This window comes from Xenopus laevis, chromosome 3L (genome assembly GCF_017654675.1).
Source record: "Xenopus laevis strain J_2021 chromosome 3L, Xenopus_laevis_v10.1, whole genome shotgun sequence".
NCBI lineage: Eukaryota > Metazoa > Chordata > Amphibia > Anura > Pipidae > Xenopus > Xenopus laevis.
In genome coordinates, this window is record NC_054375.1 from 114406237 (window position 1) to 114467184 (window position 60948).

General features: G+C 39.2%; 1 protein-coding gene across 1 annotated transcript; it reads left to right on the plus strand.

Moving 5' to 3' along the window:
• The first annotated feature begins 9303 nt into the window (after positions 1-9303).
• anpep.L (alanyl aminopeptidase, membrane L homeolog) lies at positions 9304-52059 on the plus strand. Its single transcript, NM_001095122.1, is given in 21 exon segments — positions 9304-9452; positions 32143-32975; positions 34231-34373; positions 35172-35302; positions 36403-36532; positions 36717-36871; positions 37430-37543; positions 38322-38465; positions 38558-38623; positions 38717-38782; positions 39615-39790; positions 41095-41168; positions 41687-41820; positions 44826-44881; positions 45362-45509; positions 46708-46799; positions 47924-48034; positions 48473-48640; positions 48914-49054; positions 49979-50060; positions 51142-52059. Coding segments are annotated over 20 exon segments (2892 nt in total). The 5' UTR covers positions 9304-9452; positions 32143-32370; the 3' UTR covers positions 51298-52059.
• Positions 52060-60948: the final 8889 nt, after the last annotated feature.

Genomic DNA, 60948 nt, shown 5'->3' on the forward strand with positions numbered 1-60948 from the left:
TACTGTTAATAATGACTTACTTGTATTTATATTTTTAATATAAATTAGTGAATATTTGTCTTGTGCATTTAAAAACTTGCTTTTGAATTCTCTCTGCTCCATAAAATCCAGAAGTGACAGGAAGTAATAAACTGAAACTGGCTTCATTTTCTTGTTTAGTGCCAGAAATAACAGAAACCGTAGATATTTCTTAGCTATAACAATAGGTATGTTCAGCACAAGCCCAATTCATTCATCTTATGTTGGAAGGGGGTATATACTACATCCCCACTTAATGTGCTCAATGTTTGCTTGCCATATTTGCAAACTTATTACCCAGTGAGTTTTTTCCCCTCAATAATGTTATATTTTTTCATAGTTTTTCACTTTATTTTTTTTGCACAGTAGCTGAGCACTATTATAAATGTTTAATTTGGCCAATTTTGTTATAAAATAGGTGGCCAGCAGGTGGTTGACTTATGGCAGTGGTTAGCTGCTACAACTTTCCTGTTTTTCTAAGGGCTTTATTATCTAACTAACTGTTTATTAAAACATCATCTGAGTTGGAGTTGCCACTTGCCATGTCACATGTGGAAGTTTGGCAAATAGGCGTTGAAGAGAGTGGCAGGCCCTGGAGAGAGTAAAAGGTGCCAACAAGGGGGTTCCAAAGAACGAGGCTCTCTAACATTTGAAGCTGCTTCCATTCAAAAAGGAGAGTCATTTTTGCCAGAAATTTCATCCAACCCAATGTCATTAGAGCGCTAATAATCCATTCTTCATTTTTCAGACCTTAATTCATGTTGCCATTTGATAAATATGATTCTAAAAATCCCACAGGACTGAATAGAACATGGGTGAGTTTTTCTGTGACAATTCTAATCTCACACTTTGATAATTTGCCTCTTAAGGGCCAATTTAAGATTTCCGATGCCTTTTGGATACATTTATAGATGTAATGGGGTGGTAAATCCTCATTGAGTCCCTGCTTTTCTGTAGGGATTTATTAGCTTTGATGTATAATCCTAATTCAGTTATAAATACATCCATCTATTAGTGTGATACAGCTGATATAGTGAATAAAAGGGCTGTTTCCTATGAATTCCCCTTAAAACTCAGAAGCATTATTAGGGTAAGGACACCCGAGGAGATTCAGGGAGATTTTGTCGCCTGGCTACTTATCTCCTTGTCTTTTGAGCAACTATCTCCCTGAACTGCCTCAGCGTTTTTCCCCATAGGCTACAATGAAAAGTTGCCTGCGTTAATGCACACACGGCGATGCGTTTTCAATAGTTGCCTGAAATTGCCTCACTGAGGCAACTTTGGGAGAGCCTTATTTGTGAGTCAGTAATTAGTCCTGAGCTGAATGCTGATGCATCATTTACAATTTCCTGAAACCAAAGAAAAAATAAAACATGCATTTTTAGGAAGGTGGGGATCATTCTACAATATGTAGCCAGAATTAATTTAGGTGCAGCAGCCCTAGTCCTGTAGGACTTCAATACTGCACAGATAGATCAGATCTGCACTTTCCCAGGCCTGGGATTTTAGTTCTGTCACTACTGATGTACCGAAGGTTGCCTATCTCCTCTACACATCTGCTGATTCTTGACTTCTTTTTTCACTGTCCAACACAGTTTAAGACATACGGTACAGGCAGAGTCAGATATAGCCAATAGTTAACAAGTATTTGGCTCTGTACCTCTTGGCTTTCTTACCAGGAACAAAGAGTGTTTAATTATTGTGAAATATGGCAAAGGAGAAAGACTTTCCTCCTGTTAGATAATATATTGGCAAAAACATCCATCTTTGTTTTTGTAAATGTAACAAAGAGAAACAGTCATATTTACATTTTAATTATCTTGATTATTTCCAGCACATTTAAAAGTGGTTATCTCAAATAGGAAACCTGTGTCTTCCTGGGAACTTCTAGTCTCTGGTGGAAACAATATGGCATCAGTCAAATTATTGCATGGCTATGCCTACTTGTGAGATGTTTTTCATACACCCAAATTCATATAAATCTGCTGTTGAATTATTATAATTGTGGCTTTAAATTCATGAACCTTGGTTATCCCTCCTCTTTTAACAATTGACATTTGAACAATCAATTCTTGCTATAGGGACATTCAGTAAAATATTAGTGGCACAGTGCACTAACCAATTATAAATAAAAATGAAAAGCGGCAAATAAAGGCGGATACTCAGGCCCTCAAGTTATCCCCAATAGCAGCAAGCTATGAATTCTTTATTAGTGAACTGCTAGTTCAACTCAACCCATAAGGTGCCACACTACCAAATGATAACCTCCTGCACAGCTGGGATTAGTCACCTCCACTGAGAAGTAAGTGCAAACCATGGACCCAGTGGTTATGACAGGTACTTAGGGGTAAAGGATATAGGGCTATTTTATTTACTCAGCCCTGGATGTTGGTGCTATTTTGGGAGGCTGCTTGATGCACTGAATACAGTTAAAAAATTACATATATACTGGAGAATATTTACTCTTTAATATTTGAGGAAAAAAAATTACAATTTAAAGGGAATTGCCTCCATTTGGTGCACATATTTTTCTGTCCCTTGTATTTTTCTTTCTTCCCTATCAAATATTTGCTTAAATAGTCCCACAGATATTTTACACATGGGAAATTATATAAACATATGTAATATAAATATATATATATTTCCAATAATGAATATCCTACATATATCCAGCCAGGCTGCTGTTTCCACATGGTTGCTTAGAATAAGAGCTACAGGGAATGTTCCTAGGTCTATCTTTACTAATTAAAGGCACTGCCCAATATTCCAGTATACATTATACCAAATTCTTAACACTTCTGTGTCTGATCACTTGCTCCCTATGCTGTCCCTTTCCTTTCCAACCTTACACAAGCAAGATAATACAGTAACTGTCTGTTTCCATCAACTCAGATACATCATTCCATTAAGGCTCTTTATTCTGTAAATATTTTTTAGACAGCGGTCAAACTGGAAGTTTATACAGCAATATATTTTAAAGCCCCCAAAATTGCAGGGCCCTTCTGGACCCTCTATATTTTTGACCCCATGTCAGATGTAAGGTCTGCTCCCCCATTTTTATTGTTCTGGAAAGGGTTGAAGCTGACATACACAAATGGGTTGAATTCAGCAGACTCTGTGGGACAAATGACTATAAGGCCCATGGCAAAAGACCATTCACATCATTGTTATCTCTCAGATAGGATCACAGCATTAAAAATACAAAAAGTCTATGGCAGATACTGTTGATGTTAGGCCTGAATTGTTGAAGAATATGTAACACAGTCTCCATTTATTGACAGAGTACCTGCCATAAAAGAGTGTTTCCCATTCACATAAATAGGAAGCAGCTGTCAGAGGGAACAAACTTTTGATCAGTACAGTTCCCCCTGAGGAAAACAATTATGCAAAGTCCCATGGACCTTATGAAAATACATTTGCTTTTGGCCTAAACTCAAACGTTGGCTCCTCTGCAGTCTAGTATCTAAGGAAAATATAAAATTTGTATAAAATAGCAATTGTTCAATACACCAGAAACTATTTAGACATTGAACTGGAAATACAATGTATAACAAGCCTTGCTTGGATATATTTAACTTCTTATATCCCCAGTTACACTGATTTATTTCCTGTTTAAACACCTTATAAATACATAAATATTTCAAATAGTGGCTTATACTGCTGAACTTTCAGTTGGACACAGGCTGCCTCTTGGTTTGCAGCACCTGTTGGATGTTATGCTCTTTGGGCACTCGTTTGGATTGCTCTGTTCTAACCAATCATCCCAGGGAAAAATCATTTGGATTGATCTATGCAGCACAATCTGGATTGTCAACCCCCAAACACTCCCAGCAAACCAACATTGTACAGACCTTGCTTGAGGCTAATATCATGCCGAATCAGGAAATGGTCTTCCTTTCTCTGTTGCAAGTAAATGCAGAATTCTTAAGGGTGTAATTATTTAATGTAGCATTAATGTTTGTTTTTAGGGTAACCTTGCCCATGTCATGAAAAACATCCCTAGACCACTATTTATACTGCATCAAAAATAGGTCTAGCAGTCATTCTGGCATCAACCAAACTTACACTAATCTGTCTTCAGTGAACCAAATTCCACTGCTCCAGAGTCTGATGGCATAGATTGGGGGTCCCCAACCTTTTACCCATGAGCAACATTTAGATGTAAAGAGAGTTGGGGAGCAACAGACTCATGAAAATATTCCTGGTGGTGCAAAATAAGTGCTTTGATTGGCTATTTGGTAGCTTCTAAGGGTGCCTACAGGAGGGTCTGTTTGGCACTATACATGGTTTTTATGCAACAAAAAGTTGCCTCCAAAGTAGGTATTCAAAAATAAGCACCTGCTTTGAGGCCACTGGGTGCAACATCCAAGGGGTTAGTGAGCAATATGTTGCTCATGAGCTACTGGTTGGGGAATGTTTGCTTATTTATGAAAAAATCAGAATGTAAAAAACTTGATTGAATGCAATCGGGGAAAAACTGTAATACCTTGAATTTATCGAGTTTATAGGCTAAAAAACATGAATACCTCGAATTTATTGAGTTTTCGAGCGCAAACCAGTGTAAAACACCAGAAAATCATGAAGACAAAAAACATCTTCAAATGGTTAAAAGGACCTCTGCCATTGACTTTTACATGCAATTGACAGGTTTTAGCTGGAGTATGTTTGTATTTAAACTTTTAGCAGCTTCGGGGCATATAAAATCTATTCTATAAAATTCTATTTTTTTCTACTGAGTTTATTAGTGAAACTAACCTCGAAACCCCAGAATGTTTCAAGAAAACTCCCTAAATATCATATAGTCTGAGCTGTATGAAACATATATAAATTGGTGCTTGCAGTTGGATTCCATGTGGGCCAGGATTTTTAAAGGGAATGTCAAACTAAAAAATATTTTTTTGCCATATAAAAGTAGACCATTCTAAGCAACTTTGCAATATACATTTATTACAAATTTTCTATGATTTTTTTTGTATATGTATTGCAATTGAAATCAGGGTTTGTCTGTCCCTTTCTATTCTCTGCACTGGCGATACAATGTAAGACAAGGCAGCAGATCTGTCTTTGCTGAGGAATGAAGACTTTTGCAACATTGTTAAAAAGTAACAACCAGGAGTTAAGCAAATACAGCTTTCAATAACAATTGTTTTTACAAACATGTTTAAAAGCAATTACAATTTTAATAAAAGTAAATTGGAAAGTTGCTTAGAATTATGTTTTCTTTTATTAGACTCATTTTTATTGTGGGGTTCACTTGCCCTTTAAGAAATTTGTTTGATCTTTCCTTAGGGCAGATGTTTTCCATTTGTTGTTCTCTAGTTATATATGTATCTATATAAAAATCTTTTTTTTCTTATCCAAATGTATTGCTCTGTCCTTAAATCCAATCCTTAAATGATCCTATATTTATAATTAGGTGCTGTAATACGTCAGTATCAATTAAACATTTTATCTAGTACTAGAAACAACTGATTTAATGATCATCCTACGTTTGTGAAAAGCAATATATTGGCCATACCCTGAAAAAGCTTAAATACGGTGTTTTATGCAATAATGTAGCATATTTGAGGAGAGAACATTGTGTTTATTTCCATTGTATAGAGTAAGTAAGATTAATCACCAGGGAGTGGGGGGGGGTTCTTCTGTACATGTTAATAAAAGGTAATAATGGCAGAAAATGTATTACAAGGATGCCATCAACAAAATGAGAGAGGTTTTATGTCTACTTTAAAATAATAATAGAAAACTATGGGAATGTTATAACAATGGCATACCCATTATCTATGATTTTGTGTAGGATGTTTGTTTTGGGGCTTGTGGCTTCCTGTAAATAAAAAGCATTCCCGCCATAATTTAGGACTAAGTTTTGAGTTACATAGTTACATAGTTAAATTGGGTTGAAAAAAGACAAAGTCCATCAAGTTCAACCCCTCCAAATGAAAACCCAGCATCCATACACACACCCCTCCCTACTTTTAATTAAAATTCTATATACCCATACCTATATTAACTATAGAGTTTAGTATCACAATAGCCTTTGATATTATGTCTGTCCAAAAAATCATCCAAGCTATTCTTAAAGGCATTAACTGAATCAGCATCACAACATCACCCGGTAGTGCATTCCACAACCTCACTGTCCTGACTGTGAAGAACCACCTACGTTACTTCAAATGAAAGTCCTTTTCTTCCAGTCTAAAGGGGTGGCCTCTGGTACGGTGATCCACTTTATGGGTAAAAAGGTCCCCTGCTATTTGTCTGTAATGTCCTCTAATGTACTTGTAAAGTGTAATCATGTCCCCTCGCAAGCGCCTTTTTTCCAGAGAAAACAACCCCAACCCTGACAGTCTACCCTCATAATTTAAGTCTTCCGTCCCTCTAACCAATTTAGTTGCACGTCTCTGCACTCTCTCCAGCTCATTTATATCCCTCTTAAGGACTGGAGTCCAAAACTGAACTGCATACTCCAGATGAGGCCTTACTAGGGACCTATAAAGAGGCATAATTATGTTTTCATCCCTTGAGTTAATGCCCTTTTTTATGCAAGACAGAACTTTATTTGCTTTAGAGTTGTCTTTATAACATAACCTCAAGTCACAAAAGTCACACATGATCTATATAAAATGTTTGTTTAAAGCATTGCACCCTCAAGGGTGGAGGTAAGTATGTGATACATAGGCACAGTGCCTAAGATATCTTAAAGAATTTTTAGTGAACATACGTTTAAATATTTATATTTTAAAAAAAAACCTCCTTTTGATATTATTATTGAATTAAATATATTCCCGCCTACAGGAATGGAATTCAACTATTGTAGTCAAAGAAGCCACATCAGATGTGTGCAGAAGTGAAACCAAGTTGCAAGAACCCACATCCTCAAAGAGGAAAACCAAACCTAGTAGGAGATCATCTACTTCTTTCACACATTGTGCCAGCTTCAGTTTGATGAGAAAAACATATCTTTTTATTTATTTCCAGTTTATTTCATAGAGTCAGATAAAACTGATTAAAAATGGATTTCACTGTTTATCACTATAATACATATATGAATAAAATTTTCTCACTGATTTGAATTGGCTCATTGTATATTAATTGTGTATGAACCCCAATTGTGTATGAAGCCACAGGGGGTACTTTTGTAACGGGCCATGCTGCACCTACTAAAGAGTCAAAGTCCCGAAGAGCCAAAGTCCTGAAGCCGCGAAAAGACTTGAAGCCAGGAAAGGAGCCAAAGTTGAAGTCCTGAAGCCGTGAAAAGACCCAAAGGAGTCGAAGTTGAAATCCTGAAGCCATGAAAGGAGCCGAAGTTGAAGTCCCGAAGCAGCGGGTTATTAAACCCCTGGCCACCAATGTATTATTTTAATACTTTATAGGCCCCTGCCACCAATGTTTTGTTAAAAAAAATATTCTCTGGCGCCAATGTTTTTTTTTAATTTATGGGGGCCCTGACCACCAATGATTTTTAGGGGGTCCTGGCTCCAATGTTTTTTTTTAAAAACATTTATGGGGGGCCCTTGTGCCAATGTTTTTTTTTTACTTATAGGGGGGCCCTGGTAGCCATTTTTTTATCTTTTAGGGGTGCCCTGACCATCAATGTTTTTTTAAAAAAAATATTCTCTGGCGCCAATGTTTTTTTTTAATTTATGGGGGGCCCTGACCACCAATGATTTTTAAAAAACTTTTTTAGGGGGCCCTGGCTCCAATGTTATTTTTTTAAAAACATTTATGGGGGGCCCTGGTGCCATGTTTTTTTTTACTTATAGGGGGGCCCTGGTAGCCATTTTTTTATCTTTTAGGGGGCCCTGCCCATCAATGTTTTTTTAAAAAAAAATATTCTCTGGCGCCAAGGTTTTTTTTTTTTAATTTATGGGGGGCCCTGACCACCAATGATTTTTAAAAAACTTTTTAGGGGGCCCTGGCTCCAATGTTTTTTTTTTTTTTAAAAAAAAACATTTTTGGGGGGCCCTTGTGCCAATGTTTTTTTTTACTTATAGGGGGGCCCTGGTAGCCATTTTTTTATCTTTTAGGCGGGCCCTGACCATCAATGTTTTTTAAAAAAAATATTCTCTGGCGCCAATGGTTTTTTTTAAAATTTATGGGGGCCCTGACCACCAATGATTTTTAAAAAACTTTTTAGGGGGCCCTGGCTCCAATGTTTTTTTTAAAAAAAAAAACATTTATGGGGGGCCCTGTGGCCAATGTTTTTTTTACTTATAGGGGACCCTGGTAGCCATTTTTTTTATCTTGTAGGGGGGCCCTGACAATCAATGTTTTTTTAAAAAAACTTTTATGGGGGACCCTGGCACCACAGTTTTTTTTAAAATTATAAGGGGGCCCTCACCATCAATGGCTTTTTATAATTTGTCTGTGTGTGGGGGTGTTAGCTCTGATGTCTGTCTTGTCTTTTAACTGTGGTGTGGGCAGGATCTGGGGTGGGGATTGGGGTGGGCTGGTGGGCGGGTGAAAATTTTGTTGTACGTTGCCCCATGATTTCTAATGGCGGCCCTGGTTACGCCACTGCTGAAGCTTGCCCACTGGATAATGAAAGAAAAAAGAAGATGGAAAGAAATGGAAAGATATGAGACTGAGCAGATTACCGTTATATCCAGCAGTAAATCCTGCAGTGCTTAGATGAAAACACAGCAAACAAAATGAATAATTCTGCATATCTAAATTCACAAGTTCCAGCTAATAATTCATATATATTACAAGTGAATACATATTAACATTTTTAATTGTGCTTTTTTCCCAATATTTTACAGGCTTTGGGGTGGAGGATAAACAAATGTAACATCTATTCCTCCAAATGCAAATAAAATTTCATCCCCAAATTTGCTGACATGCTGGAAAGAAAAATATATCTTATATATGTAGTCTTTGCATGGAGACATTTACAAATATATATGTATTGCCAGATGCAGAATCAGGCTTTCATTTCCATAATGTATAGTGATTGTTTTAAATATGACAAAATGTGCCAGGAGGGCATTTCTCATCTGCAAACTGAGCCTGAGCTTCCAGACCTTGTAATTGGGCAACATCGGCCCACAAGTGGTTAACTGTGAATATGTGCTGCTCAAGCAGTGGGTCAGGTTACCAGCATTTATGTTCAGAGAAATTCTCCCTACCCTGTTTCTAATTTTGAGAGGGAGAGAGAGGGAAGTTGAACTTATTTGGTGTAAAAGAGCAGACCTTCATGAGCTTTTTTAAGTGTGTGGGTCTGTGTGGGAGAAAAATGAATTTCAGTTAGGAGAATCACTCAAGTACCATCACGTAGATTTCGGAGACTCTCAGCTGTGTGGTCCTGCCATGATTTTTCCTGTAGTTATTATTCCTAAGAAGGAACAGGGACATTATTTCAAGGCTTTCTATGTACGCTGGAGCGGTACTACAAGCTTATATGCTGATGAATCGTTGGAATGAATACACAAAAGGTGAGTGAAGATTGTCTGGTTTAATGTTTCTAGTGGGAGAAAAGAGTGAAACAAATGGTTCTTTTATACTCAGGATACCTTTCTATTTAGGCAATGGTGTCATATGTTCTTACTCGCAGATTTAAGATAAAGTCATTTTGGAACTTTCCTGAAAGTTTACAACAAACTGCTATATTTCCACACATTTATACATCATGATTTCGAGTAGAATTTTATTTTTTTTCTAAACACATCTTTTCTTTAAACATTAGATGATTTTGTTCATATATATATATATATATATATACTAAGTCTGCCCATGTCTGCATGTCTGTCATGTATGTCATTTTGTTTTGACAAAGTCAGTCGAGCCTGTACTGCTGTGCAAATAACATCTGTACAAAAACGTTTATGTATAGGTTATGGCAGGACACCATAGCACAAAGGGCATAATATGGAGGATGCTCTACACACAGCTAATGTGGTAACACAGTATGCCCATAAAAACCCATGGATGTCCAATTTGCAAACTCTCGCACTGGTTTCACCTGCCTTGCTTTGGTTTGCAGAAGCAGCAATGATGAAGAATTTTGTGGAATAGAGCAGAGCTTTATGGCCAATACAGTGTAATTAGGATCAAAGGGCTGTGATTGTGGAAGTATTACTACTGTTCTACATTTAAATGAGACGTATAGACTGTAGAATTGAATGAAGGAAACATAAGCAACTCATAGCTTATTAGAACAGATTAAGAAATCTTCTAAACACTCATAAATACACAGTACAGACAGTTATAGTCTTTTTTTGGTTTAACCTCCCCCTGTGTAGTTTGGCATTTGGTGAGCCCCCTTGGCTCATTGCAAAGTTGAAATACTGTCCCGCTGCTATAGATCTAGGAGTATCTAAAGCAGCAAGTACTTTATACATTCACACCAATTTCACCCTAAATGAACTTTATTTTGGACACCTGCAGGGGCATAAATACAGATGAAGCAGACCCTGCAACTGCAGGGGGCAGTCGTATAGGAGCCCCATGAGGCCCTAATTAATGAGCAATTTCAACATATATTTGTAAAAAAGTCAACCTCTAGATACAGTATGTTGGGACATTAAAACTAATTTGCTGTGGGGCCCCAGTAACATCTAGTTACATCACTGGACTCCTGCCTCAATAAATTGCTATGGGGCCACCTTGCTAGTATTTTAGCTGTTCATCCAGTCAAAATTACATTTTGTACCAATGTTTAATTGGAAAATTAATAATAATAGGAAGGCATATAGAAAAGATGTAAACACTAGCCCATGCCTTCGGCTCCCTTAATGTGTGTACTGAAAGCAGGCTTAGAATCAGCCAGTGAGTGTACACACAGTATAATTTGATATGGAGACACTAAGGCTAATGGCACATAGACTGTTTTCTCCGCTTGTGTATAAGTGCCAAAATATAAATTTTTGCAGCAAAAACAGTTTGTGTGTTCTGACGGGCTGATCCCTTGTTTGTCAGTGCTCACACCTTTTGGGAACTGAAGGTAGTGGATTGGGTTGAAAAAAGACAAAGTCCATCAAGTTCAACCCTCCAAATAAAAACCCAGCATCCATACACACACCCCTCCCTACTTTCACATAAATTCTATATACCCATATCTATACTAACTATAGAGCTTAGTATCACAATAGCCTTTGATATTATGTCTGTCCAAAAAATCATCCAAGCCATTCTTAAAGGCATTAACTGAATCAGCATCACAACATCACCCGGCAGTGCATTCCACAACCTCACTGTCCTGACTGTGAAGAACCCCCTATGTTGCTTCAAATGAAAGTTCTTTACTTCTAGTCTAAAGGGGTGGCCTCTGGTACGGTGATCCACTTTATGGGTAAAAAGGTCCCCTGCTATTTGTCTGTAATGTCCTCTAATGTACTTGTAAAGTGTAATCGTGTCCCCTCGCAAGCGCCTTTTTTCCAGAGAAAACAACCCCAACCTTGACAGTCTACCCTCATAATTTAAGTCTTCCGTCCCTCTAACCAATTTAGTTGCACGTCTCTGCACTCTCTCCAGCTCATTTATTTCCCTCTTAAGGACTGGAGTCCAAAACTGAACTGCATACTCCAGATGAGGCCTCACCAGGGACCTATAAAGAGGCATAATTATGTTTTCATCCCTTGAGTTAATGCCCTTTTTTATGCAAGACAGAACTTTATTTGCTTTAGTATCCAAAGAATCAAACTGCCCAGAATTAGACAACTTGTTATCTACGAAAACCCCTAGATCCTTCTAATTTAAGGAAACTCCCAACACACTGCCATTTAGTGTATAACTTTAATTTATATTATTTTTACCAAAGTGCATAACCTTGCATTTATCAACATTGAACCTCATTTTCCAGTTTGCTGCCCAGTTTTCCAGTTTAGACAAATCACTCTGCAAAGTGGCAGCATCCTGCATGGAACCTATAGTTCTGCACAATTTAGTATCATCTGCAAAAATAGAAACAGTACTTTCAATGCCCACCTCCAGGTCATTAATAAACAAGTTGAAAAGCAAGGGACCTAGTACAGAGCCCTGCGGTACTCCACTAACAACACTGGTCCAATTAGAAAATGTTCCATTTACCACCACTCTTTGTAGTCTATCTTTTAGCCAGTTTTCTATCCAGGTACAAATACTATGTGGGACATTCACTGAGATTCGTAGTTGCGCTTGCGTCTGCTTCGCCGCACTTCGCCAGACGAATTTTCGTCAGCGCTACGCAAATTCACTGAAATCCGAACTTGCGCTCAGGGGTAGCGTAAGGTTGCGAAGTTGCGCTAGCGTTGATTCGCCAAGCAAAGCGAAGTTATGCTAGCGATGGTTAATTTGCAAACGGCGCCAAATTGAAATTTCAATGGAAGTATTCGTAGCAGCACTACACAAGCCTGGGAAACCTTCAAAACATCAAATAAAATTTTTATTTTGCCCCTATGTTCCAGGCCAACATTCCTTAATTTAACCAGTAACCTTTTGTGTGGCACTGTATCAAATGCTTTAGCAAAGTCTAAGTAAATCACATCCACTGCCTTCCCAGAATCGAGGTCTCTACTTACCTTCTCATAAAAAGAAATTAAGTTAGTCTGGCAAGATCTATTATGCAAAAAACCATGCTGGCACAAACTCATAGTATTATGATTTGCTATGAAGTCCAGTATCTTATCCTTTATTAACCCTTCGAAAAGCTTTCCTACCACTGACGTCAGACTAACTGGCCTATAGTTTTGAGGCTGAGAACGGGATCCTTTTTTGAATAGAGGCACCACATTAGCAATTCACCAGTCTCGGGCACTATGCCAGATCTCAATGAATCCTGAAAAATTAAGTAAATCACAGAGCTAAGCTCACTAAGTACCCTGGGATGAATACATCTGGCCCCGGACCTTTGTTATAAATCTTAACATGTTCTAGTCTCTTTTGAATTTCCTCATGTGTGAACCATTCATCATTAGTTGTATTACTAGAATTGGGACTGTTAAGAAGGAAACCTTCACTTACTGGTTCCTCATTTGTGTAGACAGATGAAAAATATGAGTTCAGAATCTGCGCTTTTATTTTGTTTTCATCAACCAGCTGACCCCCCTCTGATAGTAAGGGTCCCACCCCTTCCTGCTTCATTTTTTTACTATTAACATATTTAAAAAAATATTTTGGATTTTTTTTACTGCTTGCTGCAATATCCTTTTCTATATCAATTTTAGCTTGCCTTATAGCTTCTTTGTATGATTTATTGGCCTCCTTGTACCTTATAAATGATTCGGCTGTCCCAGCTAACTCGAAAGCCTTTAAAGCACGTCTTTTCTTTTCACACCAGCAGAGAAAACAACCCATGTGCCATTAGCCTTAAGTATATATTTTTGCACCAAATTCCATCTGTGTGTGCTCTGATGGACGAATCCAATGCCTATCAGCACACATTTAAGGAGCAAGAGGCAGTGGATTACACAACAATCAAATCATAATAGAGGCCTATGTAGGTCTGTCTGGAGAAGACTGTATCAATGCATAGGCTGTTGGAAATGGTCCATACTCGGAAAGAGAAGTGCCGATTACACCGCAGCTCAAAGTTTAACAATTGCAATTTATTATGCGAGAATGTAATTAAGGGAAACCACGATAAAAAATAAAATATGTATGTCTGTCAACAATGTTTAATGTTTAAACAATGTTTAATATTTATTAAGGATTGCTTCACCATTAGAAGCAATCCTGGGCCACAGATCTGCACATTTCTTCACCATAGGGACTGTGATAGCTGAGCCTTTCATCTCTCCCTTGTTGTTAACTATCGCTCCTTCATTGTTTTTAAAATACAAGAACACCCTGTCTTCTCTCTATTATGACTTCTGTTGCCATATAACCACTCAGGTTTTTCCATTCTTTACTGTGGCCATCACCATGTCTTCACACCAACAGTAGCAGCAGGCCTGTATTTGAGGAAAGGCCACAAAGGTGGCGGCCCTAGGGTGGCAGGATTTTAGGGGTGAAGCACCTGAGGAAGGGGTTGGTTCCCGGAAGCTTGTGCCACAATTTCTGCAATAAACAAGATGAAGGCTTAAGCCTGTGTGAATTGGTGTACTTCTTCCCTTTACATGGCTTGGATACTATTGGACTTGGAGGCAGTCTGGGAATTGAATGCACCCTATATGCAAGTAGGTGGTGTGCAGCAGTGAGAACTCCACACCCTCTCTTAGAATCCTTGTTTACAGACCTCAATGGTTTTTAGACTTTGGCCATCTGACATTGTCAGAATTCCTGTTGTTTATATCCCAGGTACAGATACAGGATACAATGAACAGAAAGTCACCAAGTGACTCGCCAACAGGAGTAATACTGTCATGAGCCGGAACCAGCACCAAATTCCTATTTTAAATCAGAATTCCGGCTCTGCTAGTGCAGAGAGCAATATTGCACTCTGTAAACTATTGATGTGCCCCCCCCATAACCCACTCTGATGCAAGAAAACTGAGCAGGGGGTGGCATCAGCTGGGCCAAATCAGCCGTGTTCACCAGTAAATAATCAGACCAAATCTCACCCTAACTGATCTGTTATCTTGGCCCCCTATTTACTGCTTTGGGCCCCCTATATATTCCAGCCTCAAAGTTTAGGAAGCTGTGTAAAGGACAAACATGCAAAGAAAAAAAAAGCACAATTTTGCTACCGGCACAGTCACAAGAGGTTCTTGCTCAGAAGAGCACTGTGTTCTGTACCTTGTACTGAATGAGCAAATGTACAACCAGTACAAGGCCACAGGCTACAGCTGCTCTGCATAAGGAACAGACACAAAGATGGATGCTAATGGGTTACATTTTGTGTTCAGTGTTTAAAAAAGAAAATAGAAAACAGGTAGAGGATCTGTTATCTGGAAACCTGTTATCCAGAAAGTTCCAAATTACGGGAAGGCCATATTCCATAGACTTCATAATTTAGTAATTGTCCTAATGCTTATGTTATTGTTGTTTCTGGATAGTGGTTGGCTCTACATCATAGTACAGGGACATTCAGTTTTTAGCTAAACCGAAGCTCTCAGCACTGCTCAGCTGAAGGATTTAGCCAGGGGCGCTGCTGCCATGAGGCAAATTGAGAAACTCACATCAGGAGACAGTAGCCCGCAAGTTACCACTACCAGGTGCCACAAAAAGCCTCCCCTGGTAATGGCAAGAGACAAAATGATGATTAAAGCACCATTGCTCCCTCTGCACTAGTGATGCAGTTCCCCCTCGACTTGCTTTAGCGCAAGAAAAGTGGGCGAGAGATCACCTTGGGCGGCACTCACAATGGCCCTGGTTCTGGAAGGTTATAAGTTAGGTTATCTGTAAATGTGCTCTGCAATAACATTACTAACATATTCTACAGTATACATAATATCTAAGTGCACAAGTTGCATTTCTACATGCACAAGGAAGATGGAGTTTTTACTGAGTTCCATGTCTCATTACAGCCAGGGCTACAACAACATGGGATGAACATTCCCACAAACTAAAATATGTCAAAATGTTTTTTTTTTTATTATTATTATTAAAGTGGTTAGCATCTAGGCAGCAGGACAAAGGTGTTTACAGAATCGTTGTATTCTTAAAATATCCCAATGATTTTTAATCTCAATATATGCTTAATAATTCCATCTATGTTTTCCTTTTTTTAGTCTATTTACATGTGCTGCCTTTCATCTGTGCTCAACCACACGTTGGCATAATATGTACACTGGAAACTAAACTGGGTTCAGTTTATCTTTCCATGTATAGAGATGCATCTGCTGATTTCTCAGGTCATTAAGGGCAGGCTTTGCTTTAGAGAGAATGGTGCAGTGACAGCTCTCTGTAATGAGAAAACCACATATATGACATATGTCTCAGTCCATGCTAACAGACTGATAGTTATAAATAAAGGATAGTTATAGTTAAACAAAATTAATGTTTGTATCCGGGCCAACAATCAATGCTCCAAGTTTAATAATGTAAGGTAGTTTTGGAGATGAACCATGTACCTAGTTATAGTCACTTTGTGCTTGCTTAAGGAAAGGCAATCAAAGAGTTAAGCCTCTTTGTTTCTCTCCTGCTTTATTACTGAAATTCAGCCTAACATTTATAACCACCGTGTTGAGAGATATGAAATCCATTGTTTACATTACTGCAGTATTTAATCCCTAAAGGGCAATGGACCACAGGCCTTTTTTCAGCCTGCTACCCTCCATTAACATTGGCATCAATGCAAGTTTCTCTGCATATTAAAGGGGTTGTGTTCACCTTTGATTTAACTTTTAGTATGATATAGAGAGTGATATTCCGAGACAATTTGCAATTGGTTTTCATTTTCTATTATTTATGTTTTTTTAATTATTTAGCTTTTTATTCAGCAGCTCTTCAGTTTTCAATTTCAGCAATCTGTTTGGTTGGATCCAAATTACCCTAGCAACCATGCACTGAGTGGAATAAAAGACTGGGATATGAACAGCAGAAGGCCTGAATAGACAAACAGGTAATAAAAAGTAGCAATAACAATAAATGTGTAGCCTTACAGAGCATTTGTTATCCGATGGCCCCCCATTTGAAAGCTGGAAAGAGTCAGAAGAAGAAGGCAAATAATTTAAAACTATACAAAATAAATAATGATGATCAATTGAAAAGTTGCTTAGAATTGGTCATTCTATAACATACTAAAAGTTGACTTAAAGGTGAACCACCCCTTTAAGTGCCCAAAATTCATAGTGTGAGAAGATGTAGGATAAAAAGCTTGCTAAGGCATAACACTTTACAAAACATTTTTGCTTTTATATCAACATTATTAATTATCATTATTAATTTACAAAAAGAGGGATACTAGTAGTATTCCATGAATAATACCCTGTTTATTGATTGTGTAAATGATGGTAAGTCTGACACCCCCCCCCCCCCAAATCATTCCATGTGGCTTTTTGTGTGGCCTCTAAAGTTGAAAAGTCCAAAGATCAGCCCTGACTAAGGGGCGATTGATTCATGACCTGGTATTAGAAGAGAAAATAGCAGCACTGCAGAAGAAAGCAACATTGACACCTTTCTTGTGTCTGAGCTTCCCTACTGACAGAAAGAGAGAGAAGATCACTAATGGCACAGCTGTAGGGGGGCTGCTAAGGATGAAGGTCAGAGGTATCACAAATGAACTCTTTCCCCTCTTTTGGTCTGTGCCAGATGTGTACTACTTGAAAGAATTTGTAAAAGTTTATATAGTGGTCTTGGCATTTCTTCTGCTATTTATTTGGATTTGTGTAATTTGACCCATCCCTGAACATTTAGAAGGAAAGACAATGTGGAGCCAAGTATCTGTGATGAATCAGTTCCCTGTGATGAGCACAAGATGTTTTTTTTTGCATGTATAGCTATTGGCCGTCCTGGTTGCATTTCCTGCAGAGATTTGACCTTTGTTGCAGATGACCATAGATTGGCAATTAGTGCCTTGCTCCCTGCCCTTTTGGCAGCATAAGATTTAATATTAATGCCTGGGAGGTAAGGTCTAGAAATGATGTTTCGGGGTCTGACCTAGAAAATGTTTTTGGGGATGATTAAAATCTCAACTATTTTACTTTTAAAGATAGTAATATATTTTGCAGGTGACAGACAACCCAGTTGCACAGTATAACATTTTAACTAGGCCTTGGCAAGACTATCAAGGCTGTGATAAAATATCTGTTTTGATAACTCAGAATTAAACAATATAACCTTCAATATGTGCACTAGCACATAATTAATCAGAGTAGGCTGGATAGCAGCGTTCGTGCTCCCCCCAGGTAGTGCAAGTACGAGAAGCTGTATGGGTTAATGTATCTTTTTTTGTATAAATGCACTAGCAATGCTATTTTAAGCCTTAAGATCTCATTTGCCAAGGGTTTGCAAAGTTCCCAAAATAAAAAATATTTTGCAGAAGTCCAGTATAAGCAAAGATTTGCACCAGTTTCGCACCAGCATAAGCATGACAACACAAAACTGGTGCAAATCTTTGCATCCAGTATGGGAGGTAGTGAATTAGGAGCAAGCTGCAGCTGCCATGTAAACAATTGCATGGCACGGGACACGGACAACTTATATGCCCCTCCCTTGTGTGCTAGGCCAGAAGTGAGAACCTACAGATAGAACGAATAGGATTCTCTTGTGCCTGATCACAATTCATTCTGAATGTGCTGCACCTTGTGTATCAAGAAAAATCAGTAACACTTACTGGTGGTTACTGGAACTATATTTATGTGGGTACTGTTCCAGCTTGAGTGCAGTATGTGAGAACTTCAATGGTGCATCAATGCAATGGCTTCATTTGCTGCACCCCCATTTAAAAAGAGATGTCCCCACAAACACATAGTAGCAGGGTCACCAAGTGAACTTTGCATCTGTACCTATGGCTTGTGTGAGCCTATAAAACATTTATTTCTGTTTGTCCGCTAGTATCACTGCTTTATCTGAAGGGTTCATAGGTTAGCAATGATATAACCTTGCATTATCAATACTATAGAGCCTCCATTTGTACTTACCAAAATTAGATGCAATAAGAAATTATCTACAGATGCAATACATTGTGGGCAGCCTTTGCTCTAATTGTATAAGCAATAATGATAGTGCTCATAAGGGGAAAGGGTGTTACTCATAAGAAACTTAGATTAAGTTAAAGTTTCCAAACACTTTTTCCAGTTGCTTCTTATTTTTGTTTTGCCACCAACTGTAAAAATATGTATGTTTGTGTATATGTACTGTATGTATAAACTTTGTTTATAAAGTGTTGTAAGCACTGTACAATCTTACAGTATATAAAAGTACACACATGGAGGACAAGTAACATAATAAATACAATAAATATGTATAAATACACAGAGCTTAAGTGTCATATGGTAAGAGAGACAGTATGAAAGCGGTACCTGCCCCATAGAGCTTACAGTCAAGTATTAGTCATTATTTTAACTAGTTAATGCAGCAAACAGTTTAAAAGGGTTGTGCACCTTTGAGTCTTAGACGGTCTTAGACCAGGGCCGAACGTCATTCTACATGATTTATTTTTTAAAAAATACCATTTTTAAGACAATAACTAATTGATTGTCATTCCATACTGTAAAGCTGGCCATAGATGGAAAGATTTTTAAAAGATCCAATCGTTATAGTGAGACCATAATTATCTTGAAATGATCGTTTAAATGTAAGATGTGTCCATCAACTAAAAAGACCATTTCAGGCGATATTGCCAGCAAAACTGAAGAGTAGCTGCCTGCTTGGCCCTGCAAACATAGATAGATTGCACTTTAAGCCTGGCCGATCAATTTTCTGACAGATGTCGGCCGAAAAATCGTAAGATGTATGATCGTTCGAATCCCACTAACCGCACGATAATTTGACGGATTGGTCAGACTGGACTGAAATCGGTTGTTCACCAAAGAAGAATCATCATGTCTATGGGGACCTTTAGTTTGTAATCTGTTGGTCCGTGTTATATTTGGCTTCAAGCTATGGGAAGTTCATCAAGTTCAAAACATGTTAACTTTGCCTTGATAATTTTACGCAAGTTCCTCTTGCAAAGAAAATCTGGGAGTGAGTGACATAAAACAGGTTGCATGCAGCCCTCCATTTGTTGTTAGATTGCAGGTTCATATTTCTATTCTATTTTTATTTGCAGTATATGATCCTGATTTGCACTAGGTTAGAGAAGGCCGACTACAAGTTTATTATCACGTTATTATTCTCTTATAACATAGAATTGCTCATAAAATACACATGCTGTTTATTTCCAAACAGGACTTAGTAAGGGTTTGACTCAAGATTACTGAATTGCCTGTCAATAAAACTCAATTAACCACTCGATATAGATAAAGAAAAAATAACTCAACCATCCCACACAGCAATTTATCCACTTTAAATGTAGATCATTGGCATAGGGTGTCTTTTGAAAGAACTGTGACAACTCAGATTTTTTAAGAAGTTCATAGGTATACATTCAAGACCAAATATGGCATGTTGGGCTTTAGAGTAGATGTGGCCAGTGAATGTATCTCCACAAATTTGCATAGTTCAGTCATATATCTACCAATGCATGTGGGATTTCCCACCCAAGCAGTACACAGTATATATGGCTCATCTTATGCAGCCAATAAAACATTACTACAGGTATACTGTTAGGGGCTGATTTACTAAAACCAAATTAATCTCAGTTTTTTATGAAAACGAAGTTGACCAAACTCCCTTCCACAATTTGAACTCATGTATCAATACATTTTCTCAAAAAAACAGAGCGACAAAACATTGCAACAAAACTTTTTTTGATTATCCAGCGCAGATCACGATGTCAAGAGACAACTTCAGGGACATCTGCCATTGACTTCTACATGACCTCGAAATGGTTTGAAATGGTGTATTTTTGGATTCTGATTTTTAGCAGTTTTGGGGTATAATAAATGTACAAAAATTTGAGTTTTCCCCCTTAAAACCTCAACCAGAAAAAAATCAAGGTTTAACTAGATGGTGTCGTTTCTGAAGAAACCACAAGATGTTGGCTTTGAAACGCAAGAGGTGTTGGGGCCAGTCGCCCCTGGTGCATAGAGAGTACACAAAGTTGGTAGAATCTGGTTTAAAACTGTGAAAATTGAAGCAGATCAAATTGTACCATTAAAATCAATCCAAAAAAACCTGATTGGCTGTTTTTGGCTCCACCCACTTTTAAAATTTGAACCCCAGTCCCCCTGTGACCGACTGTGCCAAGTTTGATGTCCCTGCCATTAACTGTGAAAGAATGGCAGCAACTTATATATTGACATTGATTAGCAATAGGTAACATTTGATTGGCTGTTTTAAGCTCCACCCAGTTTTCCGAATTTTAACCCCAGTCACCCAGTCATGGTCTGTACCAAGTTTGGGGCCTCTGGCTTTAAAACTGTGAGAATGGCAGTATTTGAAACTTTTACATTGAAGTCAATAGGTAAAATCTGATTGGCTGTTATTGGCTCCGCCCACTTTTCCTAAATTTTGACCACAGTCACCCAGTGAGTAATTGTGCTGAGTTTGGGACACTTGGCATGGACGCCATAATAATAGCAGCAGTTTTATGTTTTTCTCTTGAAAATCAATGAATGACATTTGATTGGTTGTTGGTGGCTCCACCCACTTTTCCTAACTTTGAAGTGCAAACACCCAGTGACCACATTTGTGATATTCGAGGTCCATGACAGCAATAATGTGCAAATGGCAGCAATTTTAATTTTTCCCATTGAAATCATCAAAGAAATCTGATTGGTTGTTTTTGGCTCCACCCACTTTTCCAGATTTTGATCCCGGTCCTCCAGTGACCAACTGTGCCAAGTTTGAGGACCCTCCCATGAACAATCTAAGAGCGGCGACAGTTTTAACTTTTCCCATTGAAACAAATGGCTAATATTTGATTGGCTGTGGTAGACTCCGCCCACTTTTCCAAATTCTAACCCCAGTGACCCATGGTGCCAAGTTTGGGGTCTCTGGCTTTAACACTGTGGGAATGACAGTGTTTGACATTTTCTCATTGAAGTCAATAGGGAAAATCTGATTGGCTGTTTGTTGCTCCGCCCACTTTTTGGAGTCCCCAAAATGTGACAGAACTTTTCAGGTTGACCCCATGACTAAGTGACCCAAGTTTGGTGAGTGTAACTTTAATGCTGTACGAGTGGCAAAAGTTTCAAATTTTCCAATGAAAGTCTATGGGAAAAAATGGGGTCTTTGGGGGGTCGCCACAGGGCCACGGAGGGTGGGATTGCTTAACAGAGCACAAGCAACCTATTCGGGTATGAGGCCAACAAGTGAGCAAAGTTTCATAATTGTACTCCTAAAACTCTGGGAGGAGTAGCGTTTAGAAAATTGCTAAAATCTCATTGGCTGTTGGTAGCTCCGCCCACTTTGGGGTGCCCCCCAAAAATACATATTTTTATTCGGGGTGGCACCAACAATATGCGGTCCGAGTTTGGGGAGTGTAGCTTCAAAACTGTACGAGCGGCAGCGATTTGAAAATTTTCCCTGTCAAAGTCAATACGAAAAAAGGCGTCTTCGGTGGTCCGCCGCACGGGCGCAGTGGGTGGGATCGCTTACTAAAGCACAAGCAACGTACTTTGCTATAAGGCGAATAGGTGTGGAAAGTTTGGCGCTTGTACCCCTAAAACTGTAGGAGGAATAGCGTTTAGAAAACCGGGGGGCGCTAATAATAATAAGAAGAAGAACAAGCTGAACTAGTAGAACAGTATGTTGGCTTCTTCAAAGCCAACATAATAAATGAGCCCTTACTGTGTCATCACTGTACTGCTTAGGGACAGGAGGAGGGAGGCATACTGGCAACCATCTCCCCAAAAGCTCCACATCTGTATAACACGGGCAAAGGGGTCAGATCATTCTGTCTAGTAGGGGTCTCATTGGATTGGTCCTGTGTAAAAACCTTGCCTGTTGCCATAAAGAATTTTATTAGGCACCAAGGAAACTTTTTTGTATGTATAGTTATATAGGTGTGAAGGTACATAACCAAACATTGAATACATAAGGGCCATGCAATCAATAAAAATATTTTAACTCATATAAACTTTGAGATAAAATTAATCAAGAATGTTTATTTGTCTATTTTTTATGCAGCTTGTAACTGCTTCCCCCTGACATATACTAATATTGTGAGCAGTCATAAATATAAGTCCCAGTTCTAATTTTAACATTACATTGGTACATATATTTATATAAAGAAGAAGAAGGAGTAGGAGAACTCTGTATCCAACCTTCAGTTATCTATGCCAGCCACCAGCATGATGTGCAAACTCATCTTTCTTCCCAAAATTTCTCCTCAAATTGTTTGCCAACCAACTGCAAGTCAGCCACAAACTCTGCATCATTTTTAATACTTAAAGGCTAAATTGCAACTCTGTAACTACTGTACTTTCTATCCTATTTGATAACACTGAGAGGATAGGTAGCACTGCAAACACGGATATTAACTAAAAAGGCTACTATTTTCTGCCACTCTTCAACTCTCCATCTTAAAGCTGGCCATAGACACACAGATCCTATCATACGATTCGAGGATTCAAATGATTTTCGGATCGTGTGTGGTGAGTGCCAACATCTTTCGTCCGGCGGAGATCGGTCATTTGGTCGATCGGACAGGTTTGATTTTGACCCGACTGATCCCGCCGGAGCCCATTGCACATCGTAATCGGATTGCGTTCAGATTACCCCTGATATAGCCATGCTCGTTAATGGCATATTGGGGAAAGATCCGCTCGTTTGGCGATGTTGCATCTGTGGCCACCTTAAGCTAGCTCAGATTCTCCAGGCAGATACTGTATGTTTAAGACATGGCTCCAGTTCCCTTTGCGTTACTATTAGCATTATTCCCCAAACTATTTACCTGTCATTGTTTGTGCTCCACGGTTACAGAATTAAAATGTAAAGATTTGAGTTGGATGTACTTAGTATGTAATCTTTTTATTATCTCAAACTGAAAAGGTCAAACATCCAGGGTTTCACAGGTTGGAATCATTTACACTATCTCAAACTTTAAAGCTGTTTAAAAAAAAAAACTGCAAATACACATGGTACATTGTAGGTAAATGCCAGCATATTAGCCGAACAATCTGCAAACAAACTGTTTCTCTAGTCTTTATAAATAAAGGACATTGTAGAATATTCTCATGTGCATTATGCCAAGGAACTATGCTTGGAAGAGGCCTCCATTTAGCCCAAACCTGTAATAGTAAACCTGTAAGTGTGGCTCAGTTTTCCCCTTGTCAGTGTCTATACACACAATAAACATTGCTATAATTGAGACCACAGCATTCCGAATATAGGAAACTGCACACTTCATTAGTGGCAAAACATTGCTGCTCATGACATGGAAAAATGGAATTTCTTTAGAATGGAGCTCAGTGAGGAATGTTAATATATACATTAATTAATTGGGCAGATATGCAGGATTGTGCCCTGCATATCTGCCCAGCGCCTTATTAGAGAACAATGGGAAATTGCAGTATAATGTCCGTTACCCATTTTTCCTTGATGGTGATGGTGCCACATTTCCAGCTGTGACTTATTTGGCATAGATATATTGAATTTACAAATTAGTAAATCCTCCTCTGGACCTGCTATATTCCTAGCCACACCCCCCCCCCCCCCAGCAAATGCAGGGTCTGCTTCCCATCTTGTCCCTGTATATGAGGAATACGCGGGTGCTAATTAATTACAGTGATTCACTATAATGGGTAATATTATCTTGGATTAGATAGAAAAAAATGATAATTGCAGTGCAAATAAATACAGAACTCGGTGTCTCTCAGAATGGGCGTAGCAAGACAATAGCAAGTACCCGTGCACACGTCTCCAAGTGGCATCACTCTGTGCAGACTTTTTATGAGAACAGAACTCCAAGGTAAGGGTACATTTTGGATATAGTGGTGGAAATTGACATTCATTAGACATTTGTAACAATACTTCAGTCCAGAGAGAACTGCTACCAGTGGAGGGAAAATATACATTCCACTCAGTGTAGGTAGTTCAGCTATGGGAAAAACATCTTTTTTGTGTTCTGAAATCTCTTATCTCTTTTTAATTAGTCTTCATGTTTTATTTCTATCATCTTTCAATTGGTGTTGTTTTTACTGTATTGATTAGCTATGGCTACTCTGGGGCATATCTCCTGGCATGGAGCTTTCCTACATTCCTCCAAGGCTAACAATGCATTTGCCATCACAGTCCTCATCTGCTATTTATAGGACCTAGCCATATTGTAGTAAATATTTGAAAATGTTGTTTGCCATTTCCCATTGTAGAAAAACTGCCTTGCCAGAAAACTTAGCTAGTATTATACATTTCCATCTGGGGGTCTCCATCACTCTAGGGCACCTAGTAACTGTGTTGTCCATTTTTACCCCTTCTGCAAGTGCTATAGTTTTTTTTAATCTCCAGAAATACCACCTTGATGTATAGTACATAGCCAAAAGCCTTAAAATGCCTTAAAATGATTGCAATTTCCACCTGACCTTCCAGTGAGATAATAGCACTCCTTTTGCTAAAGTTACAGTAAGTCCCCTTTATTTATATTTTTACCATAAGAGGCTATTTGTAAACCAATTTTATTTTACGATGACCCAAATGATATCATCCCTTTAAAATGAAGCAGAAGACTTCAGATAGGTTAAACAGATGATGTGTCTGACTAACACAGTGTTCATGGGGATTTACAAGTTGTAGAATAGTCATTTCCTTACCCAGGACATCATATGATTCACCATTAGTTTTAGTAATAATCACAGGTCCTGTACAGTATCTGTCCATGGCGGAAAGTTCATCCAACAGACCTGGGACAGGATGTAATCCCCCCAGTATAAACAAACTCAACTGTCTGTGAGCAGTGGCATTTCCATTAAAATATAATGAATTAATTTCGATCTGCATGCCCACACCCTCCACTTTAATGTGTTTGTCTTGCAATCGCCTCCCTATAAAAACATGCAGTGGGGTAGAATCAGCCTGTAGGACCTTGGTAGGGAGACACATTTGCAAAGATAATTCTAATAACTAAACAAGGTGGGACCATCCAATAAAGAACTTCCAGGAGTAAATAGTTAGGACCAGAAAACTGAGCTCACTTTGACTTTGCTCATTTTGGGTACAATAATGACCCAAATGACTATTATTAACATGTATTTATATAGCGCCAACATATTGCGTAGCACTGTACTACTGTTGACTTCATTCCTTATAAAAGCAGAAGACCTCAGATAGATTAATCAGATGATGTATCTGACTAATACAGTGTTCCAGACTGCAGAATAGTAGTTGCTGCCTGTGACTTATCCAGGACATCATATGATTTCCATTAGAGGAGCTTTAATAATTAATATATGTCCAGCACAGGATCAGACCAAAGGGGAAAGCTCAACCAACAGACCTAGGAAAGGATTTAATCTCCCAGTTCAAACAAAATACATTGTTTGTGAGCAGTGGCATTTCCATAATAATTTAATTATTTGCTCTGCATGCCTACACCCTTCAACTTAATGCATTGGTCTTGCAATTGCTTCCTTATAAAAACACTCAGTGGAACAGAATCAGTCTGCAGGACCAATGCATGGGTAAGGAGACACTTTTGCAAAGATAATTCTAATAACTAAAGGTGGCCATACACAGGGTGATGTTGCCAAATGAGCGGATCACTCCCCGATATGCCCACATTGGAGTGGGCGATATTGGGCTGATCCGATCATGGGCCCTAGGGCCCGACGATCGGATCAGAATGGAGGCAAAACGGACGGTCGGATCGCGAGTCCGCATCAACGAAAATATGTGGCTGAGATCCGATGGGTTTTTTAACCTGCCCGATCAGCATCTGGCTGACTTTCGGGGCAGATATCGATCAGGGACGTCCGTCAGATGGCCCCACACACAGGCCAATAAGCTGCCGACTCGGTCTGTCAGCAGCTTTTATCAGCCCGTGTATGGGGGCCTTAAGCAAGGAGGGGCCATCCAATAAAGTATGTCCAGATGTAAATAGTTAGGACCAGAAAACTGAGCTCACCTTGATATGGGTAAAATGGCTTAGTCATTTTATGATCATAAATGAATGACTATTGGGACTATTGCGTAAAATGAAAGGCTACTCACCCAAGCTGCCTGTGTATTCATGCCTTATGTATTTCACATATCCAATAACCGAATCCCATTAACATTCACTTAATATAAATCAAGTGTCATAATACAAAGAGTGGGGCTGATCCACAGGTGCAAAGATACCTTGTTCTGTGGCAGAACACAACTTGTATCCAAACTGCTAAAGTGATGTAAGTTGCCCATCAGTTAAATTGCGGTCTTGTTGTGCAGGGGATCTTGGGAAGACTAACTACCTAGAGTAGATCATAACTTCAGTATCTGTCAGGTTGTGATCGGGTCTTTGACCTTTTAAATCTCCAGTCAGTCGCTGTTTAGTCAGTTCAGGTTGTAACTGGCTGGGGATTTAGAGAACTGTATAATTAAATATCCCTGCCAAAAAACTGAACAAAAACATGTATATAATATGTTATTAGAAATTCAGTGATTGTGTGTACAAGACACAGTTTGTAGAAACTATAGCTGGCAAATGATTAGACAAATAAAAATAACAATAGCAATTATATTGTAATATATATGTAATTGTCACTACCCCTATAATAATAAGAATAATAAACACAAGAACAATGGAAGTGGGGGAAGAGCAAACAATCACGTTGCTGAACTGAAAAAGCATTTCCAGCCAACTCCAGACCATTTCAGATATTCTTGGACATATGTTGCAGGTTTCCTGTTTGTTTTTATTGCTGGGCAGCCTGTAACCCTGATCATAGATCTGCATCTCTAGGACTGGTTTAGGTGGTTTTGAATATTTATTGAATAGGTGGTTCACCTTTAAATTAACTTTTTAGTATGTTATGGCCAATTCTAAGCATCTTTTCAATTGCTCTTCATCATTTATTTATTTTTATAGTTTTTGAATGATTTGCTCTCTTCTTCTGACTTTTGCTAGCACTGACCCCATCTAAAAGAAATGCTCTGTAAGGCTACAAATGTATTGTTATAGCTAATTTTTATTACTCATCTTTCTATTCAGACCTCTCCTACTCATAAGTCTCTTATTCAAATCAATTGCTAGGGCAATTTGTACCCTAGCAACCAGGTTACTGAAATTGAGAGCTGCTGAATAAAAAGCTAAAGAACTCACAAACCACAAATAAAAAAATAAAAACCTGCAAATTATCTCAGGATGTCACTATCTACATGATATTAATAGTTAACACAAAGGTTAACAAGTTGAATAATTCCTTGGTCAGTGTCCTGGACATCAGGGCTAATTTGTTAATTAAGTTAACAATGGAGGTAATTAGCTTCCCAGAGATTTATGTTAGAGCACCATTTGTCTGCCACCTTGTGGTTGCATCAGGATTTCCAGATTTTTTTACAATAAAAATGTGGCCTTTTTACATTTGTACTTTTGTTAGTCATATACAGCATCCTGCATTTTTAAAGCAGCCAGGGTATCCTTGTTTTCGATGCTTATTAAATTAATGAGCAGCTACAAACATGGATAACAAATGTTTTATGCTTTGGCTGTTGAAGAGCTACAACTCTCCAAAGCCCCTTTTGGAAATACTGGCTCACCCTTCGGGGTAGATTTACTAAAGGGCGAAGTGGCTAACGCTAACGCCAATTCGCCAGCGTTACCGCCCACAGGGACTTTGGCATTTTACTATGTCAATTCGCTAATGAAAGAGACAGGTGCTAGAGATCATTCGCACTCAATTGACAATTCACTCTGGCAAATAGACTTACTCACTAAAATTCATTAAAATGTGGATTTTATTGAACGTTACCTTTCGCCAGACTTGCCTTCACCAGCTCAGACCAGGCAAAGTGCAATGGAGTACATAGATCTTCCTCAATCTTCGGTTACTTACATCATATTTTGAGTGGAAAATGCATCAAAGTTCAAAAAACGCTCAGTTCAGTGATAGACTGCAAATTTTTGTGAATTAGCGTTGTCTGACTGAAATTTTGCCTGGCGAAGTGTTGCACTGGTTGTGAAGTGGACGCTGGCAACTTTTCGCCGGTAATAAATGTGCCAGTTCAGCCTAAGGATGAGCCTCTGTAACATAATATACTGGATAAATCAATTGTCGTGTGTCATGGAGTTTAAATGTGGGCTCTCATGTTATATTTTTATACCTGCAATATTCAGGGTTACTGCTAAGTGCTATGTTCATACCTTTCAGTAGAAACTAGATCACTTAAACGCTCAGGGCTCAGTTGAAAATTAAAAAAAGTATTTATTATCTGTAATAGGAATGATTACCCCTTGTGTAAGGCAGGACAAAGATCTTTGCACTTACGTTTACGTATTGTGTTGGTACTGTCTGGTTATATAATTGCTACGGTTGGAAAAAGAGATAAGAAGATTATTTATGGATATGGCCTTCTTATATGAATTGCTCTTTCTGTTAATGTTTATCAGATAGTTCCCCCTCAATAACTAAGATAATAGCAGAGTCATGATGCTTTAAAGAACTTTCTTGATATGACAAAATGATTATTGTTATTATCACTAAATATTTATGATGCCACAGTTAGAGATGAGAAAACCTGTCCCATTTTTTTCAAAAATTTAGTGAAAGTGCAAAACTTTGCAAAACAGTGAAATTCCTCCAAAATGCATAGGAGTCAATGTGAAGATGAATTAGGTGAATGTGCGATTAAGGCTTTTTCTAGCTCTGCAATAGCAGATACATTGTCCTACCTTGTTAGAGAAGCTTTTTTTTCTGGTGCAAAAGACAGCGGGTAAACAAAATACATGACAAAATTCTAACATGGATTTGCACAAATTTTTGTAGCTGTTGAAACCACCGATTTTCTGAAAAAGCATTTTCTATGCAGGTTGGATCAACTGGTGGTAGTAAAAGTCCCATTTAGACAGTGCACCATTTCATACATAGTTCATACCTGTTTTTCTGTTCTGAATGTTGCTCGACACAGATCAGTCTAGGACTGCAGAATCGCAAGTGAGCATCACCCTTCTGCACCTTGTGTTACCCTAGCTAGCTGCCATGAACAGAAGGGGAGGGGGGAAACAGAGAATAGGCAGTCAATGTCCAGATCAAAGAGGTGTTTATAATTCCCTTTCACAGTGAGCAGAAAAATATGAAAGACTGGGAGAATCTTATAAATTGAATTCATGTGTGCTTCCAAAGCGGAACAGGCTCTTTGCAGCCCCAGGTGCAAGCTGTACCCCCTGTCAGGGTAGAATTCCACAAATCAATGAAGACAGCAGCACTCCGGAAAAATATTGAAAAAGTGAAAAACTTTACTTAAAGTGCTTTAGGCAACGTTTCGGGCACTTTAAGTAAAGTTTTTCACTTTTTCAATTCTTCCGGAGTGCTGCTGATTAGGGAGCATCTTGTCACATTTCTAGTGGTCTGTAAAAGTGTACTTGTTATTTTAGGGAAATAATCGTTTTTACCAGCATTAATGCCCTGCCACATGTGGCAACAAGATTTTGCAGCTATTGCAATTGTGCAATCAAACATATTGAAGCAGGTATTAAGGAGTTGTAAACCGTAAATCCAGTGCATTTTTTGCCATGATTTATTTTATTTGATACTGTGTACAAGAGTTAGGCTCTGCAGTGCAAAAAGGGACACACAAATACTGCATTTACAAATAACTTTAAAACCATTGGAAACATTCACGTGATGTATATTGTAAAGTTACTTATAACTATATTTTCTTTTTACAGCAAAATTATATCTATTGGGTTAACTTCTTTAACCCTTTTACAGGAAACCTAAATGCTAAAATGTTTAGAAATGCCATATTTATATATACTGAACCTACTGCACCAGCCTAAAGGCTCTACATTGCTATAGTAGTAATGATCCAGGCCTTCAAGTTGTGAGCAGGACCTCCCCATCTTGGATTTTATTAGTGTCAGTGACACACACAGGTTCAGTGAGCTCTAAATAGTGGTTATTTACTAAACTCTGAATGGCAAAAACACGAAAAATTCGTGGTTTTTTTAGTATAAAATCTGAATTTTTAGTAAAAAAATAAATTTTTCGGAATTTATTAAACCCCGAGGATGGAAAAGTCAGAATATGAAAATCCGGCATCTCAGATCTGTCTATATAGATATAAGTCAATGGGAGAAATCCCAATGATTTTTTGATGTGCTCTGGGTTTCATGCAATAATACGTTTTCGGACAGAAATCGAAATGAAATATCCGAAAAAAATAGTGAAAATCTGATTTTTTTTCCCGCTAAGCAAATTTTCGGGAAAATGTAATACAACATAAGCGTAAAAAAACCCAAGCGGATTTGATAGGAGTTTGTAGCAGAAAATATTGAGATAAATTCGGACTTTAATAAATATCCCCCTTAGTTTAGGCATTGTTGCAAATCATCAAGGAGAAAATTAGATTTGCCTGCCATAGAAGCTGATGCACCTGTTTATTAAATTCTGATGCAAAATGCACAGTAGAGAGATTTCAGTGCAATTTTTCCAAAGTTTCTTTCTATCTTTAATCAATATTTCAGATAAAGATACACTTGTGGTTTTGGAAAGATTTCCTTTGTGGTTCTTGCTCCTTAAAGAGACACTGTCATGGGGAAAATGAATCAGTTAATAGTGCTACTCCAGCAGAATTCTGCACTGAAATCCATTTCTCAAAAGAGCAAACAGATTTTCTTTATATTCAATTTTAAAATCTGACATTGGGCTAGACATATTGTCAATTTCCCAGCTGCCCCAAGTCATGTGACTTGTGCTCTGATAAACTTCAATCACTCTTTACTGCTGTACTGCAAGTTGGAGTGATATCACCCCCTCCCTTCCCCCCCCCCCCAGCAGCCAAACAAAAGAACAATGAGAAGGTAACCAGATAGCAGCTCCCTAACACAAGATAACAGCTGCCTGGTAGATCTAAGAACAACACTCAATAGTAAAAACCCATGTCCCACTGAGACACATTCAGTTACATTGAGAAGGAAAAACAGCAGCCTGCCAGAAAGCATTTCTCTCCTAAAGTGCAGGCACAAGTCACATGACTGGGGGCAGCTGGGAAATTGACAAAATGTCTAGCCCCATGTCAGATTTCAAAATTGAATATAAAAAAGTCTGTTTGATCTTTTGAGAAATGGATTTCTGCTGGAGTCTGCTGGAGTAGCACTATTAACTGATGCGTTTTGAAAAAAAACATGTTTTCTGATGACAGGATCCCTTTAAACAATAAATCGCAAGGGGCATAAAATAAATAATGAGTCCTTATTGGAGGCAAAACAATAGTATTCGGTTTATTTAATGTTTAAATTATTATTTAGTAGGCTTATGCAATGAAGATCCAAATTACAGAAAGATCTGTTATCCAGAAAACGTTATGAATATATTGACTTATATATCTGTAAATCTTTCACAGAAGAGGAGCAAATGTAGTAGGAAGAGTCTGTGTCTGTAGGCTGGTATTCTATGGAGATAGAATTACTTGTAGAACCTATTTTGTATTCCAAATTGAAGGAAAATATGACTTGGAAAAATGCAGGACATGCCAATGATTAACAGTGCCTACAGAGCCATATTTGTTTTCTGAAAAACAGTTTTCTAAAGAAAAGTCTTAAGCCTTATCTTTAGTTACTAATCACCATTTCATTTTCCCTTACAGGAAAAGCAGCCCTTTTAGATTGAACAGCAAAGACTGTCAGCATGCATGGTTGATGCTAAAGATCCAGAAAGATACAGTTTTTTGCCAGTTTTCAACCTTTGGACCGACCAGTTAATGTTTCACTAATTACAGTGCACTTGTACGACCCTCTAGCCCTATCTTCTGAGGTGAGGAGATATAAAGAGACGAAGCAGAAGTTATTTTGTTGCTTCTCATTCTGACGGCACCATGGGCAAGGGATTTTATGTCAGCAAGCTTGTATTAGCTGTTGGCATCATATTCACGGTGGCTGCCGTGTCTACTATCATAGCCCTTGCAGTCGTTTACTCTCAAGAAAGGGCCAAAAATAATGATGTTGCTAAGCCACCTGAAGAAACAACTACAACATCGAGCACCAGCACATCAACAGCCACCACTGTTCAGTCCAATGATCCTTGGAACAAGTACCGGCTTCCAACAACCTTGAAGCCAATTCATTATGATGTTGAGCTTCAGCCATACTTGGAGAAAAATGCAGCTGGGCTTTATGTGTTCCATGGCAAAAGTTCTGCCTTCTTCCTATGCAACACAGCCACTGACCTCATCTTGATCCACAGCAACAAACTCAACCACACCAAATTTAATAACTTTGATGCCAAATTAATGGAAGGCACCAAGGAAGTAGCTCTGAAGGGCACATTCTTCCAGAAAGACAAGCAGTTCTTAGTGGTACAGGTTGCGGAGAGTCTGCAGGCTGGGAAAGAGTATAGCCTTTACACAGAGTTTATTGGAGAGCTGGCCGATGACCTGGCTGGATTTTACAGAAGCGAATATGTAGAAGACAATGTAACCAAGTAAGACTATCGACAGTATATTATGTTCCTGTAGTGGTACCTACTGACTTTAATACTTTTATAAGTTAACATAATACTTAGAGCATATATGAATCTGGAGTATGTTCCAATCTAAAATTATCATTGCATATAAGTATTTATTAATTCCACTGTTTTAACTGTTCATTGTTTGTATGTAAAAAAAAACATATATTATAGATAAGCAATCTCTCCCAAAAGCTATCAGACAGGTTTTAAACATGTAAAACGGGGAGTTTCTCTGCGATTCAAATGGAACACATTGATCTCAATGGAAAAGAGTTTTCTATTTCAATAGAGTGACATCGTAGAAAGGGGTGACCCAGCTGAGCTAAATGATCCATCTGAACAGTGGGCTGCCCAGAAGGCTCTGTTTGATTTCTGTGACACATTTCAATACAAACACAATACAGATAGATGATCAAGCCTATGGTCTTTTAGTGCCTGATAAAATTTTCATAGCTGTCCGTCAGATATCAAGCTGATTTTTGGCAAGATATAGGACAGGCCAGCTGTCAGAAGGACCAACAGACATGGGCTAGTAAGCTGCTTACTTAGTCTAGAAGGACCAAGTCAACAGGTTTTATTGGCCTTTTTACGGCCAGAATTAGTTTGACCTCTTTATCTTCTTCTTACTGGTGTTCTTAGTTCCTGCAACATCGAGGAACATAGTTTTACACAGGTAAGGAAGGTGCAAGACATGGAGTCATATCTATTAAAACAAGAGAACTACATTTAATAAATGTGACTCCATGACATACACCTTCCTTATTTGTGTAGCCCCATGTTCCTTTAATAGCTTGTTTCAGTTTAAGTGCTAACATCTTTCTAAAGAGAGATTTTTAGAAAAAGATGAAGTAAATCTTTGTTATACAGTAATAGCTTTTTACAATAGCTTTGTGCCCCCTTTAAATGGATTGACTGTGTCTTTAACATGTATAAAAATATTGGCATACACACAGGGCTAGAGCTAGAGGTAGGCAACAGAGATGGCTATGTAGGGTGCAGATGAATATGGGGTGCAACCTGGCGTGTGAACAGATAGCTAACCAGCAAGAACTTTATGGGAATTTTACCAAAGACTTTTATGGTGTAACTTTACCTTTAAAGGTGTAGGCAGTTAGTGGAATTTAGTAAGTTCAGAAAACACCAAGTAAAAACAATGCATTTTCATACTGTACATTATGAAGGCTAATAATGACTCCTAATTGCAGCTAATTTGTGCTTTTGGTGACAGGATCATTGCAACAACTCAGATGCAGGCTCCTGATGCGAGGAAAGCCTTCCCCTGCTTTGATGAGCCAGCAATGAAAGCTACTTTCAGCATCACTCTGAAGTACAAGAAACCTTACAAGGCCATGTCAAACATGCGAGATATAGGTACGTCTATAAATTGCGCCAAATTACTCGAATCCAGTGTGTAAAGGAACACACTACCATACACTAACTAAATGGTGTTGTTATCCACTTAATAAATATAGAATAAAAGGGGCTCACCTATGTGCAAATCCAATATTAATGTAAATTTACACTCACTAGTCAACAACATTTTCTTTCACTGAAGTCACCTACGGGTGTGTTGGTACGGTCCACCAATCATTGTATCCAATAAAGAAGAATATAGTCATTTTAGTGAATAAGCGTAGTCTGAGTGCATTTGCGCCTGGCGAAGTGCAGCGATTCGCCCTTTAGTAAATCTGCCCCTATGACGCAGGAACTTTAAGTAAGAATTTATATATGATCCTCCCTATTCCAATCATATATTTAGATACTCATAAGCTATAAACTTTATCAGTCCAGTAACCCATAGCACCAGACAGACATGAATGAGAAGCAGAAGCAGTCGTTCAAGTCTCTCCATAGCTGGCTTGGTTCCAGCAACACATGAATATTGTTGTAATAATCTATCTGCTTATGGGCTCACTCACACCACTCAGTGACACACCTAATTATTTGTAGTTTATGAAACACAATCTGAAGGAGCACACTGGGATAGATGCAATGGTATGTGGGGCAGGAGATGTGCATTGATTATTTTCTTAAATGTTTGCTTCAGAGACACAGAGATACCCCAAATCTGTCTCCTTACGCTCATCACTCTTGAGCTTTTTCTTTGTTCCACCCATCAAAGTTGAATTCATGCTCATAGCTATTACTTAATTATTTTGCTTGTTTTAGAAACCAAAACTGAGGGAGACTGGATGATCACAAAGTTTGACAAAACTCCAAAGATGTCCACATACCTGGTGGCATTCATAGTGTCAGAATTTGAGTCAATTGGTAATGATGGCAATGATACCGTTACTGGGGTACGTCTTTGTTATTTTTGAACCATATCTCTTTTTCTTCAGACCAGCCTACTTCTCATGTACAGAAAGTAGCTATCACTGGCACATTCGTTAATGGGATTCTATCATTGGAAAACTGCTCAAGCAGACTTCTTCATGGGAATCCATTTTTCAGAAGAGCAAACAGATTTTTTTTATGTTTAATTCTGAAATCTGACATGGGGCTAGACAGTTGTTTGTTTCCCAGGTGCCTTGTTTCTTCAGTCATGTGACTTGCTGATAAATTTCAGTGACTCTTTATTGCTGCACTGTAAATTGGAGTGGTGTCACCCCCTCCCTTTGCCCCCTCCCAGCAGCCTATCATTAGAACAATGGAAAGGTAACCAGTTACCAGCTCCCTGACACTGGATAATAGCTCAGTGAGAGATATGAGAATAGTACTCAATAGTAAAAATCCAAGTCTTGCTGCAACTCCTCCAGTTACATTGAGTAGGAGAAACAATAGGCTGTCAGAAAGCAGTTCCATCATGACATGCTTGCTCTTTCTGAAAGCACATGATCAGGCACAATGTACTGAGATGGCACCTACAAACCAATATTACAACTCAAAAAATACACTTGTTGGTTCAAAAATAAAAGTTTACATGGTAGAGTGAATTATTTGCAGGGTAAATTGAGTAAAAAGATTAATAAAAAAAAAAAAATACACCATAAAACTACACCATAAAAATCATGACACAATCCCTTTTATTTGACAATACTTATATGTGATGTGTCTTAGAGTTTTATACCGTGCCCACATTTATATAATCTATTTATTAATGACTTGGAAAGGGAAACTAAAAGCAACAAATCTATGTTTAATGCCCATACAAAACTATGCAAATACATTTATTCTCATACAAGTAAGGTACTAAAAAGAGCAAAGCCATAGCTTTTTTAGAAGGTATGGTCAAATGGAGGTTTAAATTAGCAAGCATTTATTCCTTTTCATTTAAGCAAGAAGGTTGTAAATGTGAACATCAACAGAGGAAGAACAAGAGTAGAACAATGTTTGTGCAATAATGTGTTTTGTTTTCATATGTTCTGCAGGAAATGTAAAAATAAGCTTTGTTCTATAGGTAAAGATCTGGGGTCGTAAAAAAGCCATCGTTGATGAGAAGCAAGGGGAATACGCACTCAGTGTTACAAAGCCAATCCTTGATTTTTTTGAGAAATATTATCGTACCCCCTACCCTCTACCAAAATCAGGTTTGTATTGTGACATGTTGTATAATAAAAATCTAGCCAAGGAACGGCAAAGCCAAGAGAGTGTGTGTGTGTGTTTGATTGCTGTTGCTCTGTGCAGTAGATATAATTTACAGTTATTCCTTTAGAAAAAGATACATTTTATCGTTTACTGAAGATATTTAAATCCATTAATTTATTCCTTCAGATCAGGTAGCACTGCCGGATTTTAGTGCAGGAGCCATGGAAAACTGGGGACTGGTGACATACAGAGAGACAGCCCTGCTATTCGACGAAAATGTATCATCCATTGGAAATAAGGAGAGAGTAGTCACAGTAGTAGCCCATGAGCTTGCCCATCAGGTAATGCATTCTGCTCTCTGTTTTTACATAAATAAGTCCATGCAACAAAACTGGCTTTAGAATTTCTTATTCTGATTTTGAAACAACCCAGATAAATGATTATGCTATAAAACGATGCATTAGCATACACAGGGGATGTTGAGACACAATTGTAGCATGACATATGGTTATCCTGTAGCTTATATTGTCATATAAAATATTTCACAATTGGGTGCATGTTTCGCTGGCTCAAAAAAACTAAAAAAGCCTTTCTTGTGACCTATGGTAGTGGGATGATTCATTATGCAAAAAAAAAGTTTTGGGAAGGTATCCAATAACAATCCTTCTTTATGTGGAACTGTTTTCAGACGGTAATCCCATCAAATAGTATTGGTCAGCTGAAAACACCTATTAAAGAAGAGCTAAATGTCTCATTAGACCCAGCCATTCAGCTAACAGGTTGGATAATAGAATCTACTGAGTATCAGTCAGTCTTGAGGGCCTTAGGATTTTTTCCTGTGTGAAACATAAATTATGCCATTTTGCCAGTTTGATTGACTTACATGATCTACTTCACAGTGGTTTGGAAATCTGGTGACCATAAGATGGTGGAATGATCTATGGCTGAATGAAGGGTTTGCCTCCTATGTCGAATATTTGGGTGCTGACGAAGCTGAACCTGATTGGAACATAGTAAGTTCTGTTATACATTAGGCACCACATTTCTAGCCAAGGGGTAGGCAAGAACAAAACTGAATTTCTTACTAATCCTTATAAAACCAAAAACCCTTTTTCCCCTTACTCCTGGAGTGGAATAATTTACTGTCCCTTGTTAAAGCATGGCTAATGTCCCCTTAGTTTGCTTATTGTGGTAACTGCATCTATGGACAAATATGGAATCCACAGCCTGCACAGATAATTAATAATAAGTACAGATTCATGTTTTAGACAACACCGGTCTGTCAGCAGCCACAGAGAAAAGCATCTGCATAATTGAATTCCATGTGGTTTTTATTTTGTTCTGACAGCTGTAGCAAAGCAGAAACAGTCACCATATAATTTTCCAGCCTGTCTCTCTTTGTTCTCCTAAGCAGAAATGCACATATAATAAAGAATCTCTTTGGCAGAAGTATAGAGTCAGAGCAACAGCCTCCCAATATATTTGTTTGTGGATCAGCTAGACATCTACTGGGTGGTTATAACGATCAGCTCAGAGATGGTCTGCCAAAAGGAAGATATTGGCAATGCTGCTATCATGAAAAAAAAAAATATATATATATTCCTCAGCAGAGCACTCTGGGCATTTTTTTTGGTCATAAACTCTTTTTTAAAATGAGATGCAATGAGTTCTAATCCAGTTTTATTCCTGCCCATTCGTAAAACTTATGTCTTTGATTTTGTTTTCTTTTAGTCATACACCTAACTAGCACAGAGCCATCTGATTCCTTTTCTGTTTATTCCTGTTTAACAGAAAGACTTGATAGTACTAAATGACGTGCACAGAGTCATGGCTGTCGATGCATTGGCTTCCTCCCATCCACTCACATCGAAGGAAGAAGAAGTGAACTCACCCTCTGAAATTAGTGCGCTTTTTGACTCCATTGCTTACAGCAAGGTAAGATATGCCTATTTTCATGCCCTCTTTTTAGTAAGGCAATAACGAGGTGGGATCAGAAAATCCATATCACGTTTCTCCTTTTTCTCTAGGGTGCCTCTGTCATCAGAATGTTGTCTGAATTTCTTACAGAGCCTCTGTTTGTTAATGGACTGGCGGTATGTTTCAGACAGTTAGAATGAATCACATAACCTCATCTGGCAAATACGTTCTCAATGGCAAAATAATAATAATAATATTTATTTTTTCAGAGTTACCTTAAAGGTTTTGAATACGACAACACTGTATATAGTGATCTTTGGACACATCTGCAAATGGTAAGCATAACATAAAAAAACAAGCACTGAACCAGAAACAGGTAGAAACCTAAATGGCAGGGAAAAAAGATTGCCCGGGGTTATACCAGTGAGCACTCTTCCAGCTTCTTCTTTCTTCAAATTTCCTGCGGAAGACGCGTGCACAGTTGAACGTAATATCCGACTTTTTAGTTAAAGTTTGGCTTTTCGCTCTACAAAGAAAGAAGAAGATGGAAGAGGATCGCTCCGTGGTGCTCACTGGAATAACCCCGGGCCGGTGCAGTTTTCTGCTGATAGGAGCACTGGCCCGGGGGTTTTAGGTAAGTAAATACAATCACTTGGGGGTGCCTAACATTTGGCACCCCCAAGTGCACAAAGACTTTCCTTCTCCTGTAAGGTATGAAGATTCAAATTACCAAAAGAACCCCCTCCCCAAGTGCAAGATGGATTTCCGTCTTGGAAAATCATGTAAATATTAAATAAACCCAATAGGCTAGTTTTGCTTCTAATAAGGATTTATTATATTTTAGTTTGGGTCAAGTACAAGATACTGTTTTATTATTACAGAGAAAAGGGAAACATTTATAAAAATCTGGATTATTTGGATAAAATGGAGTCTATGGGAGATGGCCTCGCTTTAGTTAATAACTCTGAATAGCGTGTTTCTGCATAACGGATTCTATACCTGTACCACAATATCTGGGGGACTTGAGGTTACCTATGTGCTAAAACTTCAGACATGTAAACTGCTTGGGATGTGATATGTGGTATTCAGCAGTTAGAAATCAGTTCCAAGTAATAATAATGGTGTAAAGGTTTATACAAAATGAATAATGAATGATTTCCTTAACAGGCTGTAGATAATCAGACTGCAGTGCAACTTCCATTGCCCATCAAAGACATCATGGATACATGGGTCCTACAAATGGGATTCCCAGTGGTGAAAATAGACACAGCAACTGGAATTGTCACCCAGAAACACTTCCTTCTGGATCCTGACTCAGTGGTCACACGCCCATCACCATTTGAGTATGGACAGAGATCATTTGAAAATTTGCCAATTTATCAATAGCTCCAATGCATATTTTCACAGAGGGTATTTAGTAACTGGTGAACTAGCATTATAAAGATAGAGCACCACGTCTGCATGTCATGATTAACATCAAACCATCTTGCATATGTCTTGCATATGTCATTTCTTTATGGTGTAAATTCTCCAGCATATTTTCCCTACTGCCATTGTATGGGGAGTATATGCTAAAGTATTTACACAGAAAATTTATGCCAGGAAAATTTCAGCACATTGCACTTGTAGTGACGTAAATACCATTTTAAGCAAAAATGTAACTCCACCACAAAAATACATCTGGTGAGGGGTTAGGCGAGCAGAACATTTGCGGTTTAGTAAATATGCCCCCAGGATGAATGGAAATGCACTGTGCATTTTAATGTTCATGTGATCAAAAATGCTTTCGCTAGATTGTATATACTGATTGAAACTAAATGAGAGTAATCAGTTTTTGCAGATTACAATATTTTAATTAAAGTGGCAGTTATTTCCCACAGATATTATAATTCATATGGTTATTCCCTCTATGGCACCCAAGTAGCTTCCTGTAAGGGGTAGGGGATGATAGTTCCCTCCCAGGATATCTATGAATGGAAGATAAGGAAGGTAAAGAGACTTGAAGAAAGTAAAAGAATAGCAATTGTACATTCATCTATTCAATGCAAAGAAGAATGAAAAAGTAGATCTTTTTAGCTTCCTTGAACTTGATGAGAATTTTGTCATCACTGAAGCAAGAATAGCAATGACCTGGCACAATAACCATTGCCATGATTATATGATATCAATCAGTGGCTTAACAAGATGTTACTAGGCCCCACAGCAAAATTAATTTAGAGCTCCAAAAGTTTGAGCTCAGCTAACCAATTCTGCCAAGATTTATTGAAATCGGTCACTAATTAGGACCTTGCGGGGCATTTTACATTCCTGGGCCCCCCTGAAACCTCTGTAGTTATTCCCCTGCTATCACATACTTGTTCCTGGAAATATATGTGTCATTTAGGAAGACCTCTTGATATCTCTGAAAATGCATCAGTTCTGTCATGCTTTATGGCTGTAATTCCACTTATTAGGCCACTGGCACAAATGGTACTTTCCATTTCTCCTGAATGGGAGCCTCCTAGGCATATAGGTGAGAAAATGTCATTTTGTAAAAACCCTCTCTATGCATGTTTGGTTGGCTACCTTTAGGCATTAACTTTGGTTATATAAAATCAGTTTTCTAATGTGTATTTCACGACTAATGTTTGGCTAACTTATTTTTCAGTTACAAATGGATTGTACCAATAAGTTTTCAAATATCCGGCAAAAATGACCACATATGGCTACAAAAAGAATCAGGTTGGTACTGAAAGAAGTAGCTTGAGGGTGCCCTTCTTCCAGTCAGCCCTCCAGCCTTTAGCTTTCAAGGGATTCTTGTATTTGTAGTTCATCGACAGGGACTGCTAGTACGCTCATAGTGTATACATTCTGAGTATGTTCCAGTGGATACTCACTCACTGCCCATGTGCCATCTTCCTCCTTGAACCACTGTCACACTGTAATTTAGAGGCTGAATAAAAATGTTCAAATGGGTAACAGTAACTCGTACATGGTAAAATGATAGTGTTCCTTTGAGACACACTGAAGCACAGGCACCAAAACTTAGTCTGCAAGATCTATATGGTCTGGACTTGCTGTGCCAAGAAATTAATTCATTTTAATTACTAGAACTTTAGTGAAATTCAGAAATGAACTACTGCTACTTTCTAACTGAGCTGGGAACTACTGATAATACCTAACTAGCACAGTCTGCTTGTATGGAAGACTAAACAGAATAACATAGCCTCTCTCTCTCTTGATTTCTTTCACTTTTTTAGACACTGTTGATAAGTTTAAAATAACCGGAAATGACTGGCTTCTGGTTAACCTAAACGTCATTGGATATTACAGAGTAAACTATGATGACAATAACTGGAACCGCCTACTAAACCAGCTACAAAGCGATCATAAAGTAAGTAACTTGCAAGAAACAGAGAATAACAGGGGCACAGCTGAATCCAGCAGATCACCTTAAAGGGGAACTATCATGATAACTAAGATTTCATACAAGCTTCATCTCGTAGACACTCTCGCAATGTGATCTAAGATTCTGTACAGTTTCTGCATTCATCAAGTTAATCTTCATGATACCCTTCTAAGTTATGTCTCTCTATAAGCTGGTTTTTAAAACACAGTTTTAACTGTCCTAGAAAAAAACGACTTTGGCTCCTATGTATAAAGAGACTGATTGTTTGTAAACCATAAAGAATTTTTTTTTTTTAAAGGAAATTTTTTTATTGTTTCAGCAACAAAAAAAATCAGAACAAAAAATAATAAACAAATTTCAGTTGTGATTGGTTATAATAGCTGCAAATTATGATGGTGCAGATACAGCATCATGTCTACAGCTGTTTCTGTTAACAGCAGGTATTAGTGCCTATGAGGAAATAAGGCTATAAAGCAAAGAGGTGTAGGTCATGTGTGTCAAGGTCGCACCAGGCCCCCCACACTTTGTCAAATTTATCTGGTGCCCCTCATGTTTTATACGTCAATTTAATTAGAGGAAGAGCTCCGTCTATCAGACGTCTCCAGAAGGGTATGGTAGGAGGGTTATTTCCCATCCAGTGCATAATGACTGTTTTTTTGGCATAGAACATAAGGGAGCGAAACCGAGTTCTGGCCACGTTGGTTGGTATTAGAGCATCAATCACTCCCAGGAGGCATACCACAGAGTCGACTATCTGTGGGTGCCCAGTTCGGTGGCTAAGTTCTCCTTTTCCTTGGTCCAGAATAACTGCACCGGGGGGCAGATCCAGATTATATGGATAAAACTAGCACCTGGAAGTTTACATCGAGGACACAGATCGTCTTGTACTTTCCCAATTTTTTTCAGTTTAAGAGGGGTTATGTATACTTGGTGGAGAACCTTATTTTGTATCAGTATGTCCCTTATCGAGATTAGGAAGCTGTAGGCTGTTTCTATTGCCTCTTCCCACTGCTCTTAGTTAAGGTCAGGAATGGCCTGAGTCCATAGGAGGTTAGCTCTATCAAAGGGGGGTTTGACCGTTACTGGTATATTCTAGACAGTAGTTTGTCAGGGGAGGGGTGATGGAGAGTGTTCTCGATATTGGCCAAGGACATTGTTGGGGTAAGTGTGTGGAACTGTGCCTGAAAGGCGTGCCTGATCTGTAAGTACCTATAGAGTTGGATTTGTTGACCGAGAAGCCGCTGTTGTAGTTCATGGAATGTGGGGAACTGCTCATTTGGAACTAGGTCAGACAGCCTTTTTAGGCCTAGGGGTGTCCAGTACCCGAAATCAGGCAGGTCATGCAGATGAGGGAGTAGTGAGTTGCCCCACAGGGGAAGGTTGGGCAACAGGTGTGGTGCCTGGTGGCCCAGAAGTTTTAGTGCCATTGACCATACTTTGTGCGGGGTGGTGAGAGTGCTTGGCAAAGTCGTCATGTCGGAAGAATGCCTGTAGGGGTAGGTACCAAGGCCCTCAATCGAGTGGAGGATGGAGGCTTGAAGGATCATGTTGGAATTATAGGGGTTGGGAGAGAAACACCATTGCAGGTAGTAGATCTGGGAGGCCAGCTAATAGTGATAAAAGTGTGGGAAGGCAAGTCCCCTTTTAATAATAGTCTTTTCCAGGACATACATGGGGTCTTCTTGGCCCAAATGAATGGAAGTATAATTTTGTTAAATTTCCTAAAGAAGGAATGGGGAATGGTGAATGGAGTGTTATAGAAAATGTACAGAAGTTTAGGTAAGTAGATCATTTTGATGATATTTACACGTTTTTGTGGTGGAAGTGTTTTCCCTAGTTAAGGCTGCTTCAGCCTGACACACTTGCTCATATGTATCTATGGATGGGGCATTAAAGTGTAACTGTTTGGTCTCTAGCAGTCTTGTTCCTGCTTTTTCAACTCCTTCTTTGGTAGCTTTCCTAGTTTGGGCAATGAGCGTTATAAGAGAGCCCCGGGTGGCGGCCTTAGAGGCTTCCCACACCATGTTTTGTGAGGTAGATCCTGAGTTTAGTTCCCAATATTCTTGGTAAGTTTTTTTGTGAGGTTCGGCTATGTCTGGGTTCCATAGCCAAAGAAGACTTAGGCAGAGCTTGTTTGGAGGTAGGGGGAGCCGCTGTAGCATCATTTGTAGGGGGAATGATCGGATAGAGACTGTGGTAGGTAGGAGATTTGCTGAACCAGAGTGATAAAGAATTTTTAATTGATTTATTTCTTTACTACTTTCTATGAGATGAAGCTTGTATTATATTTTTTTTTTCATGATAGTAGATAGGAGTGACACTCCTTTAAGGGGAAACAGCTGCCATATATATGCTGCCATACAGAGTGCGTATCTCTATTAACTAAACTTCATGTTTTTAACTCTGCCTCTACACCAGCAAGGCCTTTCACAATGTAAGCTTTAGATACTGACTAAAAGTTATAGTTGTACTAGTGATGTGATATACAGGGCTAATACTACTATAAAGCAAAGTGAGACCCATTTTTCAGGGGCCACTCATGCATTAAGAATTTCAGTTTGGCTCTCCAAATGACAGAGAGTGCAGCAGCAAGTCCATCTCTTTTTTATGACTACTGCTACACTATGATTCTTGCCCTGGTGTGGCAGTATGCATTTTGGCATTGAAATCAACTCTGTATGCCTGCACCTGGGTAAATACTGTGTCTTGGTGCAGGCACAACAATAAGCTGATTGGAGCATAAGGACTGATTCTTGGCTTGCGTTTATCCTCCTGGTGTGGCAGTAGCCTTAAGCTGGTAAAGAGGCAGCCTGGTAGATGCAGCGTTGCTAAGTAGGAAGTTAAAAGTTTCTGTCAGCTGGCGATAATATCTCTGACGATCTGACGATTTTCAGTGGGAGACTGTCACCAGCTTTGATGTATATGTGATTGTAATATGTTTTTAACAAGAGAAAACCTTTCAATTAACTATTTTTCATATTGTGTCTCAGTTAGTTCCTGTTATTAACCGTGCTCAGATCATTGATGATGCCTTTAACTTAGCCAGGTGAGTATGTCTCCTGTGACATGTCTGTCTCTGGTATTTCTCCTGCTTTTAAGCTGTGCCTTTTCTTATAAATGCTGCCTGAGCAAATAATGCAAGTGGAAAGTTTTTACTAAAATCCCACAAGTGGCCACACTACAGCCAGCCTTCTAGGTAACCAACTGATTGGTCATATACCATGATGGGCAAATACTCCATTTTTTCAACAGATGCACTGGGGACTGAGCATGCAGGATATTATGTTATGTTGTTTGAATCTCCTGCCCATTTACCCAGTTTTTATTTTTTTACTGAACTGTTCCTTTAAGGGCACTATCTCTATATACTGCTAATAAAAATAAATAAAGAATGCATTTGTTTTGCATTTGGTATCTGTGCTGTAATGTATAAACTTTATTCAAGGAAAGATAACTGAAAGATAATTATTAAACTATAATTGGAATATAGACGCACTCTTATTAACTTTTATGCTTTATGTTTCAGGGCAAAACAACTAGGCATAACAAAAGCACTGGATACCACAAAATATATCTCAGCAGACAGAGAGTATATGCCATGGCAAGCAGCACTGAGTGGTCTGAGTTACTTTACACAGATGTTTGATCGCACAGAAGTTTTTGGATCAATGAAGGTCAGAACCCACAATCATGCTTTTCATGTTTGCTTATTGTCCCACCTGTGCTACATCAGCTTTTTCCCAAGTCGGAGCATATTTATAAAGGAAAAAATAAAAGCTGCGTGGTGAAAACTTCTGACTTCTGAAATCCGGCCAGGCTGTGCACAAAGCTGACGGTCTGGTTTAAAACTGAGCAGGTGACAACCCTAGTCTGCGTAGGTCATTGTTATAGCCCAGGGGCCAAAACCCAATTATGTCCATTACCTGGGTGGCCAAAGAGAGAAATATCTGCTCTTCAGTGATATAGGAGGGAGGATTAAGTGATAATTGAAACCATTCTTCAATTGCGCTATATTTTAATATTTGAAAAAAATAACAAAACTGCAGTTATGCCTAATCATTGGTGTAAATAGTCCCACCAAACAAACTCAAACATTCAAAGATAAAGCTATTACCCGCAGCAGGCAAAGAGACTGCTTCCTCTGTTATTATGCCTTTAATAGTGATGGGCGAATTTATTCGCCAGGCGCGAATTCGCGGCGAATTTGCGCGATTCGCCGCCAGCGAATAAATTTGCGGCAAAAATTCGCCGGCGTCAAAATTTTTTTTTCTAAAAAACGGACGCCAGCGTCAAAAACGAGACGCCGGCGCCGTTTTGAGAATTTTTCGCCGTTTCGCAAATTTCGCACGAAATTCGCGAATTTTTCGGCGAAGCGAAACGGCGCAAATTCGCCCATCACTAGCCTTTAACTCTATTTACCCAGGAAGCATTGCCTTCTGTGGGAGTATGTAATAAATGATGAAAAGTTTGCTACAGGTCTAGTCGTCAACGAATCTGCAGGTAGCATTTACTGTTCACCAAACATCTAAATACTTGATATGGGTTACTGCACCTGGGAAAATATTGTGCCTGGGGGGGTTAATGTGTTTGTTTTTTTAAAACGGATATCCTGAATATATGTTTTATTGAAAGTACACAGTGAAGACTTTAACCCCTACATGTAATAAATGGCATTATGTTTGACCTGGTGCAATAACCAATAACGACACTAATAGGTGTCAAGTAAACTTGCTGATTGGTTGCTAAGGATTACTGCACCTGGTCAATCTTAATGCCTTTTAATACATAACCCACTAAGAACTTTACCTGTCCCCCCAAAAAACATTAACTTCCATCAATCAAATAACAATCTCTCCTTTTTTATCTTTACAGAAATACATGAAAAAGCAAGTCATTCCACTATTTGAACATTTTAAGAATGTGACATCCAACTGGACAATACGGCCATTATCTCTAACTGATCAGTAAGTTTGGATCATGTCTTGGTTGCAATGTTCAGTAATAATATGACCATGAAGCCAGATTCAGTCCATTTATATTGTAGTTGTGTATATAATTAGAAGGGTGAGGGTGCAGGTGAACTAGCTTAATATAATAAAGTATTTCTAACAGGGATGTTTATCCTGTGGACTTGTATTCATTTTGGCTGCCAATGGAATGTTAGGAGCTGTATTTTTATGTAAATACTAACAACATCTGTTATATTATATATAAGTATAATAAAGTACCCCCTATTGTAAAAGATAAAGATAGAAGTAATGGCAGACTATGTCCTTTTACATGAAGTTCCAAGGTAACTTAGAATATCCTGATAATCTACAATTGAATATTTCTATTTATAAGATATATTCTAATATATAGAATATATTGTGCCCCCTAATGGTTAGGGGGCACAAAATAAATGCTGTTGCCGCTATAAAATTGGTTTAAACCACAGAAGTCATTTTTCAGCTAATGTTTGCTGAAAGGGCACCTATCATAGTAATAATCTTTCCCCCAGCGAGGTATCCGCTGATACTAAATGGTCCTAGTGAGAGAGAGCAGATCAAAGATTTTTTTAGAACTGGTTTGGGTGAGTTAAAGGAAACATATAGGATAAATTAAAAAAACCCTAGGCAATAATGTATACTATATGGCGGGGGTTTTACTTTTGGCTGTAAATTAATATTGTCCATAAAAATTGACCCTTAACTAGAGCTCCCCATAGATGTTCTCTGGTCCCTGTCTGTGTTTTAAATGAGGGGTGGATGTGCCCTAACGGTCACTATCAGAAACACAGATGGAGGAGGACAGCCAATCACAGCCCTGCAGTCACCAAGCAAAGGCAGGCTTCAGTTCCCTATCAGGTCCTGCTAGCTGCTGATTCCCGCTGGCTCCCGTGCACAGCCTGAGAAAGGAGGCAGCAGGAAGTGGAATAAATGGGAGGAACTAGTATGGTTTTTGCAGACATTTTCAATAAAGTAACCAGAAACACAACTTTTTCAAGCACATTCCTTCTATATCTAAAAGAGTAAAATGAACTGGTACATTCTTGTTGTTTACATAATATGTCTCCTTTTATTTTTGCTGATAATATTCCTTTTTTCAGGTACTGTGAAATAAATACTCTCAGCACTGCGTGTAGCTATGACGTAGAGGAGTGCTTAGAGTTTGCCTCTAAACTCTTCAATGCCTGGATGGTCCCCCCTTTCACAAACAAGTAAGGATGCTTCCCATAAAAAACGAGTTACGCCTTTTCAACATTTGAAAAGTTCTGTTCTGCCTACTACAGGAGGCCAAGGAAATTACTTAGGTGCTTTCTTTTAGTGCAGGACAGGGATTATAAAAACTGGATTACAAAATCACCTTTGCAAATTAACTGCGCATCCAAATCCTAATATAGAGGTTATAGAAAAGATACTGTAAGGATATAACAACAGTGCATTTCTCCAAGCTTTTATGCCATAAGTGAGAGTGCCTAAAAGAAATGTTTCCTCAGGTTTTTATCAATCACATAGATCAGTGGCTATGAATCCAGATCTTTAAATCTATCAAGTGAGATGGCTGAATACGAAATGCTGGACGTGGCCCTTCTGTGCATTGCATGTTAATTATCACAGCTTCTCTGTCTAACTCACATTTCTCATTTCTTTGAAAGCATCCATCCAAATCTGAGGACAAATGTTTACTGCACTGCTGTAGCACAGGGAGGCGAAGAAGAGTGGAATTTTCTGTGGGACAGATTTCAGGAAACCGATATTGCACAAGAAGCAGACAAATTGAGAGCAGCTCTAGCCTGCAGCAAGGAGCCCTGGATCCTCAACAGGTAGGTATTGGAATATATATATATATATATATATATATATATATATATATATATATATATATATATATATATATATATATTTTTATCCTTGAGAAAGAGCACAGTTGGTGTTCGAAACATAAGATTTTTTTCAATAAATCTTGACTTCAATAAGATTTGTATTCAACTAATACGATCATAGGGTTTACTAACCATGCAGTCTAAACCGAATATTTCAGAAGCCTCTGAAACAGAATTAGATCTGCTTTAGTAACTTTTTACTGTTTGTTACAGGCTACTGGAATACTCACTGGATTCAACGAAGATTCGCAGACAGGACGCTGTCTCCACCATCAGCAGTGTTGTAAATAACCCGATAGGACAAAGTCTTGCCTGGGACTTTGTTAGAGCCAATTGGAAGACACTGTATTCTATGTAAGTATGGTCTCTGCTATAGGGTAGGGATCTGCAATATTGCTACGGGTAAAAGCTGTCAGAGGACAAGCTGGGAAATTTATCTCCCAATATTCATTTTACACATAAAACATAGAGTAAATAATGAAACTCTCTTAATTATTTACCTTTAAATGCCTGAGTTTAATCAGTGGTTATAATTGATACAATAGTTGCTAATATTCCACAGACAATGCTGCTGAGAAATGTATCAACTAATATAGCAAATTATAACAGTTCAGAATCTGCACCTTAATCACTGAGCTGCCAGTCTCCAACACCAGAGACAGGAACATTCAACTTTGGAAAGATAGTCAAAAATGAAAAAAAATATATATAGTATTTAGATATGGTGTGTCATTGTTGAAGGAGCACTTATCAGGCAAGTGTGTATGTGTCTGTGAGCAGCGTATACATTATATGACTGCTATATGCTTTCTCGGACACAGAAGCCCTGTGCAATATAAATTCTGCCTCCACTGTGTTATCTGACCTTCTCAAAGCAATATCTTTTATTACTAATGGAATTACAGAAGGCAACATGGGGCAATCCAAATCCCACACAGCGTCACACAGCGTTGGTTGCTATAACTAAGAAGGTTTTTGGGCAGCAATATACCCTCAGAATATCAGCAACCAGAATAATTAAAACTGGTTTAGTGCTTTAAATGTGCAATTTGTCTGATTGGTCTCACTACCCACTGACACAAAACTACGCCAAATCATCAAGCCCATGTTAAATGCAGGCTCCATTTCCTTTGGGACAGGAACATTATCTATGGTATATGCAACAAGTCTTTAAAAAACATACTGTATGTGTAAACATAACATTTAACTACCAATAACACTATAAATGTAAACAGACTTATACACATGAGCAATAATTCTTCTATTTGCTACAATCAGGTTTGGAGAGTCCTCTTTCTCTTTTGGGAACTTGATTGAGAGGGTGTCACGGAGATTCTCTACTGATTTTGAATTGGAGCAGGTGAGTGCTCATAAATGCTTTGTCTGGGTCACTTGTTACCATTAAAGCACTTAAATGCAATTCTTTATACTTCTGATTGAATGTACCAGATATGTAGGAAAACACTTTTATATGTGGCTGCAACTTAATAAATCCTGTTTCTTGGAGACGTAGCACAATAAATGGCTCAATCCTGGCACTGATGGGCCAATGACCTAACCACTATGAATATTAACACATTATCTTTTTTATGATATTATTAGTATTTTAGAGGCAGTGACAGCTTTCCTCATGTAGCTCATCTCTCAGTTTTGAAGAAAGTATGCCATCCCCAGGAATTTGCCACCCTAGGCCCAGGCCTTTGTGGCCTGCCCACAAATCCAGGCCTGCCCCTATTTGTCAGTATGTGACATCACAGCAGAGGCATATAAGAGAAATACTCATAATTTTACTCTGTTGTCGAGATACAATGAAAAAGCACATGACCAATAAAAATAGTTGCAGAGCAAGAGCCACTTGCTTGCCAATAAATAATCAGCAGGGCATCTACTGTATGCCCCTAACCCAACAATCAGATCATAATAAGGGTCTGTACAGATGCACAAAAGAACCAGTGGGGTTCTTGGGATTATAAAGGTGCCCATGACCATGTATCAGTTACACACTATGGGTTTGGTTCCATAACCAGTCTTTGGGGGTTGAGATGGCTGCTAAGATTGCACAGTTACAGGCAGAAAGGTAAATCACTTAGACCCCTGGAATTACTTGGACATTTGGGGCAATGTCCGACATGGAGATTTATCGCCCACAGTAAATTGGCACTACTGTGGGTGACAAATCTGCAGTAGCGGCAATCACAAGGCAACTTCAGAAATTTTACCATTGAATTATTGCCAGTGGAGAAGCATTTTTGGCAGATTTGCTGCCCACGGTAGTGCCAATTTTTCTTACTAAAATAAAAACACTATAATATGATTGCTAACTATAGGATAGCGTTAAGTAGAGTAATAAGGGATATTATGAGCTTAAGGTTTAAAAGTGCAACAAGAAAGCTGTCAATATTATTGCACTCCTTATGAGTTCTACTTTACTCTTTCTCTAGCTAATGCAGTTCAAGAATGACAACCAGAATCCTGGCTTTGGAACAGCATCACAGGCCCTGGAACAATCCATTGAAAAAACCAAAGCAAACAGGAACTGGGTAAATGAGAACAAAGCAGCAGTAAAGAAATGGTTTGAAGATGCAATACTGCCTTAAAGAAGCCCCTGTGAAAGCCAAGGTTCCAAGCCTGCTTTGCCCCTGTTGGAATGGTTTCATCTCTCCAATAGGTTCTCACACTGTGAGCCAGATGCCTTAACTCCTGACATGCTGCGTGTATGTGATATACCTTGCCCAGTTCTGCCACATGCTACTTTTGCACATACCTATATTCCCATATTCATGGGCTTCTATGAATGAACTTTCACTAGAGATTGAGAAGCTAATATACTAATATACAATCAGATAGGAAAGGCTTTAATCAACAACAGCAAGAAATTTGCTATGCTGCTCAGGGTTTCAATTATTATATTTTGCCTTAAAAAGGTCCATGTCCAGTTGCAAGCCTTCAGCTTCTGCATATGACCACTGCCAACTTCTCTAAAAGTCAGTAGTTTACAGCAGCTGGAAATCCTAAATTTCCCTTGAATTGCCTTAAAATAACATCGCACATCTTTTCACCCCCAACTTTCTTAATTTGACTTATAGTCGCTATCCCTTCCCATTCTAATTAATAAGTAGACACTATAACTGGCTTAAACACTCCTATCTACGTGAATAACAAAATGCCATGTATGACAATAATCCTTAAAGAGGCAGATATCTTGGAACATTTATTTATAGTTTTCCAAAATCTTTTTGTATATAATAAAGTATAGACTTTTCATACAATGCTAAATTATGTACCTGGGAAATGGAATCAAATGTCCATATCTTGTTGTTCAAAATCTAAGAAATAAAAATGGATATGGAGAAAAGAAAGTGTTTTTGAAATGCAAATAATTGTATTATAGTGTTTCAGAAGCCATAATCACCAAAGGGACCATCAGGTCAGGTGGCTATACATGAGTTCATGATGGGGATTTCTGATTGGTCATAGGTGGAGGGTGATTTTTTGGTTTGGGTAGACTAAGTCTAACGTTACATCCACAGTTTCTTCACCTGTGGTTTTCCACTGGAAGAGTAACAGCTGATTCAGTCCCACATTATAAGCAGGGCTAATGATTACATTAAAGCATGTTTATTGGTCTACTTTCACATAGGGATATGTTAAATTTAATTTATGGGAGATCTTATACATAGAAAGCATAATAGCTGCCCCTTTACTGCAGTTTCAAAGTAACACAGTATAACAGTAGACGAGGTTGAGAAAAAAAACTTGCATTCAACCATCAACCCAAAATTTGTGTGTAAGTGAAAGTAGCAGAACTGATCTGTTAGCTGATCCAGAGGAAGGTAAATTGACTTGATATAATAGTTGCTAGTATTCCTCATATACTGCTAAGAAATGTTTTAACTAATTGTATCAACTAAATGTAGCAAATTGTAACAGTTCAGAATCTGCTCTTGGATCACTGAGCTGCCAGACTGAAACACCAGAGACATGAAAATTAAATTTAAAACTTCAACGTTGGGAAAATGGTAAAAGATAGAAAGCAGCTGAATAAAGTATTTTTTTATGGTGAACAATCTGAAAATAACTCACTCAAAAAAGTGTTTGGAAGGTGAACAACCTCTTTAAGGAAACAGTCACCAATATCCAATCACGATGGCTCCATTGAACTATTCAGGTAGGTGTTGGCTGAAACTCACACAGTAAAACCCCGTGCCCCTCCCCCAGACAAGCTCAAATAGTCAAAGGATTTTTATTTTTCTTCGAATTTTTAAAAAAATTTTTAGGCAAACAGGTTAGCCTTAAGGAAAATCCGCCTATATGATTGGTCTACATATTACCTCTTAGCAACATGCACTGAGTGCCTCTCAGCTTGCTATAGCGAACTGTATCACACTGTATTTTGTGTCCACAGAAGCAACTTTGAATTGGTCAGTAAGGTCAATATTGACTGGATATTATGCCATTCCCAGTAACCAGTAGCAGAAATACTGTGCAACTGCCTGTACCATACATGGGGTGAGCACAGGGAACTGTGTTTAGTAAGTAGGGTGGCGGTTACTGGTTCAGGTACCAGTTTTCATCCTTATTGGTTAGGGCAAGGCCAGACGTCGTGCTTTTGCAGCGTTTTTACGTTGCGTTTTTAAAAAAGAACAGCCAGGCATAAATAAGCATAAACTGCACTACCACTGAAACTAATGGAAAACGCACTATGGCAATTCACACAGGGCGCTTGCAAGCTGAAATCCGCCACAGGACGACCAGTATTGGCGTTTTTTAGTAGAAACGGCAATACGTCAAGAATCTACCAAATCAATAGACTCTATGGGATCATCACGTTTGAAACCACAATTTGCGTAAATACACAGCGTATTTTAAATATGGCGTCCAAATTCTCAGTGAGAACAATGAAAACAATGAGAAGTGCATGTTGGGAAAAGAATCCTACGTGCTAAAAAACACATGAAAAACGCATGTTCTTTTTTAAAAACACAACATAAAAACGCTGCAAATACGCCACGTCTGGCCTTGCCCTAAATTGTATAAGTCAATACAAGGTTGTCCTTATTGTGTAAATCTGTGTATTCATGCTTCTCGACAGGCTGCAATCCCTGTCTCAGAGTGCAAGAATTCCAAGTAAATATAGATAGTACGCAGAGAGCTCACTTTGTCTTTAAAACTTCATGTCTTTATTTGCAGAAAATTGTGCACTAAATGTTTCGTGTCATCAGCCTTCATCAGGTGCATATAGTACAATGATACAGCAAGCTAACATTTAAATCCTCGCCTCACCAACAATTATCACCCTCTCCATAGTGTGTCCAGGTCAATCCATAACTATAAGAACAATCAGTACTGCCATCTTGTGGCCTACTTCTCAATTACACCATCATAAGGCAGATATTTTGTTGTATCAATTCTGTATCATACATACAATTGGTATATAAAGTATAAAATATATACATGTGTGCTTGTTAGTAATAAAGGATCATATCAAAAGGTATTCAGTCAATTATAACAATACGGCACATTAGTCCATAAAGGGTCCAGGATAAGTCTGAAAAAAGGCATTATGTTATAAAAAAACATTTATAGCTCATTGCTTCATTCATTCCACGAGGGTCAACCGTGTCCATTTTATGTATCCACCTTACCTCAGTTTGTAAATGGAGGCGTTTTCTGTCCCCACCTTACTGGGGGATACGTACTTCTTCTAAGACATCTTAATGTTGTTGAGTTATGTTTTTGTGAATAAAAGTGTTTGCCAACTGGTGTATAGGTTTTCTTATTTTCTGGGTCATAGATAGAAATGGAATATTTGTGCTCTCTAATCCTAATTTTGACCTGTCTTGAAGTTTGTCCGACATACATTTTTCCACAAGGGCATTTCAGTGCATATACCACTGAGTTGCAGGTGTGATGTGCCTTAATAGGGATCTTGTATCCCTTCAGTGGGTGTTCAATCGCATTTACCTTGATGATAGAACTACAACTCCCACAACCTTGGCAGGGGAACATACCATATTTGGGAGTACTCAAAAATCTTGTTCAAGTGACAGTCTCTTGTATGTCAGTCTTCACTAGTTTATCAGCCACATTTTTGCCCCTTTTATATGAAAATAATGGAATGGATTTGCAATGTTTCCCTACCACAGGGTCTTTTTGTACAATCAACCAATGAAGTAAAACATTTTTTTAAATTTTTTACTTAGTGGTCCAAATTAGCTCACAAATGGGATTTTTTTCCACCTGTGTTTCAGCCTTTGTACCTGCTTTTTCCTGTCCCTCTTAAGAATCTCATATCTTACTTTACACAAAGCTCCGTAATCATAGCCTTTATCCACAAATGTGGTAATAAATCTATTGGCACTGTATAAGTACATTGCATTACTGGAGACTATACGCCTCACACATAGGAATTGGCACTTAGGGATGCCCCTTTTTGTGTTAGGCATATGATAACTATCAGGTCTTAAGATATTATTTCTTTCAGCAGGTTTTGAATATAGGTCTGTAATTACTTTTCCATTTATATTAGAGACCTGTACATCCAGGTAGTGGATGCTTGTTTTATCAAATTCAGCTGGGAATTTTATGGAGCTATGTTGAAAGTTAATGTATGAATTGTAGTAGTTCGGCTTCCCCTGATTTCCAAATGATGAATATATCATCCACATATCTGAAATAGCAGTCAATGTGGTTTTTAAACAATGGAATTTGCAATATCATACTTTGTTCCAGTGTGTCCATAAAGATGTCAGCGTAGCTGGGCGCTAAATTACTCCCCATCAGGGTACCCTGGACCTGTATAAAAAAATCCTTGCCAAATCTGAAATAGTTATGTTTCAGGACCAGTGTCAGTAATTCCAATAAAAAGAAAATCATAGAATGTGAGATGTTGGTTTGCAACAGTGCTTCCTCAACACAGTGGGGCTCATTTATCAACACTGGGCAAATTTGCCCATGGGCAGTTACCTATAGCAACCAATCAGTGATTAGCTTTTTGAAACCAGCTGCAAGTAGAACAATGGATGCAACAGTCTGATTGGTTGCCATGGGTTACTGCCCATGGGCAAATTTGCCCAATGTTGATAAATGAGCCTCAGTGTATCTCTTCCTCATGGGGAATTGACATATAGAGGGACTGGACATCGATGCTACATAGTATCCAGTCTGGGGAAAGTTGGCCAATGTCTTGCAATCTACACAAAAAATCTGTTGTATCCCATAAGCATTGGGGGATAAGTTTAACTATATCCTGCAAATATGAATTCATGAATTGTGACAGTGGCTGTAAAACTGAACCTACCCAGGACACTATAGGTCTGCCAGGTTGATGTTCCAAGACCTTGGATGCTGTACTTAACATAAAGATGTTTTAAATTGAAGCTGGACTGAGCAATTCGTGATCTATTTGGTGTGCACTCAGTGGCATAACTAGATGTTGCTGGGCCCCACAGCAAATAAATTTTAGGGCCCCCAACATATCCAGTGTTTGTCCTGTTTTACCAATATATGTTCAAATTGCTCATCAATGAGAGCCTCATGGGGCCCCCTGTACATCCTGGGCCCCCCTGCAGCCGCAGGGTCTGCTTCCTCTGTAGTTACGCCCCTGTGTGCGCTGCAACAATTTGGATTTTGTGACTTCACTGTCTCCCTTAGCGACAGACTCAGGGCAGCAGGTAAGCCAATTATTTGTTACCGGTAAATATCGGGAAAGCCAGAGGGTGGTTGGACTCAGTGGCGTAACTTCGGATGCCAGGGCCCCCCTGCAAAAAAAAATTCAGGGCCCCCTCTGCACATATATAATAGTGGGAGAATTTCATGTATAATACCCCCAGAACTCATAGAAGGACGGTACAGTGGCAATTCCATGTATAAATGGCACAATTGCAAATTTGCACATTAAGGCAAGGAAATGGGTTAAAGGACCACAAGGCAGTGCAATAAATGTGATTTGTATCCTTACCGCCCTACATTCTTTGTATGCTGATAGTCTGGTAGAAGGGGGAGGAGGGGGGAATCTGCAGGGAATGAGCATCTGTCCTGCCTGTCTGGCTTGCTTCCCTCCACATGTTATTGAACTACAACTCCCAGCACCAACACCCGGAGAGCTACAACCTTGGCCCAGGGCTAGTGGGGAGAGAGAAGAACCTGCTTCTGGAACTTTAATGTCAGGCCGATGGTAAAACAGAGTGAGTTTATTGCCTGTGACGTGGAGTTTAGAAACTGTTTTTTTTTCCAAGCTGCACAGGATTATCGGGAATTTAAAGTGCCTATAAGGGACAGCGGGTTGAGCTGTAAAAAATCGGACGGTTGAGAGGTATGCGGGTATCCCCATACTACTGAGGAAGCAGGCCCCGTCCGGGCCCCCTGTACTCCCGGGCCCCCCCCGCGGCTGCGGGGTCTGCTTCCTCGGTAGTTACGCCACTGGTTGGACTCATTTTGAGGTTTCAGCGCAGGGCCCAGGGCCAAGTGCACCTGGGCGATGTGAATTGAATGGTTAGATCCAGAGGCTGCCATAAGTTTAATTTAATTTGGGATAAACCTGCAGATTAATAAATATAGATACCCGTTAAGGGTGCTAGGCGTATATATGCACAAATTATGGCCACACACACAGCATGTATTACAGGCAGGCCCGGACTGGCAATCTGTGGTCTCTGGCAAATGCCAGAGGGGCTGCTGTAAGGTGCCATAGAAAGTCAGTATTTAGCGGGCTGTTTGGGCCTCTGTGTGGGCTGGTTGGGCCTCTATTAGGGATGTAGCGAACGTCGGAAAAAAAGTTCGCGAACATATTCGCGAACTTGCGCAAAAATGCGAGCGGTTCGCGAACGGTTCGCGAACCCCATAGACTTCAATGGGAAGGCGAACTTTAACATCTAGAAAAGACATTTCTGGCCAGAAAAATGATTTTAAAGTTGTTTAAAGGGTGCAACGACCTGGACAGTGGCATGCCAGAGGGGGATCAAGGGCAAAAATGTATCTGAAAAATCTGCCTGTGTGTGCTTGGAAGAGATAGTGTAGGGGGAGAGCTGTTAGTGATTTCAGGGACAGATGATAGTAAGTTTGCTGGCTAGTAATCTGCTTGATACTGCTCTGTATTGGAGGGACAGAAGTCTGCAGGGATTTGAGGGACATTTTAGCTTAGGTAGCTTTGCTGGCTAGTAATCTACTGTTCTCTTTAAACAACTGCCATACGTTGACCTTGTAGGCATTGTTTGCCCAGTTTTTTTGGACGCAGCCACTGAAGCACAGTTGCCAGAAAAAATATGCCATATAAATGCTGAAAATAGTCATTTTTCGCCATACGTTGACCTTGTAGACATTGTTTGCCCAGTTTTTTTGGACGCAGCCACTGAAGCACAGTTGCCAGAAAAAATATGCCATATAAATGCTGAAAATAGTAATTTTTCGCCATACGTTGACCTTGTAGACATTGTTTGCCCAGTTTTTTTGGTTGCAGCCACTGAAGCACAGTTGCCAGAAAAAATATGCCACATAAATGCTGAAAATAGTCATTTTTTGCCATATACGTTGAGTCAACGTATGGCAAAAAATGACTATTTTCAGCATTTATATGGCATATTTTTTCTGGCCTCTGTGCTTCAGTGGCTGTGGCCAAAAAAACTGGGCAAACAATGCCTACAAGGTCAACGTCGTTGACCTTGTAGGCATTGTTTGCCCAGTTTTTTTGGCCACAGCCACTGAAGCACAGAGGCCAGAAAAAATATGCCATATAAATGCTGAAAATAGTCATTTTTTTGGTCGCAGCCACTGAAGCACAGTTGCCAGAAAAATTATGCCATATAAATGCTGAAAATATAAATTTTTTTGGTTGCAGCCACTGAAGCACAGAGGCCAGAAAAATTATGCCATATAAATGCAGAAAATATGCATTTTTTTGGTCGCAGCCACTGAAGCACAGTTGACAGAAAAATTATGCCATATAAATGCTGAAAATATAAATTTTTTTGGTTGCAGCCACTGAAGCACAGAGGCCAGAAAAATTATGTCATATAAATGCAGAAAATAGGCATTTTTTTGGTCGCAGCCACTGAAGCACAGAGGCCAGAAAAAATTAAACCAGTAGGGTTTGCACCCTAGTTTGTAACGGTGGCGGAGGGAGGAGGAGGACGCTAAAGGACAGCTGTGTGTGGAGTCATGAGGCTTGAAGAGAAGGACAGCTGCATAGAAGTCAGAACAAGTCTTCCGGCGTGCAGTAACCCTCCGAGATCCACCCCTCATTCATTTTAATAAAGGTCAGGTAATCGACACTTTTGTGACCTAGGCGAGTTCTCTTCTCAGTTACAATCCCTCCTGCTGCACTGAAGGTCCTTTCTGAGAGCACACTTGAGGCTGGGCAAGACAAGAGGTTCATGGCAAATTGTGACAGCTCTGGCCACAGATCAAGCCTGCGCACCCAGTAGTCCAGGGGTTCATCGCTCCTCAGAGTGTCGATATCTGCAGTTAATGCCAGGTAGTCCGCTACCTGCCGGTCGAGGCGTTCTTTGAGGGTGGATCCAGAAGGGTTGTGGCGCTGCCTTGGACAGAAAAACATTTGCATGTCTGACGTTACAGACTGGCCAAAGGGCTTTGTCCTTGCAGGTGTGCTCGTGGCAGGATTACTGGCACCTCTGCCCCTGGAATGTTGATGAGTTCCTGAAGTGACATCACCCTTAAAAGCATTGTACAACATGTTTTGCAGGCTGGTTTGTAAATGCCGCATCTTTTCGGACTTGTGGTATGTTGGTAACATTTCTGACACTTTATGCTTGTACCGAGGGTCTAGTAGCGTTGCGACCCAGTACAGGTCCTTCTCCTTAAGCCTCTTGATACGGGGGTCCTTCAACAGGCATGACAGCATGAAAGACCCCATTCTCACAAGGTTGGATGCAGAGCTATCCATCTCCGCTTCCTCATTATCAAGGACTGCATCATCCACGGTCTCCTCCCCCCAGCCACGTACAAGACCAGGGGTCCCCAAAAGGTCACCACTAGCCCCCTGGGAAGCCTGCTCCTGTTGGTCCTCCTCCTCCTCCTCCACAAAGCCACCTTCCTCCTCTGACTCCACTTCTGGCACCTCTCCCTGCGTTGCAGTATGTGCCTGGGTTCGTTCTGGTGATTCCGACCAGAAATCGTGCGCTTCCAGCTCCTCGTCACGCTGGTCTACAGCCTCATCTGTCACTCGTCGCACGGCACGCTCCAGGAATAAAGCGAAGGGTATTAGGTCGCTGATGGTGCCTTCGGTGCGACTGACCATATTTGTCACCTCTTCAAAAGGTCGCATGAGCCTGCAGGCATCGCGCATAAGCACCCAGTAACGGGGAAAAAAATCCCCAGCTGTGCAGATCCAGTCCTACCACCCAGTTCAAAAAGGTACTCGTTGACGGCCCTTTGTTGTTGCAGCAGACGTTCCAACATAAGGAGCGTTGAATTCCAGCGAGTCTGGCTGTCAGAAATCAAACGCCTGACTGGCATGTTGTAGCGCTGCTGAATGTCAGCAAGGCGTGCCATGGCTGTGTAGGAACGTCTGAAATGGGCCGACACCTTTCTGGACTGGGTGAGAACGTCCTGGAATCCTGGGTACTTGGAGACAAAACGTTGGACTATTAAATTTAACACATGTGCCATGCAGGGCACATGTGTTAAATTGCCTAGTCTCAACGCTGCCAACAGATTGCTTCCATTGTCACACACCACTTTTCCGATCTGCAGTTGGTGTGGGGTCAGCCACCGATCGGCCTGTGACTGCAGAGATGACAGGAGTACAGATCCGGTATGGTTTTTGCTTTCCAGGCACGTCATCCCCAAGACAGCGTGACAACGGCGTACCTGGCACGTCGAATAGCCTAGGGGGAGCTGGGGGTGCACAGGTGTGGAGGAGGAGAAGGAGGACCCAGCAGCAGAGTAAGAAGAAGAAGAAGACGAGGTAGAGAGCGATGGAGGAGTAGAGGTGGTGGCAGAACCGCGTGCAATCCGTGGCGGTGACACCAACTCCACTGTTGTTGTTGAGCTACCCATTCCCTGCTTCCCAGCCATTACCAAGTTCACCCAGTGGGCAGTGTAGGTGACATACCTGCCCTGACCATGCTTGGAGGACCATGCGTCAGTAGTCATATGGACCTTTGGCCCAACACTAAGTGACAGAGATGCGGTAACTTGGCTCTGCACATGTTGGTACAGGTGTGGTATTCCCTTTTTAGAAAAAAAATTGCGGCTGGGTACCTTCCACTGCGGTGTCCCAATTGCTACAA